Source organism: Quercus lobata, chromosome 7 (genome assembly GCF_001633185.2).
Source record: "Quercus lobata isolate SW786 chromosome 7, ValleyOak3.0 Primary Assembly, whole genome shotgun sequence".
Lineage (NCBI taxonomy): Eukaryota > Viridiplantae > Streptophyta > Magnoliopsida > Fagales > Fagaceae > Quercus > Quercus lobata.
The window spans coordinates 19,966,740-20,038,828 of record NC_044910.1 but is presented as its reverse complement, the minus strand read 5'-3'; the positions used below and the strand labels follow the sequence as shown (position 1 = coordinate 20,038,828).

The 72,089-nt window shown below is 34.6% G+C and overlaps 2 protein-coding genes across 21 annotated transcripts in view; one reads left to right on the top strand and one right to left on the bottom strand.

The window, feature by feature from the left end:
• The window catches only part of LOC115951730, a 7,955-nt gene extending 5,595 nt beyond the window's left edge, over positions 1 to 2,360 (bottom strand). Inside the window, exons 1-2 of the mRNA XM_031068881.1 lie at positions 2,204 to 2,360; positions 1 to 1,205 (exon numbers count right to left, since the gene is read on the bottom strand). The exon at positions 1 to 1,205 is cut by the window's left edge and continues 960 nt beyond it. Of these exons, the coding sequence (XP_030924741.1) occupies positions 1 to 1,205; positions 2,204 to 2,210 (1,212 nt within the window). The 5' untranslated portion in view covers positions 2,211 to 2,360. The remainder of the gene's footprint in view (positions 1,206 to 2,203) is intronic.
• Positions 2,361 to 25,196: 22,836 nt separating this feature from the next.
• On the top strand, positions 25,197 to 39,032 carry LOC115952835 (putative disease resistance protein RGA3). Of its 20 annotated transcripts, XM_031070148.1 has the most exons (22): positions 25,198 to 25,398; positions 25,525 to 25,573; positions 27,951 to 30,517; positions 30,928 to 31,067; positions 31,172 to 31,470; positions 31,934 to 32,190; positions 32,846 to 33,000; positions 33,105 to 33,161; positions 33,430 to 33,527; positions 33,619 to 33,717; positions 33,820 to 33,865; positions 34,051 to 34,204; positions 34,718 to 34,996; positions 35,083 to 35,156; positions 35,244 to 35,281; positions 35,406 to 35,496; positions 36,696 to 36,760; positions 36,968 to 37,067; positions 37,199 to 37,267; positions 37,375 to 37,482; positions 37,651 to 37,755; positions 38,515 to 39,032. In XM_031070148.1, the coding sequence occupies exon 3, from the start codon at positions 27,993 to 27,995 to the stop codon at positions 30,360 to 30,362; it is 2,370 nt and encodes a 789-aa protein (XP_030926008.1). In that variant the 5' UTR covers positions 25,198 to 25,398; positions 25,525 to 25,573; positions 27,951 to 27,992; the 3' UTR covers positions 30,363 to 30,517; positions 30,928 to 31,067; positions 31,172 to 31,470; positions 31,934 to 32,190; positions 32,846 to 33,000; positions 33,105 to 33,161; positions 33,430 to 33,527; positions 33,619 to 33,717; positions 33,820 to 33,865; positions 34,051 to 34,204; positions 34,718 to 34,996; positions 35,083 to 35,156; positions 35,244 to 35,281; positions 35,406 to 35,496; positions 36,696 to 36,760; positions 36,968 to 37,067; positions 37,199 to 37,267; positions 37,375 to 37,482; positions 37,651 to 37,755; positions 38,515 to 39,032. The 20 variants fall into 20 exon arrangements, with proteins under 20 accessions (XP_030926007.1, XP_030926008.1, XP_030926014.1 ...); XM_031070154.1 differs by lacking the exon at positions 33,820 to 33,865 and having other exon boundaries at positions 31,362 to 31,470; XM_031070159.1 differs by lacking the exon at positions 33,820 to 33,865 and having other exon boundaries at positions 32,846 to 32,943.
• Positions 39,033 to 72,089: the final 33,057 nt, after the last annotated feature.

Sequence of the window (72,089 nt, the reverse complement as noted above, 5' to 3'; positions counted from 1 at the left end):
GATCTCCCAAAGCTCATCAACAGTAGCAGTGTGCTTTTTTCGCAATCTTCCCACAATTTCTGATGCAACAAAATTAGAATCCATCATTCTACCATCTCTTCGCAGCCCAAAGGGTATACAACTGTGTGGACCCACATAAGACGTGACCATCCACAGACCATTGAATTTAGGCTTCATGTATGCCCCAACGTACCACTTGCAATTGTCGTCAATGCATGCGGCGCACAATTCAGTTGTGCTCGACCTTTGGATGGAGAAATTTCTATTATCCTTTGCTGCATATATTATCAATGCACGCTTCACCGCAGCTTTATTTGCAAAAGTCAACCCTTTACAAAAATGCATCCCATCTTGCCAAGTACAAAGATATGGTATCTGAAGACGTGAAGGATCAACCATATTTTCCCAAGTATTTGCGTAGAATGAGTCCGCAGGAGGTCTGTAGCCAGTGGTCGTATCTGTATCATGCTGGACACCAATATCATCATCATCTGCATCACCTTCATTATGGTACTCCATATTTTCCTCTTCAAAATTAGGAACGACTTCATGCTCATCCACATCGTTCTCAAAGTCACCTCGCTCAATCCTCTCTTCGTACTGATCCATATCATCATTATTTTCACCATCATTCGCAGCATGATCTTCGTCTTCGTCTTCGTCTTCCTCCTCTAAATGTGTCTCTTGAGAGTAGAGGGTTCCACCAGTATTCGCAACATAATCTTGAGATGACAGCGTATAACCTCCCATTGCATACCCTCCCATTGTAGTGCATCCATCATCTAGGGTTGTAAATTGTAAAGCCGTAGATGTTTCTTGCACCACCTCAGTACTGTTGTCTACACTCGCCTCCAAACTTACATACAACTCAGCAGCATTTACTTGGGGCATTTTCTGGATCCTATTAAACATCATCTTTACATGTTTATCTTCTTTAATCGCCATATACCCATAATTTATCCGTTCATGAAGAACTTCTTGTGGGCAACGATAAATAATCTTGATGTCATACCAAGCAGGGTTCAATTTCAATTCGTCCATTATTTTCCTCTTCAAATCAGTCAACGTCTTCAACTTACGACGTAACATCATGTAGTAGCATTCGATACCCTCCCCTCTAAATGGGAATCCGTCAATCCCTTCAGGATTGTAAAGGGGTCCACCGAAGTATACATTTATGTCAATATTCTTCAAAGATTGTGAACCTATTAGAGAGCCAACTAAATTTATGTTAGTGACATATTTGATCTCTTTCATTTCACATCAATTACAAAACCTTTTCTATCTACTCAAAGTACAAGAATCACAACTTCTAAAAGTGTAACAATTGCATATACTCACCCCACATCACATACAAACACACTCAATCATTATAATTTCATACTCAAACAACTAAAAAAACTGAAGACAAAACTCACCCCCATTACAAAATTGAAACTCAGCTCTAACAAAAATATAAATAAAAATATCAAACCAAACAACAAAAGTCATGAGGATGTGCAAATGAATGAGTGCAATTATGTAACAACATCATTCAAGTCATTTTAAATTAATGCCATACCCTATTACACTACTATTGATGAAATAACATAGAGCAGGGTTCATCAGACAAAAAAAGAAAAAAAAAAACACTAATGTGAATATAATCATGATCAATCAAATTAGACATATCATCTAATTTAATATATAAATATAAATATATTTATATATTTAGCCTATTTATACAACTATATAATTAAATATTTATATAAATATATTTATATTTAGCCTATTTATACAACTATATAATTAAATATTTATATATTTATATAAGTATTTATATATATAGTTGTATAAATATAAAAATATAAATATATTTATATAAATATTTAATTATTTAATTATTTAATTATTTAATTATTTAATTATTTAGTTTTATAAATATATAAATAAAAATATGTATATATAAATATTTAATTATATAGTTGTATAAATATAAATATAAATATAAATATAAATATAAATATATATACGTATTTTTCATAAGGAAACAAATATACATATTTTAATACAAACAAATATCTTATCAGGAAACAAATATATTTGCCTAATACAAACAAATATTTTATTAGGAAATGGCATATACACTAAAACAATGCAAGCAACACTTTTTAAAACAGCTATATACACTAAACAACTAATTAGAGAGTGAGGAGACCCTTACTTGACATAATGATGTGCAAATGTACTGCTGAGATTGTATGAGAGTGAGAGGAGCAATGTTTTGCTGCTAAATATGTATGAGAGTTTGAGTCTCTGTGAGAGTTCTTAAGAGAGGTTCTGTGATTGAAGTTGCTGAAGGTGAGAGTTGTTGAGGCAAGTTGTTCTTCATGTGAGAGAGTTGTGTGAGAGTTTTTTTAGGTTCAACATAGTCTGAGAGAAGTTTTTGGTGCTTGTGCTAGTTTAACATATTTTTTGAATATGTCTCCAAACAGACAAATTATATTCACATGTCCTTCAGCAACGTACTCATCTTACCTGCTGGAGGAAGCAACAAAGACTGTTGACTTGCAAAAGCACCAAAGACACTTGATAAACATGTCCTTCAACAGACAAAACATGTCCTTCAACAGACAAAACATGTCCTTCAACACAAGCTTTAATAGACTAGCACAGAGCAAGTATTCAGCTAATAGACTAGCACAGAACACGTATTCCTAGCACAGAGGACAGCAAAGACACTTGATAAGACCAGACAGGAGGGGAAATAATGGTTTGAAACTCGAGTCTCTGAGACTCGGTTTCAAAAGTAAAACCGAGTCTCAAAGACTCGAGTTCAACGCGCGCGTTTTTTTGCTTGAAACTCGAGTCTTTGAGACTCGGTTTTACTTTTTACGTAAACCGAGTTTCAAAGACTCGAGTTTAGGTGGCACCTACGTGGAACTCGAGACTTAAAAACTCGAGTTCCACATAGTTTGCCAATATGTTTCCAAACGGACCCTACTAACTAAATAGTTGGGGTTTTATGGGTAATTATCCATTTTCGCCTAGAGATTTGAGTTCCAAGTTGAAGTGGAAGAAAAAAATCCATGTGACAAAAATTAAGCTTGCATGGCGATTCCTTTTATTCAAATTTTTGGGCTAATAGGAAAGCTTTTTTACAAGGCTAAAATAAAGAAATAAACACACTTCAAGTAAAAAATACTAATATAAAGTACTAGCATCAGATGTGTTAAATGCTAACTTTTTTAGCATTTAGCATACCAATGACCAAACACCCAAAAACAAGCTAAAAAAGAAGTTTCAATTCGCGAATTTCAAATTTTAGTTTTGTTCGCTACTTTCCTTTATTCTCTAATTTGATTCTTGATATTTATCACGTTGCAATCAAATTTGAAATGTATTTAAAGAGTCGTAATTAAGTTATTTTCTTCATTTAATTATGATTTAAGACAAATAATAATAAGTGTTTTTAAAAAATTTTTTTTTTTGGTATTTTCTTTACTTGTTTGGTTTTAAAAATAAATTATATAAAAGTAAAATTACATGGAAAAAAAAAAGATAAAAAGTTATGCATTACTCAGTAAAAATGAAAATAAAAAATAAAAGCTATGCTTAATATATATATATATATAACCACATTCTTCTAAAAAAATAAACCACAAATTTTTTATGAAAAAAAAATTAAAAATTAATCAAACTAACACTAATATATAATATAATGTTTTGTACAAGCAATTATCTGAACACCTACCCATTTGCTTGGCTTGACAAAATAATAATGAGTAATAATCCTTTATGATGATTTTTTTTATTAAATGCAATAAAAATATTGCTTATTATGAAATTTTATATAATTTGTCACAAAGAGAGAGAGAGGGAGGCCAAATATCATGTTGATTTTGATTTTGGTTTAGAGCTTCTTAATTTTATGTTATTTGGTGCGGGTTTCAAGTTGAACAACCCATTCGCGTAATAATATGCAGAAATGACGAAACGATCATCATCCATGTAAGACATTTTATGTTATCTGGTGCGGGCTTCAAGTAGAACCAACCCATTCGGGTGCTAATATGCAGAGATGATTAAACGATCATCATCCATGAATGGATTTCAAGACTAAAGGCAATGCCGACCTTATAAGCTTAGCCACTAAAGAAAGTCCCTTGCCAACTGGGTTCCAAGGGTAATGATCTACGGACTCAAGGGCAGGCAGTCCCACGATTCAAATGCCTATATACTTTTTACTTTTCAATAATTCGTAAATGAGATTTTGGAACTTAATTTGATTTTTTTTTTTCCCAATTGGAATCATGGTCTTGTTAGGTTTTCGACCATAAAAGTTTTTTTTTTTTTTTTCCTCTTGATTTATAAATTTTGGAAATATGGTTTCTGTGTTTTAAAAATTAGAGCAGGAAAGTATGGATTTTAACCTGACTCCGTTTTTTTTTTTTAATTTTCTTTTTAATTTCCAATCTTGGTTTTGTTGCCTTTTGAATCCTTAAAGTGTTTGTTTCACATTATTTTAATCTTTGATTTATACATTTTTTTTCAATATGTATTGTTGTGTTTTTAGATTATAAAGAGATAATGTTTAGATGTTGATGTATTGTTTTTCCTTTCTATTTCATTTAAATCCTAGTATTTGTTGGGTTTTTGGTTCTGAAATTATTTGTCAAAAACCTTATAACTCATCTGGCATCTCCATTTTCTCTCATTAATGCAATTATCAAATTATTTTAAATTATAAAAAAAAAAAAAATTATTTACTTCAACTTGAAATTTTATTTGCTTCAATTGATAAATTTTGTTAGATTTGTTTTCATTGTTTTGGATATGCTTAAATATACTGTTAATCTCTAAAGTTTAGTTTATTAACAATTTATTTAGTCCTTGAAATTTAAATTGATCGCTTTTAATTCTTTTCACATTATATCCTATCAAGTCCATTTTTCTATTCATTAAGTTTAAATGTCAAATTATTTCTACTTGTCTATGTAGCTTTATGTACATCAGCGAAGAATCTCTTTAAGAGATTGAAGCCATCTACGATTGACAAATTCCACACATTAGTATAACAGAACTTCTATTTTTGTGACTTTTCCCCTTAAGGATATAACAACTTGATTGCAACCTCGTGTGGTATAAGCTAATTTTGCACTAATAGCTTACCCCAAAACTCCACTAAAAATAACGACATTTTCTTTGTCCAACTATTCTTTTTTTGAGAAGACTTTGTCCAACTAGTCTATCATTGTTTTTTTTTTTTTTTTTTTTTTTTGAGAAATATTCTATCATTGTTAAATGCACTTCAATTGATATATTTATATAGATAATGTATGTTGCTATATATATTTAAATATATTTATTTATTTATTGGGGAATGATGCACATAGGCCAATTTATAGACCCGTAGTATTTAATCTAATCCAAATGAATAGAAATTATAACTCACTTATTCAAATAAATTATATACCTATTATATTATGATGAGTATTCTAAAATAAAGATTGAAACTAACTTGTAACTCATGCATTTGCATGGACACATTTAAAAATAAAAACATTTTTTAATAATAAAAAGATTTTTTAATAATAAAAACATACATAATTAATGGAATTATTAGAAAAATAAATAAATGTAATTAGAAGCATGTTAAAATTTATGCATAAGTTTAATATTATTTATGATCATTTTTATTCTAATTTTTGTTAAGATAGAATGTGTGGTGAAATTTGTTGAGAAGATATATAATTGGTTTATTTTAATTAGATAGGACATGCAGCGCAAAATTAAATACAAATTGAAATCCAATTTAGAATCTAATTGAATTTAGACTTTTCGATTTTTGCACCTAATAATTCACTTAACACAAAATTTTAAAATAAAATGGGACACATGACAAAAAATTGGACTCCAATTTAAAATTTAATTGGACTTTCTTTAAACTTTGGCTTTAACTATATATAAAACACTAAATCCCTATTAAAATTTGAAACTCCTACCTTTCATTTATCAACAAAATCCAATACAAATAAACTGTATAATAATAAGAATTTAATAGATTATTTTTAATTAATATTAAAATGCTCCTCCCCTCAAAAAAAAAAAAAATTGAAGTTAAAATGCTCCAATATTGTGCCGGTATATATTATACCAAAACTTAAAGAGTAGTCTATCGATTAGATAGACAATCTTTTATAATACCTTTGTTTATTAAATACAAGTGGATTCCATAATGCCAAAACTTAGGATAGTTTATTGGTTAGGTAACAAAACTTTTTCTTTACTTATTACTTAATGAATGTGGGTGTCGTGATCGATCAGCCAAACAGGGGGAGGAGGAGCTTCGATCATAGTATATATATAATGCCAAAAATTAGGATAGTTTATTGGTTAGGTAACAAAACTTTATCTTTACTTATTACTTAATGCATGTGGATGTGGTGATCAGCCAAACAAAGGAGGAGAAGTTCCTAGTCATAGTATATAATGCCAAAACCTAAAAAAGTAGTCTACCTTCCGGTTAGGTGGAAAATATTTTTATTTATAATACCCTTTGTTTATTAAATACAAGAAGATTCCAAAATTCCAAAACTTAGGATAGTTTATTGGTTAGGTAACAAAGCTTATTTATTTATTTATTTTTTTTTTTTGGTGGAAACGAGGGGGTTTTATTTAGCTAATAAAAGAGTTTATACAGCACCAACAGCTGGTCCTTGGGAACATAGTCAAGTACTCCCAAGGCCGGCTAGATCCTTTACATAGTACATATAAACAAAACTAGGACAGCCATTATACACAGACAAAAGGTTCTGCTGGTGAGTTCCTCGCTTAGTCAAAGTGTCCGCACAGGCATTTGCTTCACGGTAAATGTGTTGCACCTGAACCACCCAGTCCCGGTCCAAAAGGCTCCTGCAATCACAAATTAAAGGCATCATATTAACAAAGCTTTTTCTTTACTTAATACTTAATGCATGGATGTCCTGATCAGTGAAACAGGGGGGAGGAAGAGGAGAAGGAGTTTCAATCATAGTGTTTATATATATATACTAGTCGCAAATCTGTGCTACGCAAGAGAACCTACCTGTTTATGTGATAGACTAAAATAATTTTATAAAATCTTGAATTGATTATGAAACTACACCATTCCATGAATTGCTCATTTCTTACTCCAATTTGATGAAGAAGCCATTGTTTGAATGTGCAATGGCTTACAAAAAATAGAGAATTTGAAGATTCATATGCCTAGAAATTATTGAATATATATGACTACACAATAGAGGAAAAAAAGAAAAAGATTGGTTACCTTCAAGAGAATAATCCAAGACCATAATTGTTGAAAGTTAAAAAAGTCAAAAACATTAAAGAATCAAATGATTCAAAGCCTACAAATTATAGGGGGGAAAAGACTACACAACATAGAAATATAAGTGAAAGATATGTTGCCCTCAAAAGAATAATCTGTAGCTATAGTCATTGAAATTTTGCTGATAGTTTTACATATTGCAAAAAAAAAAAAATGAAAAAAATAAATCAAATGTTAAAAATTTTAAAAGGCCAAAAATTTTTAAAGAATATATCTGAAAATTCACTTCCTATAAATTATTGGAACAAATATATATATATATATATATATATATATATAACTACACTCTCGAGAAATATAAGAGAAATACAAGTTACCTTCAAAAGAATAATCAATGGCATAGTCGTTGAAATTTACCAAACATGTTTAGATATTGCAAAAACTGAAACAAAAATTTAGATGTTAAAACTTCCAAAAGGCCAAAAAAAATAATAATAATAAAGAATCAAAAGATTCAGAGTTTGTAAATTATTGAAACAATTTAAAATATACATGATTACTCAAAAGAGAAATATAAGAAAAATAAAAAGAAAAGATATGAATCCAAAAAGCAATAAGTTTTTATGGGTCTAAACTTTAAACAATGAAAAAAATCTTAAACAGGAATAGGCATAGGGTTTGGTGGTTCATGAAAAACAATAACACAATTTCTTCCTCTCACCTACTAAGTTGTGTTCATAGCAACCTTGCAAAAAAGAAAAGAAAAAGAAAAACATGAATAACCATAAAATAATAAACAACATAAATGCAAGGTTTGGTGCTTTATGGTTGTATATTATAAAGCAGACTAAGCACTAGAATTAGAAAATTCCACATGAAATAAAGAAAAAGATAAAAAGGACGTACAATGGTTGTAATACACAAAGTTGGTACCTAACAAACACCCACTATAGCAAAAGAAAAAGAAAAAGGGAAAGGATGTAGATGTATTGGGGTTTTTTAATCCAAATGTGAGTCTCTTTAATAAATCACAATCCTAACATGATTCTCTCTCATATTGTAGTCTAATTAAAAAAATAAAAGACGTACGATGGTTGTAAAACACAAAGTTGGTACCTAACAAACACCCACTATAGCAAAAGAAAAAGGGAAAGGATGTAGATGTAGTGGGTTTTTTTAATCCAAATGTGAGTCTCTTTAATAAATCACAATCCTAACATGATTCTCTCTCATATTGTAGTCTAATTAAAAAAATAAAAGACGTACGATGGTTGTAAAACACAAAGTTGGTACCTAACAAACACCCACTATAGCAAAAGAAAAAGAAAAAGAAAAAGGGAAAGGATGTAGATATATTGGAGTTTTTTAATCCAAATGTGAATCTCTTTAATAAATCATAATCCTAACATGATCTTCTCTCATATTGTAGTCTAATTAAAGAAACTAAAGACGTATGATGGTTGTAAAACACAAAGGTGGTACCTAACAAACATCCACTATAGCAAAAGAAAAAGAAAAAAGAAAAAAGGGAATGTGTTGGGTTTTGTGGAGTCTAGTTGTGTTTGATCCGAATTATGACCCGAACCGAAATAATTTTGTTCCCTTTTTTTTTTTGTGAATCTTGTGCACAAGATATAAAAACTATTATTTTCAAGGGCGTAGCCAGGATTTTTCACTTGGGGGGGCCGAATCATGTATTTATAGGTTAGTCATAACTTATAACCAATAACCATATTTTATTATTGAAATATAACTATAACTATGATGATAATGTGAGAAAAAAAAATATAACTATGAGGAAAACAAATTGGTGATATGAGAAAAAGATCAAATTTTGTGGGAAAAAAATGATGATTGTGGTGATAATGATGAGAAAAATAAATATATTAAATTTGAAGACTAAGAATGAAAAAGAAAAACACACCAATTCGAGCAATGCACATTGCATTTCACAATTGTAAACAATTTGTATTCTTAGAAAAAATAAAAAGAAAGACACTTGGAGGCTAGGGTTTTATTTGGTTTTGGTAAAAGTGTGTATTTTGTTTGGGTGTACACTTGAGAAACTAACTAAATATTAGAATTTTAAATAGCTAAATGGAGTCATTGCTAGATTTTAAAGGAAAAAAACATAAAAACTAACATTGGACTAACATTTCTGACATTTTTAAAGGAAAGTCATAAGTTTTCATTATTCAAAAACAAAGCAAAACAGCAGTAAAAAAATGAGCATGAATTGTGAAAATGATGAACATCCATAGCTAATTGGAACTCTAAAATTAGGGTTCTTCTATCCAATAGTTTAGAAAACTCCAGTTTTTTTGGCATGTAATGCAAGTAGGTGGACTGTTTGGTTATCTTTTTTTTTTAGTATGATATGATTTAAGCTAAGTTAGGAGTAATCTTGCCTCTGTAAAAAATTTTGGATGGGCCAATCATTACATTTTGTGGAGGCCCAATTTATTTTTATGCAATGCTACAAGGGTTTCAAAAATTTTGGGGGGCCATGGCTATATGTCCCTCTACCCCTGATTATTTTGGAGATTAGGGTTTTATATTGTTTTGAAAGAGAAAATTGTACTACCGTATTCTGTATTTTTTCCCTGAGAATAGTGAAATATTTGCAACTCCGTGGACGTAGGCAAATTGCCAAACCACGTAAATACTGTCTTATGTGTAATTATTTTTCTTTGACGTATATTTTTTCTCTATTTTCGCATCTCACAGATTTGAGAATTTTGTGCATATTCACTACAAAAAAGATGTAGATGTAATGGTTTTTTTTTTTTTTTTTTAAAATCCAAATGTGAGTTTCTTTAATAAATCATAATCCTAACATGATTCTCTCTCATATTGTAGTCTAATTAAAGAAATTAAAAACTAAAATAAATTATAATGAGGTGAAATTTGTGAGGCTCACAAAGTTAATGTGTTAAAATTTTAAAAGGTCAAAGACTTTGATTTTATATTGTATATAAAATATAGATAATATGCCAAAACTTAGGATGGTTTAATTGGAATCATGTGTTTGTTAGGTTTTGGACCATAAAAGTTGTTTGCGTTTTTTTTATACCTTGATTTATAAATTTTGGAAATTAATATGGTTTCTCTGTTTTAAATATTAGAAAAGAAAGTATGGATTTTAACTTGACTCTTTTTTATTTTTTTTATTTTTACTTCTTTTCTTTATAATTTTGAATCTTAGTTTTGTGGTAGGCTTTGGTTGTGGTGGCGATGAGGGTGGGTTGTGTGGGTTGCAACAGTTATGTGTGGCTAGTTGTGGTAGTTAGTGAGCTACTGAGATGGGTTTGTGGTGGTTGGTGCGGTGGTTTTTTTTTTTTAATTGGAGTTACGGTGGTTGTTGTGGTGGTTGTGGCGACATTTTTGTGGGTTTATATTTTATATTATGTTAATTGGTGTTTATATTATTTTAATAGGTAATGTGTTAAAGTAAGAAATGAGATATATGGTATATTGTTAAGTGAGATGTTAAAATAAATAAAATAATTATTTATTAGATTAGAGCAATCAATCATGGTAGGGGCATTGATTTTTTTTTTTTTTTTTTTTTTGTTGTTGGCTAGAAATGGCATCCTATAAAAAAATGAAACCAAAAATATTGATAGAGAAAGAAATAGCAAATTTTATTGAAATAGAAAAATATCTATCTATACAGCCCCAATAATACTCTTAGCCATGTGACAACCAAATAGCTAAATTATGCTAGTTTAAATAAACTTCTATATTACATTCATAACATCTTAAACCAATTAGCTTTCAACAAAAAATTAACCTTGGCTATAGATGGCTTTGGTTAGAACTAACAAAAGTCACAAAACACCTTTGAAAATGATGCAACTTTAGGCATATCTTAAAAGCTTGTAGGGATTTCCTCTACCACTTAAATTCAAAACTTCAGAGAGCTAGGGATGCCAGCATGAAAATCACCTGTTTCATGGCTTTAAAACATAGTGTATTTTCCAACTTTTGAAACTTTGCAGCAACAACAACTTGTTAACCCATAAAACCCATGGATCAGCTAGTTGAGATTCCCTCTAAAATATTGAATTTCAATTATCATAAAACACCAAAAGTGCCTTAAGACTTCTAATAATTATTAGAAAACAAAAACTATTGTGAGTCCATTATTAAGTTATCTGTTTTTTTTTTTTTTTTTTTTTTTTCCTTCTTCCAAATAATATGAAAAACTTCTCTTCTTAGCAATTTTTTTTTTTTTTTTAATAGAGAGGAAAATAATCCAAAAATATGGTAAGGGGGCAAAATAAGCGTTAGACTCTTGTATTGAAGGAGTTTGGGGGAAGGTCAGAGGGGGCATTTAGCTTCCCAGTATGAATGACGAAGCACATTGTGAAAGAGTTGAGTCATGACAATCAGTCAATCACCAATAAAGCAACTAATATTGTGGCAGCTAGTTAGCCAGAAGGTACTGTTAAAATTGTATGTATTGGGCCTATGGCCCAATCCGAGGATGTCTACTAGTCCAAGGATGGTCAAATAAGGTTATTATGGGAATGGTAGAAGAAGAAGAAATAAGGATTGTATATGATAGTCCAAAATATGTCCGAGGAGAAAAGTCATATCGGAAATGTAGATCCGAGGTCAGTAGGAATCTCCTATCATCCTGAACATCCTTCAAGATTGCATCACGGTTAGAAGTCAGGCATTGGATAAGAGAAGAGTAGAGGGAGGCAATAAATATCTGCAAAAACTACTACCTTCACATTAAATGCATCTCAGCTAACTCTCTGGCCGCATTAATGTGGAGGTGATACCTGAACAGTGGTGAAGCAGCCTTACAATTGCTAATTGAGGGTTTTGGGAGGTGTTGAATGGGACAAGAAGGAGTTCCTAGAACCTAACCTACACGTGTATGGTGGGGATGATACCAAAATTATAGTATATAGCATGGAAAGGGCGCTAAGAAAGATGCATCCAAAAAAAAAAAAACCAAAGAAATCCTTGTTCAAGAGATCTAGTTCTTTCACCCATGCTCTATAAATTTATTGTTTGGGCTCATTGGGCTAAAACTCAATCCTATATTGGGTCAAATCCAAATTCAGTCCTTACAATTGGTGCCGTTTGTGGGAAGAACTTGGTCTATTTTGAAAGTATTTCGGGTGCAACGTTTAATATGGAAGAAGCAGGTCCACACTAGGTGGATGCAAATCTACACCAAGCAGAATCAAGGGGGTCTTAACATAGCAATCCATGTATGAGCCTCGTACAGAGAGGAGATCGTGAGGGAAGTGTGCACGTAGTGCATACTAGTAAAAGCCAATATCGGGGGAAAAGCCATGTTTCCTATACAAAGAACGATAAAGACATGCAACGTGAGATCGATGAGTTAAAAAGGGAATTGCGCCACGCACAGCGAGGACGTTCATCACGCAACTCTGAGCTATCCTTTAAGGAGACAAATGGTGCTAGTTATAGACAGAGGTCCAGAACTCCGCCCAGCGAGTCTTTCTCCTACGACGAAGAATACCACCATAGACGTAAATATAAGAGCCCATCTCATAAAAGCCTGGGGAATGATGCCATGAACAAGGCGTTGAGTTAAATCTCTAAATCACCCTTCACACGAAACATAGAAGGGGCGAGTCTTCCTCGGTGATTCCATTAGCCCACGTTCACCATTTATAATGGTTGAACAGATCCGATGGAACATGTCAGTCACTTCAATCAAAGGATAGCAGTTCATTCCAAGGATAAGGCTTTGATGTGTTAAGTCTTTCCATCTAGCTTGGGCCTCGTGGCGATGAGGTGGTTCAATGGTTTAAGGGCGAATTCCATTGACTCCTTTAAGAAGCTCACCCAGGCCTTTAATGCTCGCTTTATCACTTGTAGCAAGCTTCCTTGGCCTTTGGGTTTATTACTGTCTATGATCATGCGGGAGGGGGAGACTCTGAAGACCTACTCGGATAGATACTGGGAGATGTTTAATGAAATAGATGGAGACTATGATGATGTGGCCATCAGTACTTTTAAGGCTGGCCTTCCAGCCGAGCATGATTTGAGGAAGTCTCTAACTGGTAAGCATATTACCAGTGTACACCAACTTATGGATCTGATTGACAAGTATAAAAAGGTAGAAGAAGACCAATTGCAGGGGAAAGGAAAGGCTAAGGTGATCCCTCAGGAAAGGAGGGATTTTAGGTCAGACCGGTACAATAATAACTGGCATCGGAAAGACTTTGTTAGACAACTGGGATCTGCCAACACCCAGGTGGTTAATACTATGTTCCAAGAACTAGTACAATAGGTTTTGGAAAAAATTAAAAACAAGTCGTTCTTCAAATGGTCAAATAAGATGGTAGGAGATCCTATGAGGTGTAATCAAAGCCTTTATTGTCAATATTATCAGGACCATGGACACACTACTGAGGATTGCAAAAACTTGTGGGACCATTTAGACCAATTGGTCCGAGAAGGGAAATTAAAGCAACTCTTGCATCATTCCAGTAGCTAGGGAAGTCAAACGAGTTCGGAGTTTCGGGGAGATGCTTCTTCAAGACTTCCTCTAAGCACGATAAATGTCATATTTGTTACCCCTAGAAGGACCGGATCTTGCCCCTCCAAAGTAATGTTAACATCTCGTTACCCAGTTGAGGAATCTAGTTCAATGCCGAAGAGAGTTAAGATGGGCATTCCACTGGTGTTAGGTTTTTCAGATGAGGACAAACTTGGAACCATATAGCCTCATGATGATACTTTGGTGGTTACACTTAGAATTGGTGGGTACGATGTGAAAAGGTTGATGATCGACCAAGGCAGTGGAGCTGAGATTATGTATCTTGACCTATATAGGGGGCTAACTTTGAAACCTGAAAATTTAACAGCTTATAGTTCTCCTCTGGTGAGTTTTGAAGGTAAAATGGTCATTCCGAAAGGGTCAGATCAGACTACCCATACAAATTGGCTCGGATGTGGTGGAGGTGGACTTCATTGTGGTAGATGCTTTCTCTCCATATACGGCCATCATGGGCAGACCCTGGCTTCATACCCTGGGAGCTGTCTCCTCCACTCTTCACTAGAAGGTGAAATATCTCTCTGGAGGCTAGGTTTTGGAAATATTAGGAAGTTAGTCTACGATTAGGCAATGTCTAGTAGCGGCCATCCAACATCGGCCCTAGGCCGAGATCTCAGCCACTGCTGATAATGGTTTATAGCAATCAGAAACTCTAACGTTGCTCTTCAATAGACTAGCCGATGAAGCGAAATGTGAAGATCTAGAAAAGGTAATTGTTGACGATGATTCGGAGAATTTCTTTTAGGTTGGGGCTCAACTGCCTCTACAGGAGAGGGAACAGTTGGTTGAATTTCGTAGAAAAAATGTTGACATGTTTGCGTGGAGCGCATACGAAGCCCTCGGTGTAGATCCAAGCTTTATTTGTCATCATTTGAATGTTAACCCTTCCATCACTCCGAAGAGACAACCACCTCGGCGTCCATTCAAAAAGCATGTTGAAGTTGTCAGAAATGAGGTAACAAAGCTCAAATAGGCAGGGGCTATCAAGGAAGTTTTCTATCCTCAGTGGCTAGCTCACACGGTGGTGGTGAAAAAGAAAAATGAGAAATGGCTTGTGTGTGTGGATTTCACAGATCTCAATAAGGCTTGTCCAAAAGACCCTTTCCCTATGCCTTGGATAGATCAGTTGGTGGATGTGACGATAGGCCATCCTCGAATGAGTTTCCTAGATTCCTTTCAAGGATATCACTAAATACCACTGGCACTGGATGATCAGGAAAAGACAGCTTTTGTCACTCCTACTAGAAACTATCATTACAAAGTGATGCCCTTTGGTTTAAAAAATACAGGGTCTACTTATCAGCAGATGATGACTAAAATGTTCGAACCACAATTGGGTAGGAGCATTGAAGTCTATATTGATGATATGGTGGTAAAGAGTAAGGTGGTGTCTGAGCATGTGGGAGACGTCACGAACATTATTGAAACTCTGAGGAAGCATTAACTGCGTCTGAATGCTTCCAAGTGTTCGTTTAGTGTAGGCTCGAGTAGGTTTTTGGGCTACATGGTGACTCACAAGGGAATTAAGGTGAACCTTGATCAGATTAAGGCCATTAACAGCTTGCAACCACCTCAATATCCCAAAGAGGTCCAGAAACTGACCGAGATGACTGCTGCTTTGAATCAATTTATATTTAGGTCAGCAGATAGGTGCAGACCCTTCTTCCTTTTGCTACATAAATGGAAATGATTTGAATGGACCGAGGAGTGTGCTATAGCATTTCAATGGCTTAAAGAGTACCTATCTTGACCACCCATCATGTCCAGTCCTGAGATGGATGAGGTTCTGTTTGCCTACTTAGTAATAGCCTCTCATGCGATAAGTTTTGTTTTGATACGAATAGAAAGTGGCATACAACGGCCAATCTATTACGTGAGTAAGTCACTTCAGGAAGCCGAGGTGCATTATTTACCACTGGAGAAGGCCATCTTGGCGGTAATGCATGCTACACGAAAATTTCCCCATTACTTCCAGGCACACACCATGGTTGTCCTTACTCAGTTTCTGCTCAAGTCAATACTTCAGAGTGCAGATTATATCGGGAGGATTGCCAAATGGGGCACGATTCTAGGGGCTTTTGATATCAAGTATATGCCTCGGACCTCTGTAAAAGGCCAAGTTCTTGCCGACCTGGTAGCCAAGTTTGTTGAACTTCTTAAAGAAATAGAGGTAAAGCGGCTTGGTATGGATGAAAAATCGATTGGCCTGATCTTCACACAAGACCCATCACCCTGGAAGTATATGTGGATGGAGCAGCAAACCAGCGGGGACCAAGAGTGGGGCTGGTTCTGGTATCTCCTGAGAAGATCACCATTGAAAAATCATTGAGGTTGGGTTTCTCGGCTACAAACAATGAAGCAGAATATGAAACTTTGTTGATGAGAATGGCGATGGTCCAGAAAATGGGTGGAAAAGTAGTAGAAATGTTTTCAGATTCAAGATTGGTCGTAGGCCAGGTAAAGGGGGAATTGGAAGCCTGGAATGCCAGAATGCAGGAATATTTGGGTCAAGTCAGGTGCATACAAACAGAATTTGAATCTTTCGACTTATCGCATGTTCTCAGAAGTGGAAATACCCATGCTGATTCCCTGGCTACCCTTGCCACTTCCTCGGCATAGGATTTGCTTCGAGTAATACTTATTGAAAACCTATGTACCACTACCCCAATAAAGAGAGACTTGCTCCAAGTCCATCAAATCAAGGTAGGGTCGAGCTGGATGGATCCCATACTGCTATTCCTTGAAAATGACATATTGCCTGAGGAGAAGTAAGAAGCTGAGAAAGTGCGAAGGAAAGCTCCTTGATTTTGGCTATCTGAGGACAAAAAGTTATACAAATGCTCTTTTTCTGGACCATATTTGCTTTGTGTACATCCCGAGGTATCAGAATTACTCTTGGAAGAACTACATGAAGGAATTTATGGAAGTCACATAGGAGGAAGATCTTTATCTCACCGAGCCATTACTCAAGGATATTGGTGGTTGGGTATGTAAAAGGAAGCACAAGAGTATGTTAAAAAATGCAATTAGTGTTAGAGATTCGCGCCGAACATTCATCAGCCCGGAGGAGTTCTTAATCCTCTTTCTAGCCCTTGGCCTTTTGCTCAGTGGGGCTTGGATATTGTAGGTCTTTTCCTTAAGGCGATAGGAAGTAAAAAGTATCTGTTGGTTGGCATTGACTATTTCACCAAATGGGTCAAAGCTGAACCTTTGGCTAATATCAGAGATGTGGATGTCAAGAGGTTTATCTGGAAGAATATCATTACTCAATTCGGGGTTCCCCATACTCTCATCTTGGACAATGGCCTTCAGTTTGATAGCAAAACTTTCAGGAAGTACTGTTGTGATCTGGGGATAAAGAATAGGTATTCCATTCCAGCCTGTCCACAAGGAAATGGGCAAGCTGAAGCTGTCAATAAGGTTATAGTTAATGAACTTAAAAAGAGGTTGGATGATGCCAAGGGAAGATGGGTGGAGGAATTACCACATTTCCTTTGGACGTATTGGACAACACCTCGCCGATCAATAGGAGAAACCCCCTTTTCAATGACGTATGGGACTGAGGCTGTAATTCCTCTGGAAACTGGTTTCCCAACACTGAGAACAAGTGCATTCACTTCAGACGGCAATGATGAGTTGCTAGAAAAGAGTTTAGATTTGATTGAAGAACGAAGAGAGAATGCAATGGTCCAACTAGCCTACTACCATCACAAGCTCAAGTAAGGTTATGATACCAATGTAAAGCTAAGGTTGTTAGCACCAGGAGATTTGGTATTAAGAAAAGTTTTGGGTACTGCCAGGAGTCCAGCCTGGGGAAAGTTAGGGCCTAATTGGGAAGAACCGTATCGCATCACTTCAGTGGCAGGAATAGGTGCATACTATTTGGAAGATCTAGATGAGAAAACTGTACTCCATCCTTCGAATGTAAACAACCTAAAGAGGTATTATTATTAATAAAAATAGCCCTGTTTAGTTCCTTTTTAATTCATTCCATTCGTGTATCATGTGTTTATCATCTATTGAAGTATTAAACATAAATTAAGTCATGTCAAGTTCTTCGAACCATAGACTTAGTGGAAATTAATACCCTATGACATCTATTGAAATATTAAACAGAAACTAAGTTATGTCAGGTTCCACGGACTATAGACTTAGTGGAAATTAATACCCTATGACATCTATTGAAGTATTAAACAGAAACTAAGTCATGTCAGGTTCCTTAGACCACAAACTTAGTGGAAATTAATATCCTATGACATCTATTGAAGTATTAAACAGAAACTAAGTCATGTAAGGCTCCTCGGATCACAGACTTAGTGGAAATTAATATCCTTTGACATCTATTAAAGTATTAAACAGAAAATAAGTCATGTCAGGTTCCTCAGACCACAGACTTAGTGGAAATTAATATCCTATGACATCTATTGAAGTATTAAACAGAAACTAAGTTATGTCAGGTTCCTTGGACCATAGACTTAGTGAAAATTAATACCCTATGACATCTATTGAAGTATTATACAGAAACTAAGTCATGTCAGGTTCCTCGAACCACAAACTTAGTGAAAATTAATACCCAATGATATTTATTAAAATATTAGGCGAAAACTGAGTTATGTCAAAGATATAAACCGAAGTAAGTCCATGAGCATCACTTAAAGCATTTTAGGGTGCCCTGGACTTGGCTGTTGTTTGATCAAACGTTTGAATATTTTCTCAAAGTTAGAAAACTTGTTAGAGTTGATAGATCCAAAGTATGTCTTGATAGTACTGTAGATTTAATAGTTTTGACCTATTCTGATTCTCAATTAAAATATGTAAAAACTTCATTTTCCCCTATGTAAGCAACTTTGCACTTTTATGGCATATGGTTATGTTCAAACAAAGAACAGTCAAAATGAAAATTGCATAAATGAAGAAAACAATCCATACAAAGTTGGGAAAGTAAAGTGCGTATTTCATTAAAACATGTCTTAGAAAAATGAAATTTCATTATAGAAATTGTAACTACATTACAAAAATGATGATTTATGATTTCAACTTTATCTGAAGCTAATCCTTGGAGGTCTTGCTAGCTTGTTTAGTTGCTTCAGTAGGAATCACTTTTTATTTCCCCTTAGGGGCTTCCTTGGCAGGCATGGTAATTGAAGCTAAGGCCTGTTCAAAACCTTGGGAAACTGCCTCATCTTGTGGAACCTCTGTAGTCTCATCCAAGGGCCTATCCACTTCAGAGGAGGTTTCCTTAGGAGCTTCAGGTTCTTTTGCTTGTTTCTACTGACTGGGAGGAAGAGGATCCTGAGGCTGTGCTTCTTCAATAGGGTCAGCAACTATAGAGGTTGCTTCACCTTGGATGGAAGGAAGGTTCGAAGGTCGTATGGCTGGTGGATAGTAGATGTTTTCTGGCTTTCTTAGCTCAGAAGAAGCCTTAACCCCGGCTCGGTTGAGAACTTCATCCCAAGTCTAAGCGCAATAGGTTCGACACACGGTAGAGACCTCTGCCCTAAGGGTTTCCTCGGTCTCGGTTACGCCAACGTCATAGCCATGTTGCTCAGCCTCATCCCGAGCCTTCTCGGCCTCTATTTTTGCCTTCTCAGCCTCACCTTTCAACCTTTGAGCTTGATCTTTAAGCTTCTGGGCTTCTTCTAATTTCTTCCGGAGGGTTGCTATCTGTTCTTTAGAAGAAGCCAACTGTTCCTCGGCCTCACGCAAGAGCTACCTCTGATCCTCGGCTTGCTTCTAGTTGCCCTCCAGAGCCAATTCAGCACTTTTTCTAGCCTTTTCCTCCTCGGTCAGCTTGTTCCTCAGATCCTTATTGGACTGATCGGCGATGTTGAGCACCTCCGCAGCTGCTTCGCACCTAGCCTTCTCGTCTTCCAACTGCCAATAGTGGGAAGTGGTTATCTCCTCAACCCTGAAAAATATATATATATATATATATATATATATATATATATATATATATATATATATATAAAAGGGATAGCATCATACCATGCCCAGATATCTTTTAAGGTTAAGGAAAACCTCATTCTTCTTGATAGACCGCAACTCGGCCATATTAGTGGGAAGTAATAAAGCCTCCTCCAAAGCCGAGGCCACATGGCATCCAGCACCTCCATGGAAATCCCTGATGGATGTATTATCCCTAAGGGTTCACCATTGAGCATTGGAGCTGGAAGCCAAGCCTAAGGCTCAGGTGGCTGATTATCTCCCCTCTCCAAGCCTCTTTGCCATGTTTGGCCAGTCTTTTGCTGCTTTGCAGCTCGCTGGGTTTCATCTTCAAGCACAGGGTGAGATCTCCCTGCCTTCACTACCTCCTTGCATTTTTGCTCTCTTTTTCTCTTCGGATCAGTAGGTTTAGGTCTGGATGGCAAAGACGGCCAAGGAGGAGGAAGAGGAGATTTGGGAGGAGGAGGGGGAAGTTTGGGTTTACTAGATTTCCCCGGTACATCTTTTCTGGGCTGGGACTCTATTATGTCCAACAGACCTCTTTTGGCTTTCCTTTGGATACCCATCTCATCCAAAGTGCTGATGTCTACTTGTTACTGGTACTCAAGGTCAATCGATGTACTCTCGGGGGATAGAGGTCGATTGAACACCTTAAATTCGTCCAAGGAGTCTGACAAATCTACAATTCCCTCTAGGTTTTCTTCTTCTTCTTCTTCTTCTTCTTTTTCTTCCTCCTCTTCCTTAAAAACGGGTTGGGATGAGGATGCCCCTACTGAAGGGATGGCCACAAAGAGTGGTTGAGTAAAAGGTGTACCATCGGGAATTGGAATGCCCTCGAGAACGACGAATCCTTCGTAAGCCACACTAATACAAGCGAGACAGGGATCGTTGGCTTTTATCACACACTTGGGAGCTTAGAATGCAAAGGAAATAGGTCTATATCCAAGGATTACATGCGCTGCTTGTAATTGACCATCAGCTTCGTTTACGAACATCTCAAACCGTAGAATTCTATCTAGGCTCTCTTTGTTGACTAAGTTGAGCCGAGGTATGGTAGAACGTCTGTCTAAAAAATCATTAAAATAGAAGGAAAATTTGTCAAAAGCAGAAATAATGTGAAATAAATGGGAAATATAAGTTGAGGTATGTAAATTTACGACTAGACCCCCACCTGGTGTTCCCTCCTTATTCAGACAAGGTAGGCCATCATGCTATGCCCTAGAAAAGATTAAAAAACCTTCCTTTAGCCCTTTGTTTGACGTAGGGAGGCATTGTATTAGCCTCACTTCGGGATACCTTGACTTAAGGTAGTATCCCTGCCCCTTCAAATGGTGTAGGTTGTATATCCAGTTGACATCGTGGTGTGTCAGTCCCAGGTTCATTCTCTCATTCAGGGCTTCTATACTCCCTAATACTCTGAACATATTTGGGGTGCATTGTGTGAGGGATAGTCTAAAGAATCTAAGGTAGTTGCTTGTGATATTACCCATGGGAATGGTCATCCCACCCTCTATAAAGGCGATTATTGGGATGACCACCTCTTTTGTTTTCCTATCGTCTACCCATTTCCCTTGGGCAGCGTATCTTATGCCCACTGTTGGTGGGATTCTGTACTTAGCCCTAAATCTCTCTCTATCCTCCTCGGATTCAACTAAACACTTGAACCTACCCATTTTTCTAAGAAGTTTTGAAGAGAAATTAACAAGTTTGAAACGAAAAATAAAACAGAGAAGGAAAAAGTGTGACGAAAATAAAATATATGGAAAGAAGCAAAACTAAGAGGGTCGGAAGAAGTCCTTGGACAAATTTTTGGTATTTGTAAATGCACAAGGAAGTGAGAGAGAGTGACAGGTTCAATATATGAACTCTAGAACTGTGTAATTGTTGGAAGTAGGGAAAGGGAATTGATTTGAAAAGCTATTTATAGTGGCACAGAAGTTACAAGTGGGAAAATTCCTGCTTGTAAACCCAGGAAATCCTCCACCGTTGAATTTGCATCGTGCCATTGAACGTGGGGGACAAAAGTGCTGCCAAAGTTTAATGATGGCATGCTCTGAACGCCGAAGCGTCAGGAGCGTGCCTTGATTAGGTAAAAAGGCATTCGGGGAGTTCGGATAGACGGGGTATAACCATAAACGGGATGGGCTGAGGATATCAAAATCCTTCTTTCCTCCTGAAGAGTCGAAAAGAAAGATTTTTAGGGGTTATTGTGGGGGCCAGTTAGCCAAAAGGTACTGTTAAAACTGTATTTATTGGGCCTATGGCCCAGTCCGAGGATGTCTACTAGTCCAAGGATGGTCAAATAAGGTTATTATGGGAATGGTAGAAGAAGAAGAAATAAGGATTGTATATGGTAGTCCAAAATATGTCCGAGGAAAAAAGTCATATCGGAAATATAGATCCGAGGTTAGTAGGAATGTCCTATCATCTTGAACATCCTTCAAGATTGCATTACAGTTAGAAGTCAAACATTGGATAAGAGAAGAGTAGAGGGAGGCAACAAATATCTGCAAAAGCTACTACCTCTATATTAAATGCATCTCAGCTAACTCTCTGGCCACATTAATGTGGAAGTGATACCTAAACAGTGGTAAAGCAGCCTTACAGCTACTAATTGAGGGTTCTGGGAGGTGTTGGATGAGATAAGAAGGAGTTCATAGAACCTAACCTACACGTGTATGGTGGGGATGATACCAAAATTATAGTATATAACATGAAAAGGGTGCCAAGAAAGACGCATAAAAAAACAAAAAAAAAACAAAGAAATCCTTGTAATAATCCTTTTTACTCTTGTAACATTGATCATCAATTTGACATTATAACAGAGTTCCTCGGATTGTGCTAAGGACAAATTTTCTTACCTTACTTGCGTTTGATTCTCCTACGTTTGATTCTCCTAAATAAACAATTGCTATTGTCTTTCTTATTCAAGAGATCTAGTTTTTTCACTCACACTCTATAAATTTATTGTTTGGGCTCATTGGGCCAAAACCTAATCCTATATTGGGTCAAATCCAAATTCAGTCCTTACAAATATATAATATCATTAGTTAAAGTTTGGATTATTGATAATGTATAGTGTATAACTGACAACTTCACCATCTAACACATGTATAAAAGATGGTTTCACTCAGCTTATTTGTTGTATAATATGATTAAGGCTTGTATTTATTACACACAAAATAATACTTACAATTTTACATATACTCAATTTTGAATTAAAAAGATGACTTGAAGTCACGATTATTAAGTTCAAAATTGTGATTTTAAATCGTAGTTTAGTTCAAAAATTAGGTGAATTTAATATTGTGTAACAGTTTATGTGCAACAACTATTAGCCTATGGTTAAACTAGGTTTCTATCCATGATGTGTTTGGTAGAAGTATCTTTAATTGTGTAGGTAATGTCTTTTTACTATTATGAACACAATTTTATATAGATTAGATGGTCAAAATAGTTAGTACATGTGTTATTATAATGATTGCAAATGAGAGTGAAAGAGGGAGAAGTTAACCGGGAGGACAGAGAATGTGAATTGTGAATATCCAGTGAAAATCATTTTGGAAATGTATTTGAGAGAGAGAGAGAGAGAGAGAAGACTAGACTTTTAAAGGCATAACATGAGGCAAAGTGGTGGAGCATCCTCTTCTTTTTGATTTTGCTATTTCTGATAATCAAATCAGATCTTATTCCTTTGCGATAGATAGTGAAGGGCGGTCCCTCCTATATATGTGATGGATGCCAACCCGCACATAGCGTATGTGTTTTGGCATAGAAGGAAAAAAATAATAAAAGAAGTGACTTCAAAACAAAAGTAAAATTATATATTATATATCAGAACATGTTCGAGCCATGTACTTTCACATTAGTCTCTTAAAATTAGCATTTCACAACTTGGGATTGTAATTGCTTGTAAAATTAAAATTTGCAAGGGTTTGGCCTTGAGGTTTGCTGGAAAATGTATTCATGAAGATATTCTAGTGTTAAGCAAGGAATGCATGGGTTTTGATTAAAGTTTGCACATACCATAGAAAGTTGGGTGTGACAAAAAAGAAACAGAGGTCGGTCCGTATATTTAACAGTAAACACAAGTGGGTAAGCTTTTTTGCACATTGTGATGTGGGTCTAGAAGATGAGTTTCAATTTGACGAGGCCAAAGCATGAGACCATTTTCTTCGAATTCTATAAAAAGGGACAAACAAACATATAGAGTGGGACCCTTCTATGTACCGAGCGCATAATTGAATCTGATAGTGGGAAAAAAGAGACTTTAGGTGGGAATCGAAAAAAGTCATTTTCTCACTTGGATAGTGGGTATAATGATAAGTATTAATTCGGTTACTTTTTCTTTATGATCATGTGAATCACCATGAATTGTGATAATCACGTGAGTGGCCAATTATTTTTGATAATAAGGAATTGAACCATCTATATCATCAGTTACATTTGTGAACGCAAGTTGGTGAAAATTAAATAGCAACGACAATCTTTCCCTACATAATGATAAACTGTTTTGAGCCGGTCCGGTGAGTAGAATTTTTTATTTTATTTTTTTTTTAAAAAAGTATTTTTTTAACTTTTTGAATTCATGATTATTCATTATTTTCACGGGTGTGTATACAAGAAATTGTATTTATTTATTTATTTATTTTTGTAAGAAGAAGAAGTAAGTATTTCCTAATATTTGTTTTTCCTTTCATCAAGTAATTTACCTTCCTCTTTTTCACATAATTTTATTGTTTTTTGTAATGATGACAATTTATGTTCACATGTGGTAATTGTTTACGAGTATTCGGTTTTATAGGTCAATAAAAACATGATAAATTTATTAATCATGTTAGAATCACTCGACTTTTACATAGTGTGTTTATTAAATAGGTTGACACGACATGACTCACATAACCTGTTTAATAAATAAATCATGTTAGGGTTGACATGACTTTGTGTGATCACTATAACTAGAAGCATAAATATTCTATCAAGACAAGAATCAATGTGTATAGAATTTTTTTTTCCACAATTTATTGTGTTAGCAAGTTGTTGTGAATGACAAAAAATAAAAATAAAAAATAAAAAGAGGTGTCATTGATAGATTCCTATAAAAACAACCATCCACCAATCATAACTTACCATCTGGATAGGCATTTATATTATTATTGTGAAGTAAGTTTTCATAGCAACTTTAATTCTTACGTAGATTTCTTCATGTGTTAACACAATAACAGCAGCCAACAAAGCCTGAGCCTAACAAACAGGAAACAGCAGAAGGTCATTTGGCTTTTCCTTTAATTATTATTTTTTCCCTTTCTTCTTCTTTCTCTCACACTCATGGGCTGTGCTTTTCTTTGTCCCCCACATTTGGCTTTAATCATGTGGAGTGCCCATGTGGGAAATTGGGAATCTTTGGGCCTTTCGGTTCATTAATAAAGCAGGAAAGAAAAATATAGCATCACCTCTTTTTCTATCTCTTCTTCTTCTTCTTCTTCTTTTTATCGAAGACATTCAGTTTAACTCTACATCTTCCTCTCTTTTTCGTCTACTTTCGTATTTAGTTTCTAAACAATTTAAACAGGCACTATCAAAGGCTCCAACAACTTTTCAGATTCTATCTTTTGTAAGTTTCTCTTTGTTTTCTTTTCTTTTGCTTTGTTTATTATTGACTTTCTTTGAGTTCTTACCTGCCATGGCAGCCAAGTATTCATAATTTGAGGAGTACTTACCTGTGGGTCAATGTAATTAGGGATTCAAGGGGGTTTGTGCTTGAACTGAGTACTTGAAAAAACATATTGGTAAGGGTTCTTTCTTTTATTTTTGGCCTAGAATTAAACACAAACTTTTTTTTTGCGTTTTTTTTTTTTGGAATTTATGTTTTTTTTTTAGAGGATTACGTGACTTGGTTTGGTTTTTTTTTATTTTTATTTTTTTTAATTAAAGAAATTTACTCTTCTTTTCTTTTCTTATATAGTGGGAATTGATGCTTCTCTTTGTAAAATAACGTGACAAACTAAAACTCACCTTTAGTGTAATCCTATTTTATCAATAGCATGTTACAATGTGATCCATAAGAACAAAATTTTCTTGCTATAGTGCTATCCATTCATCATTATTAATCCAATCAATAAATACTGCATGAATCTTTTTTTTATATGAATTTACTTTCTTTGTAAAATAACGTGACATAACACACCTACTACTTGGTTTAGTGTTTTTTTTTTTTTTTTATAGGAATTTTTTGAGGGGATTATGCTACTTAATTGGTTTCTCAATTTAAAACAAACACAAACACTTTTTATTTATTTATTTATTTATATATATATTTTTACTAAAGTTTACTTTTTTTTTCTCAAGTTGATGTATGCACAAATTTATTGGATTGCATTAAAGAGATATTGGAATGAAATATTAATTAAGATCGAGGGAGAGACTTTACAAGAATTATTGTATAATTCAAACCTCACATGAAGTGGTTGTTATCTAAAAAGTTATCGTAAAAAAATTTCTTTTGCAACATAAATTATATTTATCATTTGTATAATTTTATGTGAAATTCAATTTACCTTTTTTCATAATTATTAATATATTACTCCATCAAAAATGTTATGTACCCTTTCTCATTTTTAGAGGTTTTTTTAATGGATTTGTAGTAAGTGGCTAACTTTTAGGATTAAAACACTACATTTTAGGATTAAAATTGAGCCTTTTACTGTAAAAGAAATATATTTGACATTTTAATTCTTTTTAACTTTTGTTATGAATGTGTAGTAAGTGGCTAACTTTTAGGATTAAAACACTACATTTTAGGATTAAAATTGAGCCTTTTACCGTGAAAGAAAAAAAAAATGTTAGTTGCTAAATTTCAAATATAAAAGCTCTTTTAACTTTTTATTATGGATGTATAGTACATGGATAAATTTTAGGACTAAAACACAAACATTTTAGGATTAAATGCAACTTGATATCTGTCCTAAATAAAATAAAAACAGCAACACCACTAAAAAGAAAAAAAACGTGGATGCACATTTGAGCCTTTCCTTAACACCTCCCCCCCAAAAAAAAACCTAAAACAACAAAAATTTGAGCCTTTTACAGTAAAAGAAAAAAAAAATGGTAGTTGCTAAATTGTAAATCTAAGCTATTTTTAACTTTTTGTTATGGATATTTAGCACATGGCTAAATTTTAGAATTAAACACTACTTTATAACTATTAAAAAGGAAAAAAAAAATGTGGGTGCACATCTTGAGCCTTTCCTTAACCAAAAAAAAAAAATTCCAAAAAAAAAAAAAACTATAACAATTATATTTGTTTTGAATCTTTTACCGTTAGGCCTCGTTTGGGAGGATGGAATGAAATAGAATGGAAAAGAATGAAAAAAATAATTTTAGAATATTCTTCATTCCCTTGTTTGGGAGTTTAAGTGGGGGAAATGAAATAGGTAGGAGAGAACACTTATTCCTCTCTATTCCCTTTAAAACTCAAATTTTTATTTCCACTAAAATTGGGAGGAATGGGAGGGAATGAAATTAGATTTAATGATTCTTTTATTAAAACTCTCAAAATACTCCTATATATTCAACCATTTATTTTAAAATAGGGGTCTAATTGTAATATTATCATAAAATGATTTCATTCCATTCCCTCCATGTTACTCCAAACAAGATTACTTACATTCCATTTATTTTCATTCTTTTCCATTCTTTTATTTTAAAACATCCAATTAAGGTTACTTAATTCTATTCCATTCAATTCTTTTCTATTCCTTTCCCTTACTTAAATACATTCAATTTGATTTCATTCCTTTCCATTCCCTTATGATCATTTCATTCCATTTCCTTATGAACTCCCAAACGAAGCCTAAAAGAAAAAAAAATATTGGTTGCTAAATTTTAAATATAAGCACTTTTTAACTTTTTGTTATGGGTATGTAGTACATGGCTAAATTTTTGGATTAAAACATACTACATTTTAGGATTAAATGCAACTTGATAAAGGTCGATGGAACTGTAGATGCAAGTGATTCTAAAAAAGTGCATTGATAGATAATTTTAATTTTACTCCCCGACAAACAGTAGAGGTTCCTTTGGCTTTTCCTCTTACCCTTTTTGCAGGTTTAAAAGCAGGAAAGAAGAATACCAGTACCACCTCTAATTTGCGTTCTCTTTTTTCAGTTTCTTCTATTATCTATTAAACTTCCAACTCCAACTGCAAGTATGGCCGGGGTTCTAGTTTCTGCTCTCTTGGATCAGTTGACTTCAATCTTTGCTGAGAAGGCAAAACAAGAGATAGAGTTGGTCGTGGGTGTTGACGAAGAAGTCCGGAAGCTCGAAGACAATCTCCGAATGATCCAGGCGGTGCTCGAAGATGCTGAGAAAAGACAAATGACCGAAGCAGCTGTGAAGCTTTGGTTAGGAAAGCTCAAAGACACATCCTACCTGATGGACGACGTGTTGGATGAGTGGAACACTGAATTGATCAAAGCAAGGATCCAGGAAGAGGAGAAAGAAGAAGAGAATGCTGAAAGCTCTCATGCTCGGAAGAAGACGAAGGTAAGCTTCTCTATGATCCCTTCCCCTTCATCATGGCTCCGTCCAGTTCATAAACTTAGAATGCGTGACGGCTTTGCTCACGAAATAAAAGACCTGAGTGGAAAGTTAGATGAGCTTTTTAAAGAGAGAGTCGGTTTCGGGTTTCGATTGTATGGGGGCACTACAGTAGTTGAGCGACCAACAACTACCTCCCTTGTTGATGTGTCTAAAATTTGCGGTCGTGGTAAGGAAAGGGAGGAGCTAGTGAGCAACCTCTTGGGCAAGGATAGCCAAGAAGAAAAGAGCCCCCATGTCATCTCCTTAATAGGCATGGGAGGTATGGGAAAAACGACTCTTGCCCAACTAGCTTACAATAGAGATGATGTGCGGGCCCATTTTGAAATGCCAATATGGGTATGTGTTTCTGATCCTTTTGATCAGATTAGGGTTGCCAAAGCAATCATTGAATCTATCGAACGTAAATCCCCCAACATTTCTGAATTGCAAAATCTATTAGGTAGAATTTGTGATTTGATTAGGGGAAAGAAGTTTTTTCTTGTCTTAGATGACGTGTGGTCTGAAAAACCCAATGATTGGGAGCCATTCGAACTTGCACTCAAATTTGGTGCTCAAGGTAGTAGAATTTTGATCACCACACGTAAGGAGGGAGTTGCAAAGATGGTAAATAGTGCTTATACCATGAATTTGGAGGTACTGTCTAATGAAGACAGCTGGTTGATATGCAGTCAAATGGCATCTGTTGACAGAGATGATGAGCAACTAGGAAAACTTGGTCGAGAACTAGCAAATAAGTGTAAAGGCTTGCCACTTGCTGCAAAGATTTTAGGGATTGTCATGGGCGGCCAAAGAAGTAGGCAAAAATGGAAGAACATTTTGGACAGTAATTTATGGGAATTAGAAGATGTTCGAATTGGTGTTTTAGGACCATTCTTATTTAGTTATAATGAGTTGCCATCAGCAATAAAACAATGCTTCTTGTATTGTGCTAGCTTTCCAAAGGATTATCGCTTTTCTAGAAATGAGTTGGTCCACGAATGGATGGCACATGGATATTTGGGCTCGGAATCTAATATGGAGGATACGGGAGAAAGGTATTTTGAAAAATTAGTTATGCACTCCTTCTTCCAAGATTTTAAGCAAGATGACAATGATGATGATAAGATAATAAGATGCCACATGCATGATATGATTCATGACTTCGCCCAATTTATGTCAACAAATGAATGCATCACAATTGATGGTGACAAAGAGTTGGGGACAGATTGTAAAAGTGCTCGTCATTTGACATTAGAATTAAAGGAGGAAACACAATTTCCTGAATCTATCTATAGTGCAAAAAATCTACGGACTCTTTTTCTACGAACTCCTTATTTTGGAAGAATGGTCTTCTCATCTGCTTTATTCCAGCATTTGACATGCCTCCGGTCATTGAATTTGAAAGATAGTTCCTTTGAGAAACTTCCAAATGAAGTGGAAAAATTAAAACATTTAAGATTGCTCAATTTATCATGTTCTAACATTACAGAATTACCTGAAATGATGTGTAATTTATGTAATTTACAAACATTGGATATTAGCGGTTGTGGTGAGATTAGGAAATTACCCCAAGGAATGGGTAAACTAATTAAATTGAGACATCTTCTTATTGATGAGTGTGAAGAATTGACCGAACCCTTTCCAAAAGGGATTGGGAGATTGAGTTCTCTTAGAACATTAGAGAGATTCGTAATAGGTGGTATAAACAATACTGGGGAATGTAAACTTGGAGAGTTGAAGAATCTAGTCCACCTTAAAGGGTATCTTGGGATAGAAGGCCTGCAAAACGTAACAGATGTACAAGAGGCTGAGAATGCACAACTAAAAAATAAGATACACCTCCGTAACTTAAGATTAGAGTTTGGTGGGCAAGCTGAGGAGGATGATGAGGAGGATGAGGAGGATAGAAGAGGGGAGAATGATGAATTAGTTCTTAATGCGTTGGAGCCACATCCAGAGTTGGAGAGTTTATGGATTTATGAAATTAGTTCTCAGTGAATGTTGCAAAGCAGAGATAGGAGATCAATGGCCCAAGATTTCTCACATACCCAACATCGGCATTTATGGAGGAACTGTGTGAAGAGATGGTCGTCCAATGCAAACTTGAATCTCAGTTCGATTAGGGCTCTGCAAGTCGCATCCATTCAGATAAGGTAACTTCTTTCACTTTGTCTTCTTCATTTTTTACTTTCTTTGTTTTTATATCTATTATATATTCTATTTGTCTAGGAAAAAAAAAATTAAATTAACAATGTTCGTAGATAAATTCATCAAATTTGTGACCAAATAGTTCAATTTCATTTGCCCACTAATACTATTCACAAAATTACAAAAATGTGTTGGAGATTTTACTACTGCGTCTTAATTATTTTCATAATCCCTTGTTCTTCATTATGCTGTCTTGTTTTATGATTATCAAAAAAAAAAAAAAAAAAAGTTACCTTTGTTTATTGTATTTTTATTTTATATGGTTTTTCTTCTTCATACCAATGACAAGAAGACTCTTCTTTGTTAAAGTGTTTTCTCTGTGGTAAAATCCTCATGCTAAATATTTATTTTGTAGGCCTTATTAAACCAGAAATCAAATGAGAAGCATATTTTGTGCTGGAGAAAATTTGCATGTATGGATGCATGTTTGTAAAACACCCACAAAAGAAAGGCTTGCATTTTGTATTGCATACTGACAAATGAAAGGTCATTAAGGTATGTGATCATTTGCAACTTATGCAATCTTCTATCTATTAAATTTCTAGAATAAATATTTAGCATGAGCATTTAGCTCATAATCATCAGCTTTAACATTGCAGTTTAAAGAGTTTGAATCCAGAGGAGTGCATGTGGTTTTCTTGTCCTTTCGATTGAAGTGTTTCGTGCAAATAAAGAGGGAGAGAGTTGGATGTTAGCACTGGGATAAGAGGGAATAACTAGATAGAAGTCTGTTGTTTGTTTGTCTGTTTATGCCATCCATGGTTGAATAATTTTGGAATGACAATGTAGAAGGTGAAGAGTAGTAGACTGGACCAGTTCAAAAATTCCCCAAATTCTGGAATCAAGGCCATTCAACTTTTTGTTTAATATGGGCACTTTGATTATAGTTCTCCTACAGGTAACTTCTTGTATTTTTTCAGCCCCTTTTTGCTATTGTTGCATTTGCTTCTTTGTACATTTTTAACAACTATAATGTCCAACCTATCAAGGGTCTAGGTATGTTTCACTCTCATTTAGTCCAGAAATAATGCAAAAGTGTTTCATGCTCCTCGGGCCTCATTCAATCTGATTTGATTTGGTGATACATGTACTTTTTTAATGGATATCATTGAGTATATTATTTTAAAAGTTTTAAAATCCTAGCACATAGCACAGGTTTTTTTTTTTTGGGTAAAAATCTCCATTATCAATTCAAAGATAATTAGATAATTCGCATCTTTTATCTATATGCTAATCTTAAGATGAAAGAGAAGGGCTCTTTAGGCTCCAAAATGATTTTGCTTATGATCAAGTTTTATAGATAAAGGGTTAGATGCTTGCAAGTTTTATGTCAATATCGTATGTTTTGTTTCTTGTCTCAGAGGCTGAAGTGATTCTTTACATTGAAGAGTGTGAAGTATAAGAGGTGACCACCAGTCAAGAAGAAAAAATTACAAATACCTTGGCTTTGTTAGTTGGATGGAAAGAGTTGGATACTCTTTTCTGGAGCAACATTCGTGGAACGGTGGAAGTGAATAACATTTTCTTAATAGCCTATTACAACTTCTTTGCTGCCTCAATCTTATCCTCACTCAACAAGTTTCCTCTATGGTTATGGTTTATTTCCTTCATGATATAGGTAATTATAGAAACACTACACATAGATGTACTCTCTCTCTCTCTCTCTGCTTTCGGCTGTGGCAAATTATAACTTCTTGCCTCTATTCTTTCACTTGTCATTATGTCTTTTATCACACATTCATACATGGGGGCTTTCAACTTTCTAATAAAATCAAGAACTGTTTAATCATGCTTCACAACCCCCCCCCCCTTTTTTCTTTTCTAAGTTTGTATTTTTCCCAACTGTTACATTTTTTTTCAAATGGGTTGTGGTCTTATGTCAATTCTTTCTTATAAGCAATTAGCCTTTACTTTAAATATTGAGTAGTTTCAAAGCAGAGAATTTAGTTTTGTAAAAAGACAGTTGGCTGTCATTTTTTTTTCTGATTACAAATTTTGTGAGGAAAAGTGCAATAAGAAAGTATGTGTCCAAAATCCATTGCTTAGATATGACTAATAAAAAAAGAAAAAGAAAAAGAAAAATCCATTGCTAGATATGCTTTTTAGTTTTTATCTTTTATTTTCATTTTTTGAGGGGTAGTAATTCTAGAAGTTTCACTAGAATTCATGTTTGGTACCACAAAATAATCTCAGTTGCAAAGCTTGACAAAAATTTTCTCAGCTCATGCTTTGTGTTTCATTCTATCATTCCGTCTTCTTGTTTTATTGTGCAGGGTGAACTCCAAACTGTGTCATTTGGGAAAGCACATCTTGCACAAGAGGGAATGGTCATGCAAAAAACTTTGGCACCATGATTGGAACATCTCGAGGGGTCAGTTGCATCTCCAAAGCTGTCTGCAGAATTCAGGAGCAGAGCATGTTGCAAAATGTTTGACATTAAACTTTAAGATTTGAATTTACGTAGTAGTCTTTGCCTTGGTAAACAGCTCCAATTTATATGTTTAGTAATTGTTAACTCTTGCATCTTAGCAGTTGTACTTTCGTGGAGTAGATGGGACTTGGAAAGAACTTCTGTGATATTAATATGTGGTAATGCAATTTGATTCAACACAAATATTGGTTTGTTGTACTGTGGAGGTGAAATTGGATTATTTTAGGATCCCTGATTTTGTTAGGACTGGGTTGTGTAATATTAAGAGCCTTTTAGCTCAACATCTCATAGTGTTTCCAATGGAAACATCCAGGTTGTAACTATATATATATATATATATATATATATATAAAGTAACACTAAGAAGCTTCTGCAAAATGATAAGTAAAAATTTGAACTTGTGTAAAAGAGCACTCTACTTTGCAGGAAACTAGAAGGTGTGCTCTCAAAGTTGTTATAGATGGACTTCCTAAAACCATTGATAAAGACATATTGGAAGTCTGGGATGCTTTGAATAATTTGTGGTGAGTTTTAGATCACATCTACCTTATCTCCTAATGAAATCATATGTTTTAATCTCATATAATTGAAATCTGGTTGCCACTCATAATGCAGGCCACAGAAAAAGGTCCTTGCTGTTTACATACCGTAAACTAGACTCATTAAGCCTGTGTTTGAAGTTCTACACATAGAGAATGGTGTTGTGCATTACAGGTAGGCTTTGTACACATCTTTTTACTAGAAGTTCCTAGTTTTTGAATGTTCCAAAGTGATAATGATCTAAAAGATTGGCTTTTTCCAAATGCTTCATTGTAGTCTTAGCATTGTCTGATTTCTTCGTCTTATCAGCCTTACTTTGAAGGTCTGTATTTTGTTTCTTTAGTAAAGTAGATGAATTTTCCCATATGAGGACCAACTAGATTCTTGAATGAACAGTGTTTTCTACTAGATTCTTATGACTTTTTGGTCTTTACTGCCTCAATCCCATCATGTCTTTCACTCCTGGAGTTTCCTAATTAATTTTGGTTTATTTCCTTAATTATACAGATGATTACAGAATGCTGAAGATAAATGTACTTTGTAACTACTCCCTCTCCCTCCATTTCTGGTTGAGGCAAAGTGTGATTTCTCTTCCCTCTTTCTCTTTTCACCTCTTTTTGGAGCCATAGCTCTCTTGTTTGATCACACATTTATTTACTAGGTACTTATAGCTTTTCAAACAATCAAAATAGTTAAAAATGCTCCATAAATTTTTGTTTATTTCTTGTATGCGTTAGTTAATTGATTTTCTTAGCAGAAAGCCATATAACTACATTACATGATTGTTTATAGTTAAGAAATAGGTACACGTGAAATGAATAGTTTTTATGTTCTTTGTTTTCGCTTTCGCTTTCCAACAAATTTCTTGAAAAATAGGACATGTTCTTATGTCCGTTCCTTTTAAGCAATTATGAGTTGGAGCATTTTATAGTTTCTAGCAAGAGAAGAATTTTAGTCGTAAAGAAGCAACTAGCCCTTCTATTTTTTTTGTTATAAAAATTGTATAGTTGAGAAAGGATAATGACAATGATTTTTTAGGTCAAAAATATTGCTCGACATAATTATGGTATCTGTTATCCTAGAAGTGAAACTAGAATGCCCCTTTAGTAACACCCAATAAAAAAAAAATCTTCTCCTTTAATTCTCTCATTCTTTCTTCTTGTTCATTATGCAGGGTGAGTTGGGAACTGTGATGTGTTTGGATAAGACATCCCATGCAAGAGAGACTAGTAAATGCTCCTTTTTAAAAAAAAAAAAAAAAAAATTCTTACCTTTTGTTACCATCCATAATTTCCTAATTCTGGAATGGCTTAATAAAAGGTGGACGAGAAGATTGGACCAATTAAAGAAAAAAAAATCCAAATTTGTCATCAGAATGAGCAAAAAATATAGGTATTGAAGCCATATAACTCTTGCCTTTGATAAGGGTACCTCAATTCTAATTTTCCTTCAGGTAACTTTTTATTCTTCTCTTTCCATGATGTTGCTGCATTTTCTTTTTGCTCCATAGTTAGTAACAATAATTTCCAACCTATTAAGGGTTGAGGAATACTTAGCCCTCATTCTGGCTAGACATCATGCAAAATGTTGCGTTCCCTTGGGCCTCAGACATTGTGAGTAAATTTCTAACTACAAAGCTCCGTTATCATTTCAAAGATGCAGCAAAAACAATCTTGACTTCAAATGCTGGTGTTCTGTAGGGGCCAGTCTATTTGGTGACACAGAAAAAGCAACCGAGGTAATTGGCCAGCAAAATCTTTATGGAATCTCTTATCCATATTTTTGAATGCTCGTAACTATTACATTAAAAATATATATATTGGCTTTTTAATCAATGTCATATGCTTGTTTCTTGTCTCAAGGCTAGAGTGTTCTGTGGCATGCTTGGGAACCAACCTCCGGGTAGAAGAAGATATTACAAACATCCCAACTGGAAGAGTGTGGGCATGGGAGGTAACTATCGGATACTGCTTTTATGAAACCAACATTAATGGAAGTGAATAAGAGTTTCTTGTTGCTTATTACGATTTCTTTGCTGAAGGAGATTTTTACTTTCCTTTTTTGAATGGAAATCACAGAGGAAATCTTTATGATCTTTTTCTCCCTCCTCTTTTGGCTGAGGCAAAGTAAAATTGCTTATGACTCTTCGTGCCTTTCTGCTCCTCTCTGTCATACTGTTCTAGTGTTGATGTATCCCATTCATTTATGAGGGTTTTCAGGTTTCTAATACAATCAAGAACTAGATACTCATGTTTCATAAATTCAATTCACTTTTTTTTCTTAACTAGTTGTCAATTATTCCTATTAGACTGCCCCAAATCATTGCATTGAATAATTGCTGCATCTTCTCACCATTGATTAGAACTAAATTTCAACATCTTATCACAATCGGAATTTTTTATGTACAAGACTAAAGTAATTGTAAATAACACTGAAACCACACCGTAACAAGAGTTCAAGGCTACCTTTCTTTTGGGCCAGTGTCTGCTTCACTACTATTAGTTGCTTAGCTTTTATCTGATTAGCATTCTGAAGCACTTAGTTCACCTTGATATCTTTTACTAATGAAAAGAAATTTCTTTAAAATTGGTCTGCCATCCTATATTGATTCCTTTCTCAATAAATTATAATGAGTTGGAAGATTGTTTAGTTTCTAAACATAAAATTAAAATTAGTTGAAAAGCCAATTGGACATCAATATTTTGTATTATAAAATTTAAAGAAGAAAGGGGGCAATGAGGAAAGATAAAGATACCAAAACAATACATAGTTTGTTAGACACCATTTTGGTGGCTATGGTTTTAGAATTTGCACTTGAATGCACGGTTAGTACTACAATGGCAACAACAGAAACAAAAACAATTCAAAGGCTTAGAATGCACAATTATAAATACAAAATAATTTATGTGGCAATCTTTAAAGATGATTTTTTTTTTTGATAAGTAAGAAAGATGTTTATTAAAAAAAAACTGCTTTATGCAAAGTAGCACAATGCAAAAGAAAGATTACAAAAAAGGAAAGAAAAGCAGAAACATAAAGGAAAAACTAATTACAGAGAAAAAGAGAGCTAATAAGGAACAACAAGAGAGAATCACTAGATGTTATTATTTTTCTTTTATTTATAATTCATTTTGTCTTATTTATTATGCAAGGTGAACTTGAAACAATGTTCCTCATGGAAGAAAATCTTGTGCAAGAGGGAAACGTCATGCAAAATGTTAAATTTTTTTGTAGCACCATAATCTTGACATCACATGGCTTAGTGATGCCTCCAAAGTAGTTTAACCATTCAGGCCCGGGGAATATACTAAATATATATATTGTTTGCCACCGATAACTTTATAATTTCATTTTCATAGTCGTCATTAACTTGGCAACTCCAGTTTATATGTTCAGTGGTTGTTGATCTATGCATTCCAACCAGTTGCACTTGCTTGGAGTAAATGGAACTTGAAGAGGGACTCTATGATCTACGTGGTAATGATATTCGGGTTGGCGTGAATATTGGTTTTCTTGTTGCAGAGGTAAAATTGGATTCATTTTATGATCCCTTATTTTGAGATGCGTGGGCTATGCTATGGAACATTAATAAGTTGCTGTGAAAATGATAATTTACAAATGTGTAACTTGCATAAAATAGTATCCTTCTCTGTAGGAAACTAGAAGGTGTGCATTCAAAGATATTGTGGCTGGACCCCCATAAAACATTGATAGTGGAACTCCGGTAATCATATGCTTTGTTTAACCTGTGCATTGTGAGTCTGATCTTATCTCCGATGCATATAATTTAATCTCAAAATTGTCTCAAGCTGGTTATTAATCCTTATTCAGGTTACAAAGTCTTTTGGTTCTGACACTCACATGGATGAGGCCTAACATGCTGTATTGATGCCCATGTTTGAAGTTGTAAGCATTGAGAAGGATTTGCACGCTGCAGTGGTGAGCTTTACCCTTATCTTTTAACTAGAAGTTCCTAGTTCATGACTGTTTGTATTGATGGTCCAAAAGATTGGCTTCCAGTCTTGTGCTTTGTGGCCTTAACATTGTCTGATTTCTCTCATTCAATAGGCTTACCTTGATAATTTGATTTTTAATTTGCTCTTACAGTCCGAGTGTCCACAAATTTTACAGTTCGCCACTTATTTGCATGTACGTGAAATTGAAGGCCATATAGTACAGGCTATGGTATTGTGTATCTCATTCAACATATAGGTAACTACTTATCCTTGTTCTTTTTTATCATCTTACCTTTTTCATATTATCTAAGAACTTAAACAATAAAATCTGTAATTATAATTTCCATTTTTCTTATTATAACCAACACATTGCTCAATATCATTATACTATGTTATTGTAGGGGATTAAGAGGACTAGTTGATATCTTATTTTCCAATGGTTATGCTCAACTCCAGCCAAATTAAAACTCTTCCTTTTCTGCCATTGGGAATGGCATAATTTTCTGAATCTTGCACGTTTTGTATACTTACACTAAATACTTGTGATTTTCTTTTGGTGTCAAATCCACTAAAATTTTCATAGCAACGATGGTCTTACATCCAATGCTGGGAAAATTTATCATGATGTTCAATATCGTTTTCAAAACATTTAATTGTGAAAGCACCTGATTGATTGTTCAATTGAGTTTACAAGTGCTTAAATGTTGGAATTATTCTCATATTCTTTACACTTCCACAAAATTTGGAGCGGAGAATTTCATCAAAATTCACTTCTGGTTCACACTTTCACAAGAATGATTTTATAGTCAGTTAATCTACCAATACCATAACCTACAAATCAAAGGGTGAATAAGAGGATTTACCATTATTGTGAATTAATAAAATGATCTTGGTATTAAAGCTAAGGTTTCCATGGAGTTGTCTAAATACCCCTTTAGTTTGGAGATTTTTGTTTATGGGCTTTGCTTATGAGTATTTTTAACAATTTTTTCCCCTTACATCTTTGGCTGTGCAGTCTTGAACATTTGGTGAAGCACATTTTAAATTGGTGGGAATTAATAAGCAACGATGTACCTCAGAAAGCCATTTCTTACATTCTGGTACAAGTACAGTTGATTGATAAATCTCTACACAGTCAAATGACAGAGCTCCAAAGGGCAAAATGGAAAATCTCTATGCTTGATTTGTAGACACAACTGTGTTGGTTGATGAAACTCCATTAACATATCATAGGCGCATCAATGTAGCATGTCATGGAGTTCAAGAAACAATATTGTGAAGCAGTGGCACACAGCACACCAAGAAATTTATGACCAGTGAACTCAGTTTTTCAATTTCGAGCCTAGAATTTGCATCCAACATTTACATGTAATTCCAGATTTTTGAACCATTTTTGTGCTGTGACTTGTGTATAGCCATGAAGCTTTCGGGAGTATGCATTTTTTTTTCCATCATCCTCCTTTGACATGCATGTGATGCTACTCATGGAAATTTTTTTGTAAACTTGCTTTCATCTGGATTGTTGATGTCCAATATGGTTGTGGTTTTACTGCGGTGAACTATTTGATGTTCAGTCCCCAGTGCTATGATTGGAAATCAAGTAGGAGATCAAATGAAATTAGCATTGGTATTTGGTGGGCGATCAATTCCAAGTAAAACTGGAACATCACAAACCTTAGATGCCATCAACTACAATGCATGTTTTAGGTGCCTTATACTTGAGATTATAGAAGTGAGATTGCTATATACTTCTATCTGTAACTATCTTCTCAAAGTAATAAATCTGTGTGACATTTTCTTCTACAATAATAAGTCATTTTTCCTTGAAAAGTCATTGAATAATGCTGTATATTCAAGGTGGGGTGACTTGCTAGTATTAGTGAGCATAACAGTTACATTTGATATCTGTCTTGCTAACACAAAAAAGTCTTGCATCGAACCTACTTTCATAATAAGAATGTCTCTATTACTTCATTTAAGTTCCTACAAATTTGTACATAAAGATTTATGAAGGCTAACTTTTGAGCGTGTTAGGCTCTATACCATCTATTTGTTCACTTATTAGGCAGTTAGCAATTATGGCCATGATAAAGCCACAACCTTTTTTTTTTCTTTTTTTTTTTGAGAAAAAAGCCATAACCACATTATTTTGTTAAAAGGTCAACGTGATATTATATTATAGTCCTATTCATTTTTTTTTATCCCACAAACCGTAAGCTTGCTGGACCATGTTGATTACTTTACCGGACTATTTTATGATTTTTTTATTTTTTATTTTAAAAGGACTATGTTAATGTTATGACTTTTATGGCATAATTTAATAGATGTGAAGGTAATGGCATTAGCCAAAGTCTAAAATTTTAAATTCTATTATACACGCATACAAACATATAATATTATATAACTTAGATTGAGTCTCATATTTTGATATTCAATAACTTGTTCATAAATATACTATTATGTTTGAATTTGAATTATTTAATTGTTGAACATTAACTTAAACTTGAGCTTAACGTCTTTAATAAATTAACAAATATACACATCTTTTTTTTGGGTAATTACATTATCATTTTTTGAAGTTTGGAAAAATGACACTTCACTCCAAAACTTGAAGGGAAAAAATATTTTTTCTTTTACATTTGTTTGTCCAAATTTTATTAAATTAATATTAAAAAATTGTGTACTAATATGGTGCTTAAGGGTAGGTTTCCAAAATTATCCTCAATTTCAAAATTAAAAAACCTTATTTTTAAATTTTAAATTAAAGTGTAATTTAAAATATTAAGTAATAAATTTTTTTTTCCTTTTTTTTTTCCTCGACAAGTTATAGAGAGATTTGTAGTTGCAATCATTTTTTTTTCCTCCATGAGTTATAGAGAGATTTGTCATTGCAAATGTTTTGGCACTTGATAAATTTTATACTTTTATTCTAAATTTATAAAGAGATTCTTAAAGAAATTTGAAATATTTTGTTATTAATATAAATAAAAGGGAAGAGTGTTGATTTCTTCAAACCTTAAGGCTCAAAGAAGGGGAGCATTATTACTTTTTTTTTTTTTTTCCTTAAGTCACACTCAAGTTATAAACAAAGAGCTTGGTTTATTTATAAACCAATCCACAAATCAGTATATTCCATCCCCCTCCCTACCCCACTCCAATTTGTTTTGTTCTAACTTAGAGAAATAGAAAAGGAAATGAGTCCATGCCTCTCGATATTATTCAAAAAAATAAAACAAAGGTTTGAATTTGCTCTTTTGCTACTGTCATTGGATCAATCTATTTTTCCATAGAATTTGCAATTCAATAATGTTTTTTATTTTTCCTCAAGGGAAAAACACTAAAACAAAAACATGGTGGAAGCTATGAAGATCTTTGACTTTGAGGTGGGTTGTCGTGCTTATGGCCTAGAAGAGCCCCACTAATTTAGGGACCATTAAAACAAGTACAGAATGCCAATTTTGCTAGCAGATCAACAACATTTTTTTTTTTTTCAATGAGCAAAAATTTTAAACTCCATCTGATAATTTTATTGGATATTAAAAAAAAGAAAAAAAGAATGAAAAACTAAATTTAATTTTCTGTTTTCATTTATATAATAAAACAAATTGACTTGTTTAACTGCCTAAATTTCTTTATCCTATCCCTTCTCTAGTGAAAAATGGAAGGAAATTTTTTTAAAAAATAAAAAAAATAAATAGCGATTAAATTGGTCAGCCATTAGTTTTTAGGTACAAAGGCCATCTAAAATTAACCCACCAAATTATCTAGTTCATTTTTTTATTGGCTTAACCTCTATATCTTTCTTGGCTTCTTAACTTGGAATCAGAATCTTCTCTCTCTGTCTATAACCAAATTCCCACGATTTCTATGTTCCAATATTTATATATTATATATCTCTCCCTAGCACACCTACATTCTGTACATCATATTAATCATGACATGTAAGACAAGAGTCTGTGGCCAGTGTTTGTTAATACTATCATAACAACGACCCAAGGTTTGTGTTCACACCCAACTGTCTTTTTCAATCAAACCTATGAAACAGGCCTAAATAAACAAACAAACTCTCAATAGAAACAGAAACCAAAGACAACATCAAAACTTTACTGTTCTGTTGTTCCACCCTGGTTCAATGCTTTTTGTAACGGTCTATTTTTGGTAAATCCTCTCTCTCTCTCTCTCTCTATCTAGAATCAGCATAAACTGAAAAGGGTCTTCCTTATTTTTTTTTTTTATTGGATTAAGTTTTGCTAGTTTGAAATGGGTTTTATATATGTTCTTGTTTCTTGGTATGTATAATCTATTTCTTTTGTCTATTATTAGCATAAGCTAAAATTAGTTCTTAAATTTGATGTATATATTTCTTTCTTATCCTATTTGGGTCTAACCTGTTTTTAATTGTTTTTATTGGATTATTTTGGTGTTGATTGGAAATGGATGGTAGAGATGTTGTTGTTGCTGGTATGCATAATCTTTTTATTTATCTGTGATAAGCATGAACTGAAATTAGTTGTGTGTAAATTTTATTTTTTGTTTTTATCCTTTTTGGGTCTAACTTGTGATTGGTTTTAAGGAATCTTTCTAATTTTGGTCCTTGAATTTAACATAAACTAGTAAGGTTTTTTACTAAATTTGATATTTTTTATTCATTAATGGTTTAGTAATATGGGTCACATGGATTTTCTTGATTTGGGTATGTGGACTAATCTGACATAGGTCATATGGTTTTGTTTTGAGCATTTAGATGGATGATGATGAAGAAGAGGACCTGTGATCTGTGTGTTTGTGTGGGGATTCATGAATTTAGCGACAGGTAGAGGTTTTTGAATGATGATGATGAAAGAGCAGAGGGATATAAAACCTCTTTTATTGAAGTTTGGAGTGGCTTTAGCCATCTCTTTTGCTGGATTTTTCTACTCTCACCTCAGAACCAAAAGGATCAAACCTTAATGTTTTGATTATATTGCCCATCTTACTAGATCATGGGAGTGAAGTTAATTTAAAAGGTGGAAGAGCTTGGCATAAAGATGATCTTCATGCCGGAGAAACAACATCCAGAGCTTGGCATAAAGTTAATTTAATTAATTTCTTATGTTTGTAATATTGTTTGATTGGTGGAGAATCTGTTGATGAAATTGCTCAGTCTGGATGTTGACAAAGCCTAGTGTCTGCGTACCATATGAATAAAAGGCGCCAAAGGACAGTATTTTAAAAATTACAACAATGACAACAACAAAATCACCACAAGGGCATTTGCTTTAAAAAACAAAAATCGTGTGATTGAATACTTCTACTGGCTATCTAAAATATGAAATATCTGAAAATTAGTTTCTGTATGACATTAACAATAGAATCAGCTTTTATAATTAACAAACAAACACATAAATTTATAAGAAATCTCAGTTTACAATAACATTCAAATTATTTTTGGAAGAACTTAAGTATATGCCATTTAAAATTTTGAACACATCACTAGAGATCTTGATAAACCATACTTGTACTCATACTTGATCGCCATGACATACATGGCTGATCTAAGAGACTAGCACTTTAAGACTGAAAAATTTGACACCAGACCATTATTCTAACAAAATTTTTTTATTGAAAGATGTCAGCACACTAAAAGCATAATGTGTTACCTCATTGTGCTGCATATGAATAGTTCTGCATTGTTTTTTTTTTTTTTTTTTTTTTTTTTTTTTTTTAGTAATTCATTGTGTTTTTAATTCCCTCATTTCAATGTCCTAAAAACAATAATGTTTTCCCTAATTTTTTAGTTGAAAACCTGAGTTCTGAAAAAAAAATTCAAATCAAATTAAATGACAAAAAACCCAACTATTAGACACACAACTATAGAGAAGAAAACTAAATTGGGAGCATGTCTATTATGGATGGACAAAATTCCCCTCCAGTCCATATGTGGCAATCCAATGACAATCCATGTGCACTTTTATTCACATGACTTATTTACTAGTCATGAGACTTATTTAATTCAATTAATGAGTTACGAGATTAAAATACACCAATTCGGGCGCTAAAATGTAGAGATGATGAAACGAACATCATCCATGAATGGGCCCAATTTTTAGACAAAAGACAATGCCGACCTTGTAAAGAAGGTCACTTGCCAAAACCTTGTAAAGAAGGTTTTTTACTAAATTTGATATTTCGTATTCATTAATGGTTTAGTAATATGGGTCACATGGATTTTCTTGATTTGGGTATGTGGACTAATCTGACATAGGTCATATGGTTTTGTTTTTAGCATTTAGATGGATGATGATGAAGAAGAGGACCTGTGATCTCTGTGTTTGTGTGGGGATTCATGAATTTAGCTACAGGTAGAGGTTTTTGAATGATGATGGTGAAAGAGCAGAGGGATATAAAACCTCTTTTATTGAACTTTGGAGTGGCTTTAGCCATCTCTTTTGCTGGATTTCTCTACTCTCGCCTCAGAACCAAAAGGATCAAACCTTAATGTTTTGATTATATTGCCCATCTTACTAGATCATGGGAGTGAAGTTAATTTAAAAGGTGGAAGAGTTTGGGATAAAGATGATCTTCATGCCATAAAAACAACATCCAGAGCTTGGCATAAAGTTAATTTAATTAATTTCTTATGTTTGTAATATTGTTTGATTGGTGGAGAATCTGTTGATGAAATTGCTCAGTCTGGATGTTGATAAAGCCGAGTGTTTGCATACTATATGAATAAAAGGCGCCAAAGGACAGTATTTTAAAAATTACACCAATGACAACAACAAAATCACCACAGGGGCATTTGCTTTAAAAAACAAAAATCGTGTTCAATCACACTTCTACTGGCTATCATCGATGAGCTTGTTTGGTCACCAAGTTCAAACAACAATTTTCACATTTCAAACACACTTACACACATTTCAATATACTTTTTCACCCACACATATTTCAAAAAATTCCACAAAACTTTAAACAACAATTCTCAAATTCACTTGCCAAACGGGCCTTTCGAAATATCTTAAAATTAGTTTCTGTATGACATTAACAAGAGAATCAGTTTTTATAATTAACAAACAAACACATAAATTTATAAGAAATCTCAGTTTACAATAACATTCAAATTATTTTTGGAAGAAATTGAGTATATGCCATTTAAAATTTTGAACACATCACTAGATATCTTGATAAACCATACTTGTCCTACCCTTATACTTTATCGCCATGACATACATGGCTGATCTAAGAGACTAGCACATTTAAGACTGAAAATTTTGACACCAGACCATTATTCTAACAAAATTTTTTTATTAAAAAATCTGCAAATGTCAACTCAAACTGCTAAAAGCTATAATTAGTTTTTACATTAGACTTGCTGCTGATAAAGATGTCCAGCACAGTAAAAGCATAAATGTGTTACCCTCTTTGAGTCTTTGTGCTGCATATGAATAGTTCTGCATTTTTTTTTTTTTCAGTAATTCATTGTGTTTTTAATTCCCTCATTTCAATGTCCTAAAATCGATAATGTTTTCCCTAATTTTTTTAGTTGAAAACCTGAGTTCTGTAAAAAAATTGAAATCAAATTAAATGACAAAAAACCCAATTATAAGACACATAACTACAGAGAAGAAAACTAAATTGGGAGCGCATCTATTATGGAAGGACAAAATTCTCCCCCAGTCCAGATGTGGCAATCTAATGACAATCCACGTACTCTTTTATTCACATGACTTTTTTTTTTTTTGATGTGATTTATTCACATGACTTATTTACTAGTCATGAGACTTATTTAATTCAATTAATGAGTTACGAGATTAAAATACACCAATTCGGGCGATAAAATGTAGAGATGATGAAATGAACATCATCCATGAATGGGCCCAATTTTTAGACAAAAGACAATGCCGACCTTGTAAAGAAGGTCACTTGCCACTAGTCCTTTGAAGTTCAAGGGTAATGATCTCCGGACTCCAGGGCAGGTAGTCCCACGATTCAAATGCCTATATACATCTTGGAGATGTGGAGGCATTCTTTAAGTGTGTGTGTGTTTTTTTTTTTTAATAATTCATAAATTCTTTTAGATGCATTTTATGTTTTGGATTTTAGGGGGAGAAATTTTGGAATTTGATGTGATTTTTTTTTTCTATTTTAATTTGAATCATGGTTTTGTTAGGTTTTGGGCCATAAATTGTTTGTTTCATTTTTTTTTTTCTTTTCCTTGTTTTATAAATTTTGGAAATATGGTTTTTGTGTTTTAAATATTAGAAAAAGAAAGTATGTATTTTAACCTAGCTCCGATTTTTTTTCCTTCTTTTCTTTTTAATTTTGAATCATGGTTTTGTTGACTTTTGAATCCTTAAAGTGTTTGTTTAACATTTTTTTAATCTTTGATCTATAAATTTTTTTGGATAAATATTGTTGTATTTTAGATAATAAGAAAAGGTTTAGATTTCGATGTATTGTTTTTTCTTTCTATTTGGTTTAAATCCTAGTATTATTGGGTTTTAGGCTTTTAGCTCTTGAAAGTATCTGTCAAAAGTTTTATAGTTCAATTGACGCTTTCTAATGTTTTGAATGAACACATCTAGGATTCAACTCTTTCCTATCCATTGATGTAATCATCAAATTATATTAACTATCAAATTGTCTAACTTTATACAAATGAACGAAGAATATGTAAAACCTTGTTCAAGCAAAATAAGTACTTTCATTTGGTCTCTTAAAATTAAATTTTGCAATTTGAGATCTTAAGTGCAGGTAAAATTAAAATTTGAAAGAGTTTTAACTAAAAAATAACTGCTCTTGAAGATCTTAAGCAACGCATGCGTTTTAAATCCAAAACCCCAACTGTTAAATTATAAAAAATAAAAACAGAATGCATGGGTTTGGAATAAAGTTTGAACATCATTAAACAAATTTAAGGATTTTTTTTAAAGAATAATTTTAAGGCTTTTACAGTTATGGGCCTTAGGGCTACCTTGATCAATCCTTAAGAAAAAATTAATAGTAAGGTTAATGCAATTGGGAAGCTATTTCTTTTTAAACTTCTCACAAGGCTCTGAATTATTGCTTACCATTTCCTCATAAACTCATCATTTTCCCTTCTCTCTCAAAATTTCTAGACAAAGTTGTGGTGAAAAATAAGTTTGTGAACCTATAATTTTTTGTACATTGTGGGTCTAAATGAAGCTCTGCGTAGTGGGACTTCTGCACAGAACACATCATTGAATTAGATAGTCGACAACAAGATTGATGCAATTGCTATCAAGAAAGTTGGAAAAAGAACCAATCAATTTCAATCGTTGAATAAAATAAGAGAAAATTATAAGTGAAAATAGTAAAATTTTTGTTTAAGAGAGAATTGGGGTAATTGATTGAGACTTCTTGACAGTCTTTGTAGACTTTTTGAATTTTAATTTCTCCATCGCCAAGTGTACGTTGTCCTAGGAAAAAACCAACCTAGACAAATTATTAGGCCCTCCTGGTGGACAAATGAGGTGGTCCTCCATCAAATAGCACCCCATAAATACATGCCACCAATTAAAAAAAAAAATGACTTAGCATATTTATTCATCAAACCAAACCGGATGAACCAAATTATCTAACCACATTTTGGTTCTAACTTCTAAACTTCTAAACTAATCCGTTTCTAAAAACCAAATCTCAGATGCTTTCTCTCTCTAAGATTGAAAATCCAGAGAGGTCTCTCTCTCTCTCTCTCAAAACTCTAGATTAGCTTTCTTCTTCCTCTCCACAACTACCATTCTCTCTCAGATGCTGCACGAGATGATGTCAGAGACTTTAGACAATGTGAACACATCAGGCTTTAGACTACCAACAAGTAGCAACAAATATCAAACAATCCAGCTCCACTGCTACCATAACTAATTATGAAAGCTGCAAAGATTGAAGAGGCTAGACATGTGATATTAATTACCCCATAAATAATAGGGAGCAGACCTTAATACAACAAACAAAAATACACAAAAGTCTTTTTTAATGTTTGATTAATGTATGCCCTTAGGATGCTCATTAATCATCCATTTTTGGAAACATTTTAATGGGAATAGAAAAAACTGTCAAAAAAGTTGGTAACTTTTTTATTTTTCCATAAAAAGTTCAAAATAATTAAAAAAGAGAGAATTCTAATCTTAGATTTTGTAAAAGTGAGAGGGAGAGTTTTTGAGAGACATTAAGAGATGTTCTCTTTATGTTAGGGTTGTATTTTATGTAATTCGCTAATCCTTTGACAAAATGCACTTTACTTGTAATTGGATAGATCTAAAATGAGTTTAATATATCAAGAAATATGTTGTTCAAAGCATATCAAGTGTTCATATTAAAAGACATGAAGATTAATCCAAGAAACAAGTGAAGAAAAACTGTTCACTAAGTCTTGACAGATAGCTCAACAGATGCATGCTATTGAGACTTAATGTGAAGCTTGATAGATAGCTCGACAGTAGCTCGATCTATCGAGAATTATGATTTTCAGTTTCCCAGATCTGAAATTCGGCCCAAACTTATGTATTTGTTTAGGGTTTCTTTTCTCACAACGCTAAACATATATAAGGCTTATTTTAAGAGCCGTCATATATGGATACAGAAACCTAGAGATTTATTTTCTCTGTGAGAAGCTATTGCGTTTGTATGTTGTTGAGGTCTAAAAAAGTCACAGTACCCAGGCCCAAAGAAATAGAGGCTTGGAGCCCGAAAAACATCAAGAAGAAAAAAGGGCAAGCCTAGAAGCTTATGAGAAAAGAAGAAAGAAAAAAAGAAAAGAAGCCCATGTCAGAGGATTGAAGAAGAAAGCTGAGCCGGGATCCTCAGAGACTGCCAAAAAGGCTTAGGATCCCCCAGGCGTGTAAGCACAATCAAGAAAAGATTAAGACAGTTCAAAAGAAAAAGACAAAAAGAAACACAAGAAATAGAGGAGAGGCCACGTCCTTCTCAAGTGTCAAACGACCCAGCAAGAAAAAGAGGAAAAAATCAGCAACTTCTCATAGTGCAAGCGGGTAGCACCTCGGGGAACCAGAATGAAGAAGTATAAAAAAGGGAGTAGCAGCGAAAGACTTTCAAACCGGCAGAGTGGGATTCTGCCCATTTGAGAAAAAAGATAAAGAAGAAGGACGGCCAAAAGTTGGATCGTGAAGAGCGTGACCTCAGCATATTTCGAAATAGGTAGTCAGCCATGGACTTTCAAAAAAACAAAACTAAAAGGAAGGAAAGAATGAAGAACAGGGAAACTGAACCTACTGGGCGATGGGCACAACACATACTCTAGTACTTAGAGGGCAAAACAGGGGAATCAACAGTTCCCCTGGGACTCCAAAATAACACTATAAAAAGGGGGAAAGGATTGCGGTTTTTGGGATAGGAGAATCATTGATAAAATTCTGTCAAGAAGAAAAATTCAGAGAAAATTAGCAGAATTACTTCCCGGTATCCTAGAGAAAGCCACTATAGCACATACTCGGATTAAAAAAGAATCAAACTTTGCAAGTCTTAAAGGTTAGAATAACCATCTAAGACTGTAATTTTTGAGCTTTCTTGAATCTTGTATCACGTCTTAGTGAGCGTACTGTAATCATAATAAAGAAAATTCAATGAAATATTCTTTACTGATTTGAGGATCCCTAATCATTACTTTGTGCTTTTACTATTTTGTTCTCTGCATTACTTTGCTGTTTTGATTTGTTGTTCAATACAAATATCCTTGTTTATTAGTTTATATGTATTGTAGGACGCATGCCCTGTGCACCACTTGATTCTTAAACAGCCCTTTAACTACGATGAATCAAAGCCCGGTCCACCAAACTACAACTATTCGGCCTGGGATCCTTGGGCCTGAGTGCTAGAGAAAAAGTACTCTCACATACGTCATAGGGTTTTGTAACCAAGTGCTTCATGATCTTCATTGTTGATGAAGTGAAGAACTTTGTAGCCAACAACATCGTTCAAAGTTGCTGGAGTTAGTCACGTACTAGGATCCATATAAAGGGTTAGTCATAGATTGGAGATTTGTGCATCAAAGGAAAGAAGGCTACTACAAGATCAAGTTCAATATGGTATTGAAGCAAAGGTTCAATTGTTAGTTGGTATTTTGGAATAAGCCAGGATAGTGGTAAGATTCCTTATTCTTGTAACCGCTTGATTGTTGATTAGTGAATTCTTGGGAGTGGTGACCTTAAAATCACCCGATGGAGTTTTTGCTTTGTGAAAGGTTTTCTCAATTTGTCAAAAAATCACTGTGTAAATTTAATTTCCGTTACATTTAGTTTATTTGGTGATTTGTTGGTGCCTTCACACTTTGCATGCAATTGAACCTAATTAATCAACTTGGGCAATTGAATTAATTAACTGCGGTCAAGCTATCTTAACTTAACACTTTAGAACTGAGACAATGAGTTTTTGAGTTTGGTTGGGATTGATGTAAAAAAAAAAAAAAAAAAAGTCAAATTAAAACTTACCCACTTGTGGTTTGCCTGAAATTTAAGTTGCTTACCTGTGATTTGAAATTTAACACTTTACCCACCTAAAATTAGCTCAGCTAGAGTTCTGTAACCCACTTCTCTTAAAAATAGGGTTAAATATGCAATTTTGCACCACTTTTATGTCTCTCTCCTCTAAAAACACAAAAAACATAAAAATACAAGATCAAATAAGATCAAAAACAATTTAGCAGAATACTTGCATCATGATTTAGAATCTAATTAGATTTAGATTGTTCGTTTTTTGCACCCAATAATTCACTTGCCACAAAAATTAAAAAATTTGATGGCAAGGCGCAAAATTGAACTCTAATTAAAATTCAATTTAGAATCTAATTGAATTTAGACTTTTTGATTTTTGCACCAAATAATTCTCTTGATACACAAATTTAAAAAATTAGCTGAGACATGTGGCGTAAAATTAGACTTCAATTTAGGATTAAATTTGATTTTCTCTCAACTTTGGCTATATATGTGTGGGTCCGGGAAGTTTACAATCCGGCCCAAACTCTATCTGGGCCCAGGGCCCGTGCCGAGGAGGTCTTTTGCCGAGGACGAATGATCGATGGCCGGGGTGTCAAGGGGAACGGCTGAGAAACTACCCTATCCTCGGCACTCCAGAACTTCAATGGGAAGATCAACGTCTTGGTGAAGGCTATCCCCAAACAGCCCCCTGAAGGGGATGTGAGTGGAATGGGGCTCACAGGGAACCAGGGTGTAAAATTGAATCAAGGAAAATGCGTCCCCTCCGCATTAAATGCACCTGCCAACGTCCAGATCCGGTTAATGAGAAAAGACGTTTGGACGATGTAACTTCGATCTTCGCAACTAGTAGAAAGTAAGAGGGGACGGTTGATGGGATGGATACAGAAGTAAGCACCAGCCTGACCAACAAGTGGAGGGCTAGGATTAACCAAGAAGGACTATATAATGAAAAGGTAGGTGCGCCAAACAAGGGATTGGGAAAAATGGCCAAAAACCAGAGCCTCCAAGCCCGCCTCCAAGAGAAAGACTCCTAGGGCGAAAATGACTTAACCATGTATGAACACCACGTAAAACCCACTGTTTGGTGACCAAGGCCTAGCCTTTCAAACCCACGCTCTATAAATGATATTGTTTGGGCCTTTTTACGTGCGAACCCAACATTGTTACGGTTCGTTACAAAATCGCGTCCTTACAATTGGCGCCGTCTGTGGGGAAGGCTTGTGTGTTGGCATAGGCGGTAGGTCGAGAGAGTTCCTTTGTCATTTCTAACAACTGGTTATAGAGTTTTAGTGTAAAGTTCCGCTAGGGGCTATGCTTCTTAACTAGGGGCTACGCTTGGTAGCGTTAATCGCATGGATAATTCTAGGGGCTTGGCCGAGGAGCTAACTCCCCTAAAGCCAAGGTCCCACGCAAAAAGAAAACTGAGTTTTGGACAGAACCAAGGTATTGTATGGTCCTCGGACTCAAACCTATGGGGAAACCAACTACTTGGATGAGAAAACTGAGTTTTGGACAGAACCAAGGTATTGTATGGTCCTCGGACTCAAACCTATGGGGAAACCAACTACTTGGATGAGAAAACTGAGTTTTGGACAGAACCAAGGTATTGTATGGTCCTTGGACTCAAACCTATGGGGAAACCAACTACTTAGATGAGAAAACTGAGTTTTGGACAGAACCAAGGTATTGTATAGTCCTCGGACTCAAACCTATGGGGAAACCAACTACTTGGATGAGAAAACTAAGTTTTGGACAGAACCAAGGTATTGTAAGGTCCTTGGACTCAAACCTATGGGGAAACTAACTACTTAGATGAGAAAAACTTGGATGAGAAAACTGGGTTTTGGACAGAGCCAAGGTATTGTATGGTCCTCGAACTCAAACCTATGGGGAAACCAACTACTTGGATGAGAAAACTGAGTTTTGGACAGAACCAAGGTATTGTATGGTCCTCGGATTCAAACCTATGGGGAAACCAACTACTTGGATGAGAAAACTGAGTTTTGGACAGAACCAAGGTATTGTATGGTCCTCGGACTCAAACCTATGGGGAAACCAACTACTTACATGAGAAAACTGAGTTTTGGACAGAACCAAGGTATTGTATGGTCCTCGGACTCAAACCTATGGGGAAACCAACTACTTGGATGAGAAAACTGAGTTTTGGACAGAACCAAGGTATTGTATGGTCCTCGAACTCAAACCTATGGGAAAACCAACTACTTGAATGAGAAAACTGAGTTTTGGACAGAACCAAGGTATTGTAAGGTCCTCGGACTCAAACCTATAGGGAAACCAACTACTTAGATGAGAAAACTGGGTTTTGGACAGAACCAAGGTATTGTATGGTCCTCGGACTCAAACCTATGGGGAAACCAACTACTTGGATGAGAAAACTGGGTTTTGGACAGAACTAAGGTATTGTATGGTCCTCGGACTCAAACCTATGGGGAAACCAACTACTTGGATGAGAAAACTGAGTTTTGGACAGAACCAAGGTATTGTATGGTCCTCGGACTCAAACCTATGGGGAAATCAACTACTTGGATGAGAAAACTGAGTTTTGGACAGAACCAAGGTATTGTAAGGTCCTCGGACTCAAACCTATGGGGAAACCAACTACTTAGATGAGAAAAACTTGGATGAGAAAACTGGGTTTTGGACAGAACCAAGGTATTGTATGGTCCTCGGACTCAAACCTATGGGGAAACCAACTACTTAGATGAGAAAACTGAGTTTTGGACAGAACCAAGGTATTGTATGGTCCTCGAACTCAAACCTATGGGGAAACCAACTACTTGGATGAGAAAACTGAGTTTTGGACAGAACCAAGGTATTGTATGGTCCTCGGACTCAAACCTATGGGGAAACCAACCATTTTCATGAAACCTAGGCACTAAGCCGGACTTGGCAGTTACACGTGATATCTAAAATGATGCCTATATCTTAGTTGAATGAGGGTTAGAAATGAGTCTAAAGGCTCTGCGGGTGCAAGTAAGCTAGGGTTTTGAAACATGATGTTAAATATATTGCATGCACAAATATTCGTACATGTTAAAAGGAATCAGTGCAGAATTCATAAACAATATTACGTATCAACGAGGACAGCTAACAAGTAACCAGAAGGAAAAAAGAAAAACAAGATTTCATATATACATGTTCAAACGCTTTCAAATTATTAACAGATTGGAAAGTTTTCGAAATAAAAAGAAACAAGTTAATCGTTAAACTAAAAACGAATACAAAAGCCTAGCTAGGATTTCTACTTTTTTAGTTTTGCGTCGGTCACGTCCTGGGAGGAAGGAACGGGATCAGCTTCGACGCCCTGGAGGATAGTCCCTTCTGGGGAAGGTTGAACAGGGTCAGCATTGGTACTCTAGGGGACCACAGCAAGGGGAACTGCCTGTGGCGGCTGGGCAAGTGTGGCTGGCTCCTCAGCACTAGACACCTGAATGCCAACCACGGGCTCAGTAACCTCTCTAGGTGCCTCAGGATCCATATGCTGAGATATTTCTATCACATCTTGAAGTTCTCCCTCTTTGAGCATCTTGCCAGAAGAACCGCTGACCTGTAAGTCTTCCGACGGGGTGACCCCTTCCTCGAGTTGGTCATCCATAGTCAAGGAGCTAGTGGAAGTGGCCTCGCGGATGGCAGTAGGGTAGAATATGTTCTCCGCCTTCCACAAATCAGATGAAGCATCCACTCCAGCTCGCTTCAATGCCTCTTCCCAAACCTGGGAGCAATAAAACCTGCACACTCCAGGAATCTGGGCTTTAAGGATGGCTTGGGTTTCGGTCATCCCCGCATTATAACCATCGTCCTCGGCCGTTTCCTTGGCAACCTCTGCCTCGTTTCTAGCAAACTCGGCCTCCTTCTTGGCCCTTAGGGCTTCATCACGGGCGTATTCCGCCACCCCTTTGTCATGCTCGGCCGCGGCCAGCTGCTTATTTAAACCCTCGATCAGATCTTTGGCTATTCGCAACTGATCCTCGGCTTCAAGTACGCGCTTTGTTTGGTCCTCGGCCTGTTTTTGGGTGCTAGCTAGGCCCGCCGAGACGTTATCCCTCTCACGGATAGTTATTGTTAAGTCAGCCTTGACTTTGGCAAGCTCATCCTCAGAGGCTTCGAGGCCGTTATGCGCTTCTTGCGTTCGTTCTCGGCCGCCTTACTCCTGTTATTCACCTCTTCCTCCATCCTATAGGTTGCCTGGAGAGCCTGGCAAGGGAGATGAGCGTGTAGTTAGTGACAAACCAGTGGCAAGAGTTAATAAAGTGTTAGGTTTCAAGAAATCTTACCATGCCCAAGTACCTCTTAGTACTGAGGAAGACCTCCTGCATCCTCATTCTCCTCAGTTCATCCATGTCATTAGGGAGTAACATGGTTCTCCCTAATGCGTTCGCCACGTAGCCACCCTCGCCATCTCCAAGGTCCCTCATGGATGCCGTTTCCAGTAGTGGACCCCCGTGAAGCATTGGGGCAGGAAGCCAGACACTCGGTAAGGACTGGGCCTCAATCCCCTTTCCCTTGCTTTGAGAAGTTTGGACTTCAGTTTCTTTGCCCTTGCCCTGGTGTCCAATCTTCAGTTGTTTAGTGCGCGGAGCCTCATCCTTCTCCTTAGAAGGTTGGGATTTTCCCTTGTCCGTGACTTCCTTGCCCTTAGGGCTCCTCTTTCTCTTTGAATCAACGCCTTCAGGTCGAGGAGGCCGAGCTGGTTGGGAGGAAGCAGGAAGTTCGGGGCGGGTGGATTACGGCTGTGACTTGGTGGAAGATGACCTGGTCTGGATAGTAGGGGGCTGAGGTGGTGGAGATGGAGCATCGGGTTGTGGCGTTTCCTGTGTATCCTTCCCAGGTTGGCCCTCGAGGAGTTGGAGAAGGGGGGTCAGGGGTTTTCTCTTGAGTCCCATTTCGGCTTGAGAAGAGGTGACTATTGACGACAATTCCACCTCGGACAAGGCTGGGTCACCTATATCACCAGAAGGATCCTCGGATTGGTAGACTAGGTCAAAAACTCCAAATCCTTCCTCAGGCCGGTCTAGCTCGCCTTCGTCCTCTGCTACTTGATGAGACGAGGAGGGGCCCACTGGCGGGATGTTCACAAGGATAGATGGTTCCTGGGAAATAAGGAATCCTGTCTCAACCACGGTAATTTTTGGGAGCCAAGGACGGCTGGCGCTGATCACGTGCCTTGCGTCCGAAAATGACTTCTGAACAGGAGGGTACCCTAATATCTTGTGAGCAGCTCGGACTTGACCATCTCTGTCATTTACAAAAACTGCTGCTTGCAAAACGGTCTCCAAGTCCGCCCGGTTGACTAAGTGAAAATGCCGTGTGTAGGCGTGTAGATCTACAAAAAGACAAACACGTATGTATGGTTAGTTACCGAACAACATTAGACTAGAATGGCGTAAAGGGGCATCCCCCTTCCATTCCCAGTACCCCACCTGGTTCTCCTTCTACAATGGGGCACGGATCGCCATCGTGCCATTCCCCAGAGACGATAAGGAAATCCTTGTTCAGTCCCTTGTTGGAGTCAGGGAGGCACTGGATTAACCGAACCCTTTCGTCCCTCGACTTCATGTAGTAGGTTTTCCCCTTCAATTTTTGGAGGTTATAGCACCAGTTCACGTCATGGTGGGTCAGTCTTAACCCTATCTTCTCATTTAAAGCGTCCACGCAACCCAGAATCCTAAAAACGTTGCCGGCGCACTGGGTGGGGGCTAAACGGAAGTGTCTGAGGTAACCCCTCGTCATTGGCCCCATAGGGATTCTCATACCTCCCTCTACAAAGGCGAGGACGGGAATTACTACCGCGCCCGTTTCCCTCTTATAGTGCCATTCCCCCATCTTACAGTACTTCAGACTTACGTTGGGGGGAATCCTATAATCAATGATGAACTTATTCATCGCCTCTTCAGTATCGACTAATTTCCTCAGTCTCAATTTAGTCATCTTTATGATTTACTAAACAAACCCGACCCGCGACAGGAAAGGAAAGGGAGCCAAAGAGAAATAAACCCAGAAAAGAAAAAGCACGAGTTAATGGAGGTAGGGAACTTACATAAAAGAAGAATTATGCTTCGGACAGGCTTTATGTGCTTGAGATAGACTTGAATTTGGGCGGAAGTTCAGATGAACCCAGAATACACGCACTAAAACTCTTAAGTGCAGAACTGAAGAGACGGATCCATCCCCAAAAAATCTTTTATACTTTCTAGGGTAACTGCACACCTTTTCCCGCCCAAAAAGACCAGGAGATCACCACTGTTCGATTTCCATCATACCGTAGAACGTGGGAAGCACAAAGCCGCCCGTATTTAATGAGGCCACGTTTCGCCTTCCAAGGGCTCTAGGAACGTGCCTCGGGCAGATGAAAAGCCTCGGGAACCGATAGGTGACAAGGATTGACAGGCATTGGCAGATATCTGATGTCATCAAAACCCTCCTATCCGTCCGAGGAGACGGATAGCAGGATTTTGAGGGGTTATTGTGGGTCCGGGAAGTTTACAATCCGGCCCAAACTCTATCTGGGCCAAGGGCCCGTGCCGAGGAGGTCTTTTGCCGAGGACGAATGATCGATGGCCGGGGTGTCAAGGGGAACGGCTGAGAAACTACCCTGTCCTCGGCACTCCAGAACTTCAATGGGAAGATCAACGTCTTGGTAAAGGCTATCCCCAAACAGCCCCCTGAAGGGGATGTGAGTGGAATGGGGCCCACAGGGAAGCAGGGTGTAAAATTGGATCAAGGAAAATGCGTCCCCTCCGCATTAAATGCACCTGCCAACGTCCAGATCCGGTTAATGAGAAAAGACGTTTGGACGATGTAACTTCGATCTTCGCAACTAGTAGAAAGTAAGAGGGGACGGTTGATGGGATGGATACAGAAGTAAGCACCAGCCTGACCAACAAGTGGAGGGCTAGGATCAACCAAGAAGGACTATATAATGAAAAGGTAGGTGCGCTAAACAAGGGGCTGGGAAAAATGGCTAAAAACCAGAGCCTCCCAGCCCGCCTCCAAGAGAAAGACTCCTAGGGCGAAAATGACTTAACCATGTATGAACACCACGTAAAACCCACTGTTTGGTGACCAAGGCCTAGCCTTTCAAACCCACGCTCTACAAATGATATTGTTTGGGCCTTTTTACGTGCGAACCCAACACTATTACGGTTCGTTACAAAATCGCGTCCTTACAATATGTATATATATAATTCCTGTGTGACGCATGGCTTGATGAGGATTCATATTTAAGCTAAAAAATTTTAAAATAATTAAAACTAAATTATTAAATAAATATTAATAATATATTACACTAAGTGAGATTACAAATTTTTTTATAATAGTCTTTTATTTTGAATATTTTTTAAATTTATTTTAAATTATTGTTAAAACATGCAATTTGAGGGAAAAAATCAAAATAAAAAATATGATTATTGTTAAATCTTATCCGTTAGTCAAAATGTGAGTTTTGTTAAGAAAGAAAACGTGGGTTTTCGTGTGAGATTTAAATTTATAAATCTTTTATAAAAGACTTTTAGTTTGAATAGAATTTAAATTTGTTGAAATTTAAATGATAAAATTTTACCTAATTTAAATAGTTGTTAAATATTATCCCTTAATTGAGGAAATTTATCCAAATAAAAAATATATAATTAATTTATTGAATATATATAAGTTCTGAAAAATTTGATAATAGACATTTAGTTGGAGTAGAATTTAAATTTCTAAAATTTAGATGATAAATTTTTATCTAAATTAAATTATTGTTAAATCTTACCCTTAGTTAAGAGCTTTGTAGCTTAATATACTAATAAAATATTGGATTTAGATCTTCTAGAGTTCCTAGGGTAGTCTACAAGGTAGAGTATTTTAAATCTCCACCATTCTTTTAAAATAAATGGCCAAGATGTCGCCACATAATTAATCCATTAATAAATCCCTAAATTTATCTTTCAAAAAAAAAAAAAAAAACTCCTATTAACGTTAAACTACCATGGATGATTTGATTTTACTTATATGGTTTATTTGCTCTTCCAATAAACATACATGGATGATTTGATTGTGCCCTTGATTCAGGTAGGACTGTAGGAGAGATTTTGTGGTTGATGATTTAAATAAAATAAAATTAAAAAAAGAAAAAAAGAAAAAGAAAAAAGAAGAAGGAGATTGATTAGACTCATTTAGTAATCCTACATTTGATAGTAGTACTCTTTTTTTTTTTTTTTTTTTGAAAGACAAATTTAAGAATGTAATGGATTGATGATGTGGTATAATTTCAACCATTTGTTTTAAAAATAAAGGTGGAAATTTAAAAAACTCTACCTGGTAGAGTACTTTAAGAACTCTAAAAGATCTGAATCTTAAAATATTAATTTAATAAGATGCAACTTGAAGGAAAAAAAAAGTGTTGGTTGTGTGGGATTTAAGTTTAGAATATTTTTTAATAGAATTTTAGTTCGAATATAATTTAAATTTGTTTTAAATTATTGTTAAAGTTTTGAAATTTTTTATAATAGACTTTTAATTTGAATAGAATTTAAATTGGTTTTAAATTATTGTTAAATCTTATTCTTTAGTCAAAACGTGAGCTACTTTTATTTTTTTTAATAAAATTAATTTACTAATTAGTGAGAGTAGCCACTTGACCCAATCACGACTTCTAAGCTCAACTTTCATTATACTTGAGGAAAAAAAACAAAAACAAAAATGTGGGTTGTGTAGGATTTAAGTTTAGAATTTTTTGCTAATAGACTTTTAGTTTGAATATAATTTAAATTTGTTTTAATTTATTGTTAAATCTTATTTTAAATTATTGTTAAATCTTATATCCTTTAGTCAAAATGTGAATCTTTTTTTATTTTTATTATATATATATATATATAGTAAGAGTAGTCACTTAACTCAACCACAGCTTCTAAGTCCAAAATTTATTATACTTCAAGAAAATAACAGAAACTTGAGTTGTGTAGATTTAAGTTTAGAAAATTTTTATAATAGACATATAGTTTGAATAGAATTTTTTTTTTTAATTATAAATTATAAACCTTATCCTTTAGTCAAAACGTGAGTTGTTTATATATATATATATATATATATATATATATATGTATGTATGTATATATATTATAAAGTGAGATCTAGTCAAAGACGAAGTCACATTATATGCTTCTTAAAACTTTGGAAAACATTCTTAGTAATATATAAAATTTTACACACACACATATATATATATTTTTTAGATTGAGCTCCCAAAATTTGAGCTAAATCAATAATGACCACTTAAAAATGAATATTAAGTAATGAATCTTGTAGTCACTTACTTGGTCCATTATAAATAGAAAGTTCTACTCCTTTCTTAATCCAAAAAAGGGATTTTCGACAATATAATCTTTTTTACTTTCTTATGAGTAATGATTTTGCTTTAATATTTAATTTAAGTTATTTAAAATTCTTAGCAAATTTATTGGTAATGTTTTGGTTGGATGACACGCATCATAGTATTATTTTAAGGGGGTAATTACAACAAACCTTCTTGTGGTTTAGCCTGAAATCACTTTGTCTACCTGTGGTTTAAAACATGTCATTTTACCCACAAGGTTTGCTTTGTTTATCTCCCGCAACCCACCTTTGTTAAAAATAGGGGCAAATATGTATTTTTGCTCTAATTTTATGTCTCTCTCCTCCCAAAACAAAACAAAACATACAAAAACAAGGAAAACAAGATCAAAAAATGTTATTTGGTAAAAAAAAGTTTGTGAAATGTTTTTGCATTTCAAACTTCATAACGGCACAAGAACCCAACCCCCTTTCTTGGTGAATTTTCTATGATTATTACATAAGTTTTGATGAAGTGGGTAATAATGAAAATTAAGAGATTGCATTGTTTCGGAGAAAAAATAAAAATGTGGAAAATTAAGAGATTATTACATACAACCAAGACTAAACTGGGGTTTGAGCGAAGAAAGACAGAGGGAGAGATCTGGGACAGAGAAAGAGCAGAGAGATTTCTTGCAGCTTCGTTGCCGATCTCGTACTCTTTCGTTTGAGGAGTTTGCATAGCGATCCTAAAGACATTTCCAAACTTCTAGTGTTGTGTCGAGGTCAATAATGAGACTCTTTATGAGTCCATCTTCTTGCTTCCAAGTCATGTATGTAGGGTTGACTTTCTCTTTTCCTCCCTGAGTGGTCAAGACAACTTTTGGTTGTTGAAAACCTTCTGTTTTGTGATTGAGCATTTGGATGCTCTCAATGAGTGGCTGAGTTTGGTCACGCCACATGACATAATTCATGATTGAGAGCTTATCACCTACCATTGTCGCAATCTGTGCAATGGTGGTAATATTGATTGAAATGGAGGTGGAAGCCATGTTTCAGATAAGAATTTGAGAAGGAAATACCACTTTTGTTGGTGGAATGCCCTGAGTGTGTTACAAAGACATTTTGTGATTTATTGGAGTTCTTAGGCCAGTATTAAATTTTTTACAAATAACATTTTTTTGATCTTGTTTTCCTTGTTTTTGTATGTTTTGTTTTGTTTTGTCTTGGGAGGAGAAAAACATAAAATTAAAGCAAAAATACATATTTGCCCACATTTTTAACAGATGTGGGTTATAGGAAACAAACAGATCAAACCTCAGGTGGGCAAAGTAACACTTTTTAAACCACGGGTAGGTTAAGTGATTTCGAGCCAAACCACAGGTGGATTTACTACAATTACCCCTAAATTAAAATTAGCCTCGATCATTGCATTATATTATTTTTTTAATTTCGGGTTTAGTGTCATAATGTTTAAAAGTGAGATAGAGATAGTGTCCTAATTTTTGAGATCTTTCTCTATGTGAAAGTTGATAAAAGTTTGAAATTTGAGTTTAAAATAAAAAGTAGTAATTCAGATCGTAGAAGGGAAAAAAAAAATAATATAGGGGAATTTAAATAGTAAATTATTTTTTTAACCGGTTTGTATTTTTAAATTTAAGATTACAGTATTTAACTAAAAGATAGGGGTATTTTAGAGAGTTTAAGAATTTGTGTAAGGATATTTTAGTACGCAAAATGTTGAAATCCAAACAGAGAATCCTATTTTTTTTTTTTTTAATTTTTTTAAGCAGAAGGGAAATCCTGTTATTAATATTATAGTCTTATAGACTAGTTAAAAGCCATTGCGTTACACAGATTTAATCATAGTAATTTTTTTGACGGTATTTGGAATAGAGTTGTTTGGATCATGAAACGGTTCACCTGGAGAAAAAGGGAATGAACATCCATTTCCAGCTAGATATCATTTTTGCCACAACTTATCTGTAGAGTAGACCCTTTCAATGAATTAGTGGGAAAAATTCGTGATAATGTAATCGCAAAGATGATTAGCATAAGATTTATAGAATTGCCAATATGCTACCAAAAAAAGAAATAGAAATGACAATAACTTTCATGGAAAAGGACTACTTCAAATTGCAACTTTGTGCCATTCTCATTAGTTTATTCATATCTTGTTCGTCATCCTTTGCGTTTGATCTAAACTGTGAAATTCATCCTTACCAAGCAAGGTCAAGTCAACCTCGACGGCTATGAAGGCATGGCATGCACCTCACCTAAGGACAAGGACTGCATCTTTATAAATCAAGTAAGAAGTGCACGGGCTTTTACACCACAAAGTAACAAACTGATCTCTTTTAGTTTGCTGTAGTTATTTTTATCCAATTTCTTTCCATTAATTGCAAAAAGAAAAACATGACTGAGGCCCTAGTGGGAGGAGCAATTCTGAATGCAACCCTTCGCGTGTTGTTTCACAGATTGGCATCTCGAGAGGTTCTGGACTTCATCCGGTGAAGAAAAGTCTCTGATACACTGCTAAAGAAGTTGGAGACGTCTTGTCTTGCCCTTAACGCAGTGCTCAATGATGCAGAGGAAAAAGAAATCACTAACCCAGCTCTGAAAAAGTGGCTTGATGAGCTCAAAGATGATGTCTATGATGCAGAGGACCTTTTGGATGAGATTGCTACTAAAGTTTTGCAGTGCCAGTTGGAAGCTAAGAGTAAGGTACATAATTTTATCTCTACTTCATTTAATTGGACTGGGATGAAACTAGAATCAAACATAGAAAAAGTCCTCGATAGGCTGGAATCTCTAGTTACACAAACAAATGTTATAGGCCTGAGAGCAGGTGTTGAAGGGAAATCTTCCCAAAGAGTTCCCACAACTTCTGTACTAAAAGAAACTAGAATTTATGGTAGGGATGATGATAAAGAGCCAATAGTCAACTTGTTAATCTCAAATTATGCAAAAACCAATGACCACCCCTGTGTGATTCACATAGTGGGCATGGGTGGGATTGGCAAGACCACCCTTGCTCGACTTATCTACAATGATCAAAGAATCACTAAACATTTTCGCCTTAGATATTGGGTTTGTGTTTCTGAAGAATTTGATGTGCTTAAGATCACAAAATTAATTCTTGAGGCTGTCACTTTACAAATATGTGACACTACAGACTTTAATATGATTCAAACTACATTGAAGGAGAGTTTGATAGGAAAAACGTTTTTACTAGTTCTTACAGGTCATTCAGCACATGGACAGCTGCTCTTGGATTTGCTCAATGAGGTTGCTGCCATACGAGCTGAGCTTGCTGCCACTAGAGGTGCCTCTCCACCAGCTCCACCCTTGGATCAGCCATGATTGCCCTTTGGCAACACGTTACAAAAAAGGGGGAGTGCATAGTGATAGGGGGAGATAACTTTTTTTTGGTATGGGGAGTTCTTTTATGGAGATGTATATTTTTTTTTTTGATGTATGTATTTTATTTCTTTTATTTTAGTTCTTGTTTCACAAACTTTGATACATTATGATTATATTGTGATGTTTATACATTATATGATGGTTATTCTTTATAATATATGTCTTTTATTTTATATTTTGTGAAATCAAGAATTTCTATTTTGGTTTACTTGGATATTCCACACATGCATTTATGCTTTGGTTAGTGTTTCAGGAATTTACAAGTTGATTCATTCGAAGCTACTGTCTACACCTGCAACTGATAGGTATGTATGTTTTTAGACCCCTGTAAAATAAATTGTTTAACCTAATTAATTAACCAAGTGAATACTTAGATATATTATTCAGATCTAGGTTAAAACAAAACAATCATATCATGTAAAGTAGCGGAAAATTAAATAACACAACGATATAAAGACCTAGGAAAACCAAATCGGTAAAAAACCTGGGGAGGATTTAACCTAGCTATCCTCAAGGTAAAATAGATTCACTATGAAAGAATTGAAGTTTGTACAATAGAACTTAGACCACTAACATCCTATTGCTACCTCGAGTAGAAAACTTACTATCAAGACCCCATGATAGCTTTGAGTCCACGGACTACTTCTTACCTTGGCCTTTGCAACACAAGCACCCACACTTGTGATAAAAAACACAAACTCTCCTGTTTGTGACTCCAATACCACTCTTGAAAGTTTAGATTATCAGCACCTTTGATGACTAGAGAAGGCAACAACTTCTACAACATCGGATCTTAAGATTCTTCAAGGAATAACACCGGTAGAAGATATGAGAGAGCTTTTTGGGTACAAAACCCTAGATACAAAAGAGACACACTCTTCTCTCTCTGAAAAACCTTATAAAAACGTGTATAGGGTTTCCTTTATATGCTAGTAATATTTTACTTGAAACCCAATACGTTTAAGTAGAGTTTGGGCTGAAATAGAATTCTACAGATACGTATTTCGATCGATCAAGCCTGTCTTTCGATTGATCAAACTTGTCTTTCGATTGATCGAACCAGGCAATTCTGAATTCTTCTTTCTACAGCTTGCTTGTTCTTGGATCTTGACTTGAATCACCTTGAGCATTGTTTAATAATACCTATAAACTCTAGGATCTATATCTAGACAAGTTTGTGTTCACGATTTGCCAATTGTTCTAAATTTTTAAAACCTAACAATCTCCCTCTTTGACAATTCGTGACAAAACTTACATACAAAATGAAATGCTTAAATACAAGAACAACCCAATACAATAAAATGCCCAAATACAACAAAAATTCTAATCTAAGACTCCTAACCTAGAAGTTACAAGAAGAGGTAGAAGGTCTTGATCAGAATGTACCTGTTTTTCTTGAAACACTCAAAAGAACACATCACCGCATGTGTGGAAAGAACGACATATAAACAATAATATGAAACACAATATAAAAAAAAAAAAGTAAATTCTAACTCTCCCCCTAAGTTAGATACATCAAAAAGTTTTTATATTTTCCCCCTTTCAAAAACAATTTTATCTCTCCCTAAACAAAACATTTTAAAAACTTTTTTAAACAGGATTCCCACATTTCATCTATTTCTCCCCATTTTTGTCACGTAATGACAAAGACAACTCAAATAAAGAGTAAACAGAAAACATACGCAACAAAAGTTAAGAGAAAATGGAGAATCAAGGAAACAAATGAATCTAGTTCTATAAAGGATAGAGGCAACTCCCCCTATGAAGAGCAACAACTCCCTCTAAGAACAACAAAGGTTAAAAAAAAACTTTTCTCCCCCTATAAAAATAGGAAAAACAAAACAAGTTTTGGAAAAAAACAGTTTTGGGGAAAATTTAGGAGGTGGGGAAAATAAAGACGCACAAACCATACTTAAAAACTAAGTTGAGGATACACATGAGGAAAAATATTCTCTCTTTCAATAGATGTAAACTTGACACTATGTGGCCCATAAATAGATGGTGTTTGAACTCAAATTAAGTAGAGAAAATATTTGCACATTGATTATCTATCATATCTCTTAAGAAAAATATTTTCTGCAGTTCACACATAAAAATAGCATATACTAAAAAGTACATAACTCAAAACTTAATCAATCAATTTTTAGATCAAGTTGAGTACCCAATTTAGCAAAGTGTATGCATGTTATGTGTGAAAACAATGAGAGATATGACTGCAAAACTGTAAGATGGATACAAAAAACAATGCAATACATGTGAATCCTAACACATAAATGATGCATGAAAAAGAATTTTGGTCAAAAACTTAAAAACTGAAAATTTTCCAGTTTTAATCGATCGAGCATCGATTGAGTATCGATCGAGTTAGGCAGATTCAAATCAAAATTTTAATCACAATTTCGATCAGTTGAGAAACAATTTCAACTGATCGAAAATCTGGAAAACTTAAATCTTTGAAAAACAAAGTAATTTTATGCAGAAACTCCTCAAATCACAGTATTTCATAAATGAAATGCATGAGTATGAGTTTAAAAGTTTTTCAAAAAACACTTGAATTCAACCCAGATCTTCCAAAAACAAGTTTTTCCAACCAATTTGTCCTCAAAACTCAAACATCAAACACATTTTGCATTAAAATCAAGGAACATATAATCTTGGATGGCCAAAACAAATTCACACACACTATTATGTACTAAGTTTAGCAAAAAATAACTTGTGCAGTGTGTGCAACTAGTAATAGCTTGAGATATATGTGAGGTGATATGTAGATAGTAAACAATCACAATGTCTACAAAATTCATCACATAAGTTTGAAAGTAACTATTACCTAAAGATTTACATCATATAACTCTCACATCTCCTAGAAAACAAGCTTTCAATCATGTAAATTTTTTTTTTTTTTTTTGCCTTACAATGTACACACCAATTTTATTTATTTGTGTCATCTTTATTATGGCCCAATAATGTACACACCAATTTTATTATTAATCCGAGGCTACATCTTATGTTCTTTTTGTGCATGTGCTACACTTTTTCGAGCACAAAATTTTATGATATGCACTAAGGTGTTCATGATTGGCTAGTAAACAGTGATGAGATTGTTATTTATACCTTTCTCATTAAGTTCAAGTCCTAACAATCAAAAGCATGTGACTTCAAAATCAAGATCATGTGATAAAAAACTATAAATAATTCCCACACAACATACACTACATAACTAAAACTAGCAAAGTGCAGTAAGATAAGCTCATCCAAGCTAAACAAGGTACACAAGCATGTTATGTAAAAATAATAGGCCAACTTTGATTACAAATCCATGATATGTAATACAAAACACAAAAATCTTTTTGGTTTAAAAAAAATTTTATGACCAAAAACAAAAAGCACACGTTATGCTAAATGAACAATGCAAAGCTATGCATGATAGTGCTTAACTAAGCTATAGAGGGTACACAGACAAAAAATATCAGTTTCTTAATTAACTTACGAGTACATGTACAAACCAGTACATACTCATACAAAATCATAAATAGCTTAGCACTTATATAACACATACTATTCAAGTTTCTCTACAATGTCAAGCATGTTCTAAATTAAGAGAGAGATATTATAACTTATGTAACCCTCAAAACAAATAAAACTAGATACAAAATAAAATATTTTTGTCTTTTTGAAAATTTCAGTGTTTTTGGATTTTTTTTTTAAATAAAAAACAACCTAAAAAACAAAAACAAAAACAAAAACAAAAAAAAAAAAAAAAAAAAAAAAAAAAAAAAAAACATGTCCATAAACAATTGAAAGAATTAAATCAAGGACAAGTAAACAACACTCACCTTAGAGAATCTTTTCTCACCCATATAGCACAAGTCTTTGGTTTTGTAGGTGAAAATCCACGTGAAGCAAAGTGTATTTGAGGGATTACACCAATCTTCTGAGACAGACTGAAATCCTGCAAATTCCTTTCACAAGCCTCAAAAAGATCAACTGAAACAATAGTGTCCTTTTTGTTCAAAACATCACAATCAAAAACAGTAAGACACTTAAAATTATCCATGATAACAGGGATCAAAGATCAACTCTAGGTATAATAACCTAAATTAAGAGCTAACCCACTCTGATACCATTTATACGTTTTTAGACCCATGTAAAATAGATTGTTTAACCTAATTAATTAACCAAGTGAATACTTAAGTTTATTATTCAGATCTTGGTTAAAACAAAACAATCATATCATGTAAAGCAACGGAAAATTAAATAACACAACAATATGATGACCCAGGAAAACCAAATCGATAAAAAACTTGGGGAGGATTTAACCTAGCTATCCTCAAGGTAAAACAGATCCACTATAAAAGAATTGAAGTTTGTACAATAGAACTTAGACCATTAACATCCTATTGCTACCTTGAGTAGAATACTTACTACCAAAACCTCATGATAGCTTCGATTCCACTAACTACTTCTTTCCTTGGCCTTTGCAACACAAGCACCCACACTTGTGATAAAAAAACACAACTCTCATGTTTGTGACTCCAAGACCACTCTTGAAAGTTTAGATCATTAGCACCTTTGATGACTAGAGAAGGCAACAACTTCTACAACATCGGATCTTGAGATTCTTTAAGGAATAATACTGGTAGAAGATATGAGAGAACTTTTTGGGTACAAAACCCTAGATACAAAAGAGGCACACTCTTCTCTCTTTGAAAATCCTTATAAAAACATGCTTAGGGTTTTCTTTATATACTAGTAGTGTTTTACTTGAAACCCAATACGTTTAAGTAGAGTTTGGGCTGAAATAAAATTCTGCAGATACGTGTTTTGATCGGTTGAGCTTGTCTTTTGATTGATCGAACCAGGAAGTTCTGAATTCTTCTTTCTACAGCTTGCTTGTTCTTGGATCTTGACTTGAATCATCTTGAGCATTGTCTAATAATACCTATAGACTCTAGGATCTATATCTAGACAATTTTGTGTTCACAATTTGCCAATTATTCTAAACTTTTAGAACCTAACAATGTAGTAGTTAGTTTGAATTGTATTTAGGGCAACAATGTGTAATTGGGTTGTTTTCACTTTGAGCATTTTATTTACTTGTAATGAGTTTTGTCACGGATTGCCAAAGGGGGAGTTTGTTAGGTTCTAAGAGTTTAGGAGCTAAATGTATTAGAACAACATCTTGTATTGTGTTGACAAACTATGATCAAAACTATGAGTCTAGATTTAGGCATACTCAAAGTTTATTTAAGTGTAAGTTTGAATCGAGTAATTGTAGAAATTTACTGTGCAAATCTGCAAGGCTCGATCGATCGAGAATTAGGTTCGATTGATTGAAAATCGCAGATCCAGAAATTCTGCAGAAATTTCAAACATAACCCAAGCCCACGAAACATGTGGGGTTAAGTGTTTTACTCCAAGTGTAAAAGGAAAAACCCTAGCCACGCTTTAGTAGTCTCTGAATAGTTGTGTGTTTGCTCTATTGTGGGATTTGAGAGGTGTTTACCTTTGAACACACAGAAAGCTCTACCAAGATCAAGATTTACAATCAAGATTTGGTGGTGATTCAATTGCTGCATAAAGAACTTTTAAAGAACAACAAAACCTTTGAGTGGAGTCTCAAAGTCACAAGTAGGAGAACTTGTGGTTGCAGCAGATTCATGAAAGAAGTAGTTCATGGACTTGGAGCTAGAACGTGGTTGTGGTAGTAAGTTTTCTACTCGAGGTAGCAATAGAATGTTAGTGGTCCAAGTCTTATTGTAAAATTTCAATTCTTTTATAGTGGATCGGTTTTTACCTTAATGATAGCTAGGTTAAATCATCCTCAGGTTCTTTTTACTAATTTAGTTTTCTTGGGTGATTAGTGTTGACACCCTATTTTGCAACCTGTATTTAACCTTACATGAAGGATAAAAGGGTAATTTCATATTGAAAATATACATCTTGATTCTGGTCATTAGATCCTTAATCTCATTTCACCAAAATGATCTTGATGTTGTAACGATCAAATCGACTGGTCATGAGCCCTAATCGGACCATTAGATTGAAAGTTATCATCAAATCAAGTTTTAATGGCTGAGATGCACTATTACAAATTGAGTCTGACTATATGTGATTATGAACAATTGATTTCAATTGGTTATAAATATAATCAATTTGATATCGATGATGTGTCATAATTTGATTGGTTATGACTACATTTTATGGTAGAGTTGTATACACCTAATTAAGTAGATAGTTAAACATTAATTATTCAATGAGTAATTTGTGTAATTATCTTTTAATTAGAGTAAATTTAGAGCCAATTAAGTCTGAAATGGGAGTGATTGGAGCCATTTAATGTTAATTGGAAGCTAATTTGGGGACCTATTAATGTTAATTGTGCTAAAACCATTTTCTAACAAATGACCTCTGCTTACCATTTCATTGATATCTCTCAGAATATTTTGAATCTGTGAATGAGGTTATTTTTCCCAGAAACTAGACATCCGGGACTTCAATTTGAGCACAAGAATGAGACAATTCCGATCAGAATTGAGGCAGATATGATTTTTCAAAGTTGGCTCTATAGACTGTGATAACAGCTACAGGAAAACCGAATTTTGGCTTACTCCTCACTCCCACCAATCTTTCCATTTAATGCACCAAATTTTCCCAAAGGCTAAAATGAGGTCTAGGTTCATGATTCCTTGTCAACTCTCATTAAATGGCCTTCCATTCATATTTCCTCCACCACTACTATATAAACCCCCCTCTCCTTCATTCCAAACACACAAAAAATCCCCCTATCTTCTCTTCTCTTGAGTTCTAGTGAAGTTGAGTAGTCTTGTCATATCTTGGTCTTCCTGAGACTCAAGGTATTGAGTGAGACTCACTCTCCCTCTCCTAGCTCTTCTTTTCCTCCACCCTTAGGACCTCCATCAAGAATCCCCTCCTCCATTATATGGATCTTGCATGAAGGTATAATCCCCTTCCCTAACTGTTTGCTTATATTGTCATGATGAGAATTTAAGATTAAAGCATGATAATTCTCTTGAATATATTTGAATGTTCTTAATTGTTTTTATGTGTTCTTCACATGTTCTTAGTTGTTCATCACATGTTCATGCATATCACTAGATTTAATCTTAAATCCACATCAAAAATATGAAAAACATGTTTGTTTAGTAATTCTTTCAAATCCTTGAATCTAGGTTATCACTATCCACACACATTCACTAGAGTTCATTTTTTAATCCAAACGTCATGCTTAATAAATTGAATTAGGGTTTATCACATGCACACACATTAAATTCAACATACAAATTGATTGACATATTGGATGATGTGATATGAATGTTGGCCACCATAGTCTAGAAGACCGGTTTCACCGGGCAAGGTGGGTGCCTAACACCTTCCCATCTTGTAACATAGCCTCCGAGCTTAGATCAAGGGTTAGTAGATCAAATACTTATCCATGTAATTTTTGATTTTTAGATTGTAACTAGGAAATAAAGCCATGTACTTTATCTTAGATTGTATCTAGGACCAAAGCCATGTAATTTTCCTATGATCAATGTAAATTCAATTTCAAATTAATAAAATGAGGAATTTTTCATTCATGGTTTTCTTATTTTTCCAATAATTAAATAAGTGGCAACTCCATTGTAAAACCCTTCATCTAAAGGGGAAAATATAACTAGTCGAACCTCCATTTTGAGAGGCAATAACACGACTCCACCCATTCACGTGGGTTTGGCCCAACATCCTATAAAAATGGGCTGGGGGCGCGGTCTCTAACAGTGGCGAGGTCTCTCACAATTAGTTCTTTGTGTTCTTTATTCTTCCGCTTTATGAATGTTTTACTCATGAATGTTTAACCTTGATTTGAATAAGTGAATTGTTAATCAACTTGACTTAGTAAAGTAAGTTAAACATATTGTGTTAAAGGGTCTAAAAACTAACAAAAACAACATTGCTTTCTTCTACCTAACTAATAAAACTTTGTGCTATTTCTTTTGATATCATTTTTTTTATAAAAAATTTCATGCATTTTTTATTACTACTCCAACTCAATTTTTTTTTTTTTTTTTTTCTGAAACTCATCCAGTAACTATTCCCGTGCATCGCACGAGTTAGTAACTAATTTTTCATAAAGTAAAATCATTCTATCTAACTAACTTGCATAATATAATTTCAACTATAATATAGTAATTACAAGTATTGATTTTTTATGGGTAAAATTTTATCATAATTTTTATTATATATATAAAAATTGAGTTAGTTAAATAGCTCTTAATTTTATTATTTCATAAGACCTCCAAAAGATTATTTTTAAAAAAAGACCTCCAAAAGATGGTAAGGGTAAAGCAGACACCGTGTTTTACTCCCCCCCCCCCCCCAAAAAAAAAAACTAATGAGAAAGCAAGAATAGATAAGCCAACAGACTCAAAAGATAGGAAAGCAGACAAAACACAGTGTTTTTAACCTTTTTCCACCAACTTGCATCAATAGCAAACGAAACACTTTCCTTTGCATCGAAAGCAAACAATGGCAAAGTGTTTCTCTCCATTATTGAAGCTTAAAGCAATGGCCCGACATATATGCCTGGTACAGGATATACCACCTCCTTGTTATGATAGTTGTATATGAAAGCAACTGTATATGAAAGTTGCAGTCTTTCATCAGCTTTTTTTCAAAAGAAACAAACATTTCTCTCCTCGACTAAAGCTGAAATTAAATTGAGTGGGTCAGACATACCCGAATCCTATAGATGACAAATGGAGTTTAAATTTTCTGTCTCATTCTACCTACTTCACTTTATGCTTAACAAATAAAAATTTGTCACATATCTATTTATTTAAATAAATCCTTATTTTATGTCTGTATATTATTTCAGTTACCTAAATTAGATAAATAAAGAAAATAGTAAATTGCAAAATACACTCTTAAAGTTTAAGGGTGTTTAAATTTTACACTATAAAGTTTTTTTTTTTTTTTTTTTTTTTTTTTTTTTGGTGGTAAACATAAAGTTTCAAATTTTGGATTTTACATCTTGATATTTTATACTTTTTGAATTGTTAGCCTCCCATCCATTTGTTGCTGATGTGTTTGTTAAGTGACACATCAACTAGCCACATATATTTCATTGATCCAATGAAAATATGACACGTCATCTGAATTATTTCATATAAATTAAATAAATATTAAAATTTATGGAAAATAAAAAAATTTTGTTCTTAAATTTTAAAAATTGCATAAACATAAATATTTTTTAAAAAAAATCACAGAATAACAGATCTAAAACACACAAAAATGAAAAATATACAAACTCCCATCATACAAATAAACTATTTCAAATCCACAAAACTTCAAAACACTAAAAAAAAAAAAAACTTTAGGACATATTTGGTAACTATTTTTTCCCTTA

Excerpts from the sequence above, each read along its gene's own strand:
- LOC115952835 (XM_031070147.1), top strand. The coding sequence starts at position 27,993 with ATGGCCGGGGTTCTAGTTTCTGCTCTCTTGGATCAGTTGACTTCAATC.